The 71,355-nt window shown below is 44.3% G+C and overlaps 1 protein-coding gene across 4 annotated transcripts; it reads right to left on the bottom strand.

Annotated features, from left to right (window-relative positions):
* Positions 1-11,113: 11,113 nt before the first annotated feature.
* Positions 11,114-45,920, bottom strand: TMEM106A (transmembrane protein 106A). 4 transcript variants are annotated; one of them, XM_069751865.1, is made up of 9 exons: positions 45,609-45,840; positions 42,826-42,909; positions 40,047-40,266; positions 39,852-39,915; positions 34,211-34,370; positions 30,268-30,408; positions 26,948-26,991; positions 26,781-26,834; positions 11,114-12,431 (listed from the first exon to the last, which is right to left on the bottom strand). In XM_069751865.1, exons 3-9 carry the CDS (start codon positions 40,240-40,242, stop codon positions 12,332-12,334), a joined length of 759 nt encoding a protein of 252 aa, XP_069607966.1. In that variant the 5' UTR covers positions 40,243-40,266; positions 42,826-42,909; positions 45,609-45,840; the 3' UTR covers positions 11,114-12,331. The 4 variants fall into 4 exon arrangements, with proteins under 4 accessions (XP_069607966.1, XP_069607965.1, XP_069607967.1 ...); XM_069751864.1 differs by lacking the exon at positions 42,826-42,909 and having other exon boundaries at positions 45,810-45,920; XM_069751866.1 differs by lacking the exon at positions 42,826-42,909 and having other exon boundaries at positions 45,796-45,892.
* Between the last annotated feature and the right edge of the window lie 25,435 nt (positions 45,921-71,355).

Genomic DNA, 71,355 nt, shown 5'->3' with positions numbered 1-71,355 from the left:
TGACTAGGAACACTATTTCTCTGTGTTCTTAGCCCTCCAAACATTTCGTCTTGTATCGTGTGAAGCACCTGAGACTGTGTAGCACCCGAGCCTACTCGGCATTCATGGTAGCCCATATAGCTCTTAAAAGATTATCTCTATTTTCGGATGAGAAAAAATTCTTCCTTTCCTGTGAGGGCATCAGTGGAATACCTTCTTTCTCTCCCTTAACATCATGTGAATAATAAGAGTATGGGTATGCCTCCTCCGAAGACTCTTCCATATGCCATCTGGCTCTCTTGTGACAGGAAGTACTCTGAGCTGGCTGTGATGGTACAAGACTAACGACAGTATTTTGGACCTCTTCCTTAATCCTGACCCGCATGTCCGTTAACAGGGACACTTGTTCATTCTTAATGAATTTTGCAATACAATCTGCAAATAACTGTTTTTTGTAAGACTCTTGACAGTTTTGCGTTGCATGTCGGGCACCTTCTAGGTTTTTTCTGAGAAGAGGATCCTGAGCTATAAGGTTCACGCTGATGTAATGACCAAGATTGCTATGTGGGTTACTTACACTGCCCAGGGACTGTTTGGCTGGTGCTTCTGAGCAAGGATTAGTATCCATGGTTCAGGCTGTGCACACCACACCTTCTGACAGAACCCTTTCATAGGGTCTTTCCTTGTCGAGCAGGTGGCCTTCATACTTCCTCATAACATTTCCTTCTGCGCCATAACGAAACACATGCTCCATCCCGATAGGTGGTATTCCTCTAAACTGACACGTGTCATCAGAAGGCGTCTCAAGCTGGAAATGCGCTCCTGTGCACAACTCGGACGTTCGTCAGGCAGCTGCAGAGCTACGTCCCGCTCTACTGATTGACTTAGGGACCCCTGCCCAGTAAGGTATCAGCCTTGAGCTACTTGACAGCGGGAAGGAAAGAGATCAAGTCCCCTCCGATCCCAGGTAAATCTTTGCGCTCCTCTCTATGTGTGCTCTGTCCTAGAGGATGAGTAGGACTACCTCCTGTTGTGCTGTTATGAGGGACATCCTGGGAACTTAACATTACAAAAGGGCTTATTGTAACATGTATTCTTACTTATAGCAGCTAGTTAACACCATATAATTTACTTTTTTTTATTAAGGTACCTATCATATGCTCTTGTAATTCCGCTCTTGCATCTTGATCAATATACAGTATGATCCCCTACACCGCCTCTCAAACAGTATTAAGTCCCCTCAAATACTGATGTCCCAAAATACCCCCCCCAAAACCCTCTAAAAAAAATTGTATAATGTTCTGATAAAGCACACCATACAGGATGATGTTTTCACACATTCTCTCACACTGTAGGATGTCCTCACAAAGCCCCATACACTGTAGGATGTCCCTACAGAGCAGGTCACCACAAAGCCCCCTTATGCAGCATTATTTCCCCAGTTAATATAATGGCCTCACATAGCGCCCCTGCCCAGAATGATGTCCCCACACAGCCTCCTTAGGTGACAGTATGATGTCCCTACAATGTACTGTCAATAAAAAAAATAAAGCTACTAACCTAACCCTGTTCGCTGACTGCTCATGTCTGAGGTGTACTGAGGCAAGCTGGCGTGATGCCTTGACGTCATTGCACCTGCTACACTCTCAGATGCATAGGCTTAGTGATTGAAGAGGAAGTTGATGGCTCCATTGTTTTCACCACTATCTGCATGCTCAAAATAAGTGAGACACCAGGGTTATGGGGAGGGGGGGGGGGGAGGTTGTCGTAATTTGGTGCAGTACCCTACTATATCCAACCCTTCGGCTGTCCCAGTCCACGTGCTGCACAGGAATAGCCAAGGAACCGTGCTTGGGCCCACACTTTACCCAGGTCTGTAATAGACCATCTTCGGTGGGATTTGATGGTGGTGGTTACAGCATGCAAACCCAGAAAAGTGAACTACAGGCCATTGAACATGAGGAGCGTGCTAGGATTCCTTGGGGAATGCTGTCAGAAGCTGGTGTCTGCAGGGTCAGACTGGCCCACTGGGACACCAGTGAAATGCTTGGTGGGTCCCAGAGAGGAGGAAGGAAAAAAAAATTATATGGACGCGGACCCTTAAAAAGTGCCAGAGGCAGAGGCATGTGCGTGCACGCAGTCCCGACCCACCTCCACAACCAGGGCCGGTGGCACCACACGGTGAACCTAGGTAAGTGCTGGAGCTCTGAGCGAATGGGGGGGGGGGGACACATACATGCTATGGGGTCCGTGAGTCAGGGGAGCCAGGTGCTAGCAGTGCCACCCTCCCCCCCATCCTCAAATACTTACCTCTCCTCTCATTCTCAGAGCGAGGAGAGACGCTGAGTATACCGGACATGCGGTGGGAATGGGAGAGATGAGTATTTGATTTTTTTTTCTTTTTATGTATGCAGCATTATATTGGTCCCATGATCCACTCTATGGAGGAGCATTACATGGCGCCCATGAGCTACTGTATGAAGGAGCATTCCACGGGGCCCATGAGCTACTGTATGGAGGGGCGTTCCACAGGGCCCATGATCTACTGTATGGAAAGCATTAAAAGGGGCCCATGATCTACTGTATGAAGGAGCATTATATGGGGCCCATGATACGTTGTATGAAGGAGCATTATATGCGGCCCATGATATACTGTGTGGAGGAGCATTATATGGGGCCCTTGATATGCTGTATGAAAGAGCATTATATGGAGCACATGATATACTGTATGGCGGACTATGTGCTTGCCCATAATACTGTCTCTTAAAATGTGGGATCCACAATCTTTGAAAAGTTTACAGAAACACTGGCTGCCCATAATACTGTGCGGGGGACCATGTCGTTGCCCATAATACTCTATGGTGGACTATGAGGTGCCAATAATACTGTATGGAGGACTATCTGGTTACCCATAATACTGTATGGAAGATTAAAAGGTGCCAATAATACTGTATAGAGGACTATGTGGTGCCCATATATTGTACTATACCTGTATTTCTTATCTGTGCATCAGGAATCGTGGTAGGTGTTAAAGGGGCCCTCTGAGACTCTTTCGCACAAGGCCCATGAAAACCTGGAGCCGGCCTTGGTGACGAAGCACATCAAGATGAACGCTGGCTGCAGCTGTGACAGATCATGCGTCAACATCACATAGCAGTTATGTTAAATGGCTACCAGCCTATCAGAGGCTGCACGATGACTCCTGTAGCCTTTGATAGGCCGGCGGCCTATCAATGTTACTGCTATGTGGCCAAGTATGGGGACATTATTACTGGAAGGGACTCAGGATGAAGACCTTAATAAAGTGGATATTGGGGTCTAGGGTGGGGATATTAAATAAAGGGGCCCAGGATCAGGCACCTTATTAAATAAAGGGGTGACATAATTACTGTACGGAGGTTAGGCTGAGGAACATACATTATTGGTTTATTGTAGAAAGTGGGGACATAATTACTGTAAGGACTAATCCAGGGAAAATATTACAGCTGTAACTTAATTTACGTATACTGTCTTCCACGGGGAGAACAAAAGGGGGTACGGTTACAGCGCAGGGCAGCAATCTGTCTTTTTTCTTCACCTGATGTAGTATAGAAGTCAGGGAAAAAGTAGGGAATGTGCTCTGGAAGCCATCTATTTGTATTTTCTGTGGTGGATATTTTCTAGTGTTTTAATACTGACCGCATAGTACTCTGTCCTATTCTTTCTTTTTAGCTAGAAAGGCCTCCTTTGCTAAATCCTGATTTCAGTCTGGGTATGTCATTTCCCTCTCCTCTCACAGTCAATATTTGTGGGGGGCTGTCTATCCTTGGGGGATTTTCTCTGAGGCAAGATAGTTTTCCCGTTTCTATCTTCAGGGAAATTACTCCTTAGGCTGTGTCGAGGTGTCTAAGGAGTGTTAGGTACATCCCACGGCTACTTCTAGTTGCGGTGCTAAGTTCAGGGTCTGCGGTCAGTACAGGTACCACCTTCTCCAGAGTACGTCACATGCTGCTCCTAGGTCACCAGATCATAAGACACGACTCCTGGATGGAAGAAGTGATTGCAGACTACATTGGGTAAAGATGAAAGACTTCAACTAGACGTCACTTATGAGTCAGTGTGTTACTTGTATACTTACATTATATACTGTGTACAGAGCTCCTCTGTATGTCACTGGTGATCACTGCATTACCTGTACACTGACATTATATACTCTAATATTAGTGTTATTAGTATTGTGGTTTTAATTAACCCCTTTCTGACCTCGGATGGGATAGTACGTCCGAGGTCAGATCGTCTGCTTTGATGGCTCCGGCGGTGATCCCGCATTAAAATCGGGACATGTAAGCTGTTCAAAACAGCTGACATGTGCCCGCAATAGCGGCGGGTGTAATCGCGATTCAGCCGCCGCTATTAACTAGTTAAATGCCGCTGTCAAACGCTGACAGCGGCATTTAACTACCGCTTCCGGCTATCAGGCTGGAAATGAGCGCATCGCTGACCCCGTCACATGATCGGGGGTCAGCAATGTGTCAGCATAACAACGAGAGGTCTCCTTGAGACCTCTATGGTTATTGATGCTGCATTGCTATGAGCGCCACCCTGTGGTCGGCACTCATCGCAATGCAGGAATTCAGCTACATTGGAGCTATTTGAGCTTCGCTCCTATGTAGCTGAGCCGATCGAGTTGTGCCAGCTTCTAGTCTAACATGGCGGCTATTGAAGCATGGCAAAAGTAAAAAAAAAAAAATGTTATAAAACAATAATAAAAAAATCAAATACACACATATTTGGTATTCCGCATTCAGAATCGCCCGATCAATAAAAAAAAAAAACGGATTAATCTGATCGCTAAATGGCGTAGCGAGAAAAAAAGTGAAACAGCAGAATTACTTTTTTTGGTTGCCGTGACATTGCATTAAAATGCAATAACAGGCAATCAAAAGAACGTATCTGCACCAAAATGGTATCATTAAAAATGTCAGGTTGGCGCGCCAAAAGTAAGCCCTCACCTGACCCCAGATCACGAAAAGTGGAGACGCTACGGGTATCGGAAAATGGCACAAATTTTTTTTATTTTTTAGCAAAGTTTGGAATTTTTTTTCACCACGTAGATAAACAAACAACCTAGGCATGTTTGGTGTCTATGAACTCATAAGGACCTGGAGAATCAAAATATGGCAGGTCAGTTTAAGCTTTTAGTGAACCTAACAAAAAAGCCAAACAAAAAACAAGAGTGGGATTGCACTTTTTTTGCAATTTCACGGCACTTGGAATTTTTTTTCCCGTTTTCTAGTACATGACATGCTAAAACCAATGATGTCGTCCAAAAATACAGCTCGTACAGCAAAAAAATAAGCCCTCAAATGGCCATATTGATGAAAAAATAAGAAAAGTTATGGCTCTGGGAAGGAGGGGAGCGGAAAACGAAATTACTCTGGGTCATGAAGGGGTTAATAATCAGTATTGTAGTGCCCGGTCACTACATGGTGGTAATATGTGATCTAGTCATGATTGGTGGTATCTCTCTCTTGTATGTGGTATTATTTGGTCACTGTGGTCTGTCGTGATGTGGCTGTATTAACCCCTGTATGCAGTATTATTGTCACTATGTGGTCTGGTATTAAAAAGAATCTGTTACCCCAAAAATCGTATATGAGCTAATGCTACCGGTATCAGAGGCTCATCTACAGCATTCGGTAATGCTGTAGATAGGCCCCCGATGTAACCTGAAAGGTAAGAAAAACAGGTTATATTATACTCACCTAGGGGCAGTCCCACTGCGGTCCGGTCCGATGGGCGTCGCGGTCCGGCGCCTCCTAGCTTCATACGATGACGTCCACTTCTTTTCTTCCTGCCGTGGCTCTGGCACAAGCATATTTTGTCTGCCCTGCTAAGGGCAGAGTACTGCAAGTACTGTAGTGCGCAGGCGTCGGGCCTCTCTGACCTTTCCCGGCACCTGCGCACTGCAGTACTTTGCTCTGCCCTCAATAGGGCAGACAAAAGACGCCTGGGCTGGAGCCGCGGCAGCAAGACAAGAAGAGGATGTGGTAATTGAAACTGGTTGGGTGTGTGATTTTATGGGGCCTTTCCTGGTGGCAGATTTTCCTAAAAGAGGACCTATTGCAGACCTGTTTAAGTTGAGGCAAAATTGTGATGCCCTAATTTGGTTACATTAGTAGGTAGCATTCCATATGCTAAATAGTAGGATAGTTTCTGTAGTAATATACAGATGGGAAACTCGAACGATACGCTACCCTCTCCTAGCGTATCATCACCCATCCCCCGCAGACTGTGAGCCCTCACGGGTAGGGTCCTCCCTCCTTATGTATCCGTGTGCCTTGTTTTTGCTCATGTTTAATGTATTTGTCTATATTTGCCCCGTATTCACATGTAATTCACTACTGTGCCCCTGATGAAGTCACTAACGATACGCGTTGGGTGGGTGATCTGGGAGCTGATTTCTGATCCTTCATTTTATTTTTCTTCAGCCAAATGCACGATGTGAGCATGACCATTAGGTGTATATTGTATAACCTCTATCCTTTTGAAAAATATCTGGCTCATTTACCATTTGGAAATTGCTATTGCTAAGATGTTTTCTATTTTTTGAGCATTAATTATTCCATGTGTATTTAGGGCATTTATTTTTGTCTTCATAGGCTGCTATAGAGACTGCATTTTGCACTTTCTATATTTATATTAGGTACCAATATGTTATAATAGGATTGCTATTTTTTTCTTGTACAGTATAAACTGAATTTAACTGACAATATACTGCGTGCAATATTGCCTGTGATGTAACTTGATGATGGACTGGACCCATGCTCCCTACTCCTAGTTTCCCCGACCCCTTTTTTGGGTACATTCTGTGATTTCTGGTTTTAAATGTTTTTAAAATTTTGTGTGCGGTATGTGGTTTAAATGACTTTGGAATTAATAAAATTTGTTAATCTTTCTTGGTGATCCCTGCATATGTGCATGTCTTCTTTGCTTTTTTGTACTGTCTCAATATTTGACATGCTGCAGGTTGAGCACAAAGTCTTATTGTTGATGATGCCCTCTATCTTCAGTGTTTTGGTATTCATTGGTAAAAATGTATAATAATAATAATAATATAGCCTGTGATCTAGCAGAGTGGACCCGAACCCCATTCACTTGAAAGGGGGGGTCTAACAATACAGTTTTTGACATGCTGTCATATGCAAGATAGCACGGCAAACACCACTTCTGATCAGAGGTGAAACCATTCCCGCTGGTCTGAGAGCCGTGGTTCCAACGCTGTCAAAAGACAGCGTGAGCGCTCTCAGCTGTGATCGGAGGTATGAAGTTTACCTCCGGTCACTGGTGTCAGCTGATAGGACTGCCCGTGTCAGCTGATGAGACTGCCGCTCCCATCATCCGACACCTGCTGCCGCTAATAACAGTGAGAGCAGGAGTGGCAGATGGGAGTATTCATCAGCCGCTCCAGCACTGTAAATAATTAAAAAAAATAATAAAAAACCTGCGTGGGTTCTCCTCTATTTTTGATAACCAGCCAGGCAAAACTCACAGCAGGGGGCTGCAACCCTCAGCTGTCAGCATCAGCAAAGCTGGTTATCAAGAATAGAGGGTTCACCACGCTGTCCTATTTAAATAAATGTAAAAAAACGGCATGGGGTCCCCTCATTTTTGACAATCAGAATTGCCAAAGCAGAAAGCTGGGGGCTGGTATTCTCAGGCTGGTAAGGGGCAGGAATATTGCCATCCCAGCCTAAAAATAGCAGCCCACAGCCACCCCGAAAAGGCACATCTACTAGATGCATCAATTCTGATGCTTTGCCCGGCTCTTCCCACTTGCCCTGTAGCGGTGGCAAGTGGGGTTCATATTTGTGGAGTTGATGTCACCTTTGTATTGTCAGGTGACATTAAGCCCACAGCTTAGAAATGGAGAGGCATCTATAAGACACCTATCCATTACTAATCCTATAGTTGTATTGTAAATAATGGCACAGCCAGAATAAAGACTTATTAGAAATAAAGCAAAACTCTTTCCATTTTCATTTTTATTTAAAAATAAACAGTTATACTCACGTAACACCTATTCCACTGAAGCCCTCGTTCTCCTGTAATAAAACAAAAATAAAAAAAACAATATCCCTCACCTATCCGATGTTCTGTCCCACAGGGTAATCCATATCTGGGGGATAATTGGCTTTCAACCTGGACAGTGTCAAGATGCGACTATCCAGGCTGTGAACCACTGGTGACTGAACTGCAGTGAGTGCAGCCTCAGTGACTGGCGGTGACTTCATCGAGGTTACTTCCGGTCACTGAGACTCAGTTACCAGTCAGGCTGAACTGAGGACCTCGGTGAGATCCCCGCTAGGACCATGAGAAAGTCGCATGGTGCAGAGGCAAATTGAGTGAAATTCTCCTGATTAACTCGCCTCTACACCATACGACTTTCTCACGGTGCTAGCAGGGATCTCACTAAGGTCATTGCAGTTCAGCCCTGGTGGGCATGCAGCCTCAGTGACCAGCAGTAACCTTGATGCTGTCACCGCTAGTCACTGACGCTGCGCTCGCAGCAGCTTATTCACCAGTGGTTCTCAGCCTGGATGGTCGAATCTTGGCACCGTCCAGATTGAAAACTGTTTGAACCCCAGATATGGATTACGGAGTGGGACATAACGACGGCTAAGTAAGAGATTTTTTTTATTTTTGGTTTATTACAGGAGAACGAGGGCTTCGGTGTAATTAGGCGAGGTCGTAAGTATGGTATAATTAAGATTAAAGGAGTGTCATTCTTTTAATTAAAGGACTTTATGCTTGGTGTGTATTTTTATACCATGTGACTATAGGGTTAGTATTGGGGGCATCTTATTGATGCCTCTCCATTACTAACCTCGGGGCTTAAGGGGACCCCATGTCATTTTTTTTTTTTAGGGTCCCCCTTTTCAATAGCCAGTAAAGGCTAAGTATACAGCTGTGAGCGGATATTAATAGCTGGGAAGCTCCATGGGTATTATCCCCTTCCTAGGCTATAAACATCGGCTTTCCCAATGCTGGTTAAAAAAAATTACGTGGGAGCCCACGCCATTTTTTTCAGGAAAATAATCTTTTATTAATGTACAGTAAGCTGCGCACACACTACACTAATTGTATACATCACAGACATCTGTATATCTACCTATTCTATGTGTATTTACTGTGTGTAAGCCATCTCTTCTATCCTGTCGGCTCCTGCTGTAACTTTACAATACACGGCAGGGTGTCCTGTCAGGGATAAAAGTTCTGCATTATTCTGATCAGTGTGGTTTCTAATGGTTAGATTCCACCGATCAATAAGTTATTGCTTACCTAACATGTGGATCGGTAATAACTTGCCTTCATCAAAAAACCCTTTAAGGCAAACTACTGTAATTGTACATCCCAGTTATGGTGTGCACACAGTAGATGTGCAGGAGCCTGTGTTTTACAATCGATGCTCCATTATAATGGGGATAACGGCTAAGTTATTTGCATATAGCTGTAGGGTGGGCCCCAGACACCCCAGTGCGACCCTGGATGTCTGTGTATTATGTTTGCAGCAGCTCATAACAGCTAGAGATGTGCTCTACTAAGTGCAGGAGATGATTGCCATGGAGTAGCTGAATAATTCTGCAGTAGTCATTAAACATGGCATTTTGTGGTAAATTTGTAGAAACCAATTGTTATAGTTGGTAGTTCTATTAGTTGTGTTGAAGTGTGTATATTGTTCTGCTTTCATTGGTTTACTGCAATCAAAAGTTTGTACATTTTTCTAACAAACCTAAATTGCAGTAAGGGTTAAATCATTTTTATTGCAACCATGGCTCTAGAGACCATGACAGTAGTAACTGCAACTGCTCTGTTTACTACTTCTAAGAGATGACGCTTTGCATGAATGTGACCCTCTCCATCCTAAATTATAAGAGATATGAAAAGCTTGGCTGTATGTAATTTTCTGAATCTACAATTTGGAAAGCTGCACTTATGTATGATCATCTTAATCCTTTTTCTCTCAAGTGTTAAATAAGAGACGCAGGGACCCTCATTATCCAAATAAGAGCAGCAAAATAAAACACTGCAAAATAAAACACTGCTTTAGGAGTTATTGCAGCATTTGGCATTGCTACATTGAACAAAGTGACCTAGGATGAAAATGGTTGTGAATCTGATCGAAAGTACTGTGCTGCCCTCTAGTGGTTAACATCAGTACAATACATGTTTTATAAGGCATTACCCCTCTGAAAATATGTGCAGACGATCCGGACGTGGCAGCGCTGTGAATGCAGTGCATGTTTGCTGTGTCCAAACCGCTGCCATTCATTGAGCGCAGATAAATCCACACGTGTTCACTGAACTGTGCGTACTCACCACATCCAATACATTGTATTGGTGAAATTTCTCTTGCAGAGAAATTGACGCGCTGCGGTCTGGAGAGACGCCTCGCATGTTAGTCTCTGCAGGTGAGCCGCTGGCATCTGTGGATGCATAGTGGACATTGGATTTCCTGACAACTCATCCACTATGCTGTAACATCTGGGCGCTGCATTGTCCAACCCGCAGCGTTTACTGATCATCTGCACATATCCTAACAGTTGACATATTACTAGGATATGACACCACTTAATCATGTGGGTCTGACTCTCATGGAACCTGTAGATACATTTATTTTTTCCTGGAATATCAGCTCTCCAGGCCTGTGCTGTACACTGAAGCTGCCCTATTCACCCATGCTGCTTACCATTTTATCTGAGGATTGGATCCTAAAAGTCAGACCCTAACCAATCATAGTGAGATATCAAAGTGATGTGCTACTGTTTTACATGAGAGATAAAAGTTCTTTGAAAGTTAATCTGAAGTAACTTACGGTAAATGACTAAATATGGAAAATAAAGATAAGTAAAAATATTGAAAACCAAGTAAGTTTTTGATCATGTACAGACCCTCCTAAATGTTGGCCTTTACACCCACTTCAGTTATCTGGAACCAGTTGTGGTTTCTATCTTTGCCACCTCTATAAGTACCACCCAGGGAACATTTGCATTATGGAGGGGTTGGCTCTGGGAAAAATTCATGGCTAGCCAACAAAGCAAAAATGAAGAACTTTAATTATATTGTACAAATCTTTCACATGAACAAGAATCACTTTAGGTAGAAATAAAATGCAACTTTATTGGAATCAAATTAAATAAAATTACATTTCAGTAGTAATAACCATTTTCTTAGAGATGTAACAATTATTTATTGAAAAGGAAGAAAATGTCACCAAAATAGATGGCCTGAGTGATCTAATGGGACCCATCCACCAACCATTAGCACTACGATTAACCAATACTATATCCCAAGTAAATACTGTTGGCACAAACTGTATAGGTGGCAGGGCCCGAATGATGAATTTGGAGAGCGCCGGCTCCAATACTGTAAGGGAATACACAGACTACAGTCCTTGGTATGAAAATAAGAATTCCTTCATAAACTTGAAAAACCACAAATCATGAAAATGCTGAAATTCAATAAAAACATGTCGATCTGCAGCTACAGTAGAACTCGCAATTCATAAATGATAAAAGGTATTAGAGGATCATCCGTGATTTCTTTACCTTTAAAATGGAAGGTATCCCTATAGGAAACAATACATATCAGTGGCATATTTTGTGCATGCTTTACTCCTTGACAAGAATAGCAAAAATAGTTGTGACCCTGTAACTCAGAGGTCAATAAGTTCCTCCGACTGTGGAATACACCTTCCCTTCAGTAGCTGCCAGTGGATTGTTCTTTTGGCTTATACGAGTAGATATTCCTCCTCCCCTAAATGGACATGACAGGTCATAATGGGGATAGAGGGGAGATAGCTGCTGCTAGATGCCTCAGGCAAAGGCTCCTCACCTGAGGGCTTGGATATTTCAATTCAAGCTCTCAAATCCTTCTCTCTCAAACATATGTCAGAAGAGAATTCAGAGGCCCCCCATATCCATTAAGTAGTTGACCCAATTTGGTCAGCTATTCACAAATATGTGTTTTGGCCATTATTTTGAAGGAAAGTGGTTTTTATTTTTAAAATACCCCACCCCATGTGCAGGGCTTGAAATGCATGGCAGCTATTCATAGGCCCCCCCGTCCCCTGTACAGAACGGAGGGTTCCTTTGATACATATTAGATAAAAGTCAGTAGATCAATCAGATGTGTAGGATGCCTCCCATACTTTGGTGCCATTGTGGATGCTCTGCACAGCACATCAACTATACATCAATCAGCAGCAGTATTAAGTCAGTGGAAAATAGAATAAACTTGTGGTTGAAAAGCTTCAACAGTGTGTGTCAATACACGAGTTTACCACTGATCTTATACCATTCTATAGAAGAATTTAGTGAGGGACTGAAGAGTTGCTGTGACAATCCAGGTACTCATAACCATCGAATGGTATCTGCTCCAGATGTCCAAGGTAGGAACAATTCAAGGAACCCCTGAGAAGGAGAACAGCAATTAGATTTGGTATTGAACATTTCAACGTATTCCTTACTCATAATTGCTCCTAGCTGCTGTGTGAATGTACAAGGGTCAATTTGTCCACAACAGGATATAATGTCACGTAATGAAATCACAGCCCATAACTGACAAGGCGAAGGGTAAAAGCTGATGCAGCTAAATTCCTTCCTTCCTGACACACTCCAGCCACATGAGGTCTGGCACTGTCCTGCATTAGGAGGAACCCAGGGCCAACCGCACCAGCATATGGTCTCACAAGTGGTCTGAGGATCTCTCCTCGGTACCTAATGGCAGTCAGGCTACCTCTGGCCTCCAGCCTCTGGACACTATGCTGACAGACACAGCAGACCACCTTGCCACAGCTTGCATTGATGTGCCATCCTGGATGAGCTGCACTACCTGAGCCACTTGTGTGGGTTGTAGAGTCCGTCTCATGCTACCACGAGTATGAAAGCACAACCAACATTCAAAAGTGACCAAAACATCAGCCAGAAAGCATTGGTACTGAGATGCGGTCTGTGGTCCCCACATGCAGAACCACTCCTTTATTGAGCGTACCTTGATAATTGCCAATAATTTCCATCTGTTGTCTATTCTATTTGCACAACACCATGTGAAATTGATTGTCAAACAGTGTTGCTTCCTAAGTGGACAGTTTCATTTCATAGGAGTTTGATTTACTTGGAGTTATATTCTGTTGTTTAAGTGTTCCCTTTATTTTTTTTTTTTTAGCAGTGTACACCTTTTTATTCCAGAAACTGAATCTGTCTGAAGGTTTTTGCTATATAATCGAAGCAGCACAATATAGGGCAAAAAAGCAAGATTCCAGGGATGTGTCACTTATTAGGATGCTTGGTCTAGTTCTTAGAATACCTGTATTGTCTAATGTACAGTGGGTACGAAAAGTATTCAGACCCCTTTAAAGTTTTCACTCTTTGTTTCATTGCAGCCATTTGGTAAATTCAAAAAAGTTAATTTTTTTTCTCTTTAATGTATACTCTGCACCCCATCTTGACAAAGAAAACAAATGTAAAAATTTGTGCAAATTTATTAAAAAAAGAAAAACTGAAATATCAGATGGTCATACGTATTCAGAGCCTTTGCTCAGTATTGAGTAGAAGAACACTTTTGAGCTAGTACAGCCATGAGTCTTCTTGGGAATGATGCAACAAGTTTTTCACACCTGGATTTCGGGATCCTCTGCCATTCTTCCTTGCAGATCCTCTCCAGTTCCATCAGGTTGGATGGTGAACGTTGGTGGACAGCCATTTTCAGGTCTCTCCAGAGTTGCTCAGTTGGGTTTAGGTCAGGGCTCTGGCTAGGCCAGTCAAGAATGGTCACGGATTTGTTCCGAAGCCACTCTATTTTAGCTGTGTGCTTAGGGCCATTGTCTTGTTGGAAGGTGAACCCTCAGCCAAGTCTGAGGCCCAGAGCACTCTGGAAGAGGTTTTCATCCAGGATCTCTCTGTACTTGGCCGCACTCATGTTTCCTTCAATGGCAACCAGTCGTCCTGTCCTTGCAGCTGAAAAACACCCCGATAGCATGATGCTGCCATCACCATGTTTCACTGCTGGGATTGTGGCATTCATATGTCTTGCACTAAGGAGAGGCTTCCGTCAGGCCACTCTGCCATAAAGCCCCGACTGGTGGAGGGCTGCAGTGATAGTTGATTTTGTGGAACTTTCTCCCATCTCCCTACTGCATCTCTGGAGCTCTGGGGTTCTTCTTTACCGCTCTCACCAATGCTCTTCTACCGTGATCGCTCAGTTTGGTGGAGGTCACTGTGCTCATAGGAACCTTGAGTACTGCAGAAATTCTGTTGTAACCTTGACCAGATCTGTGCCTTGCCATAACTCTGCCTCTGAGCTCCTTGGCCAGTTCCTTTGACCTCATGATTCTCATTTGGTCTGACATGCACTGTGAGCTGTGAGGTCTTACAATCATGGCCAAAAGTATTAACACCCCTGCAGTTCTGTCAGATAATACTCAGTTTCTTCCTGAAAATGATTGCAATCACAAATTCTTTGGTATTATTATCTTCATTTAATTTGTCTTAAATGAAAAAAAACACAAAAAGAATTGTCCTAAAGCCAAATTGGATATAATTCCACACCAAACATAAAAAAGGGGGTGGACAAAAGTATTGGCACCATTCGAAAAATCATGTGATGCTTCTCTAATTTGTGTAATTAACAGCACCTATAACTTACCTGTGGCTCCTAACAGGTGTTGGCAATAACTAAATCACACTTGCAGCCAGTTGACATGGATTAAAGTTGACTCAACCTCTGTCCTGTGTCCTTGTGTGTACCACATTGAGCATGGAGAAAAGAAAGAAGACCAAAGAACTGTCTGAGGACTTGAGAAACCAAATTGTGAGGAAGCATGAGCAATCTCAAGGCTACAAGTCCATCTCCAAAGACCTGAATGTTCCTGTGTCTACCGTGCGCAGTGTCATCAAGAAGTTTAAAGCCCATTGCACTGTGGCTAACCTCCCTAGATGTGGACGGAAAAGAAAAATTGACAAGATATTTCAACGCAAGATTGTGCGGATGTTGGATAAAGAACCTCGACTAACATCCAAACAAGTTCAAGCTGCCCTGCAGTCCGAGGGTACAACAGTGTCAACCCTGTTATGGACCTGGTGGTTAGGAGCACCCGGAACGACCTGATGGTTAAACACAGGACAAGCTCTGGGAAGTGGGAGCTCTGCTGACCGCAACCCCTAATCCTATCACACAACTAGAAATAGCCGTGGAGCGTACCTAACTCTACCTAGACGCCTCTTCACAGCCTAAGAGCTAACTAGCCCTAGAAATAGAAAATAAAGCCTACCTTGCCTCAGAGAAATTCCCCAGAGAAAAAGGCAGTCCCCCACATATATTGACTGTGAGTTAAGATGAAAGTCACAAACACAGAAATGAAACAGGTTTCAGCAAAGGGAGGCCAGACTTACTAAACAGACAGGATAGGAAAGGTATCTTTGCGGTCAGCACAAAAAACTACAAAAAGACCACGCAGAGTGTGCAAAAAGACCTCCGCACCGACTCACGGTGCGGAGGTGCCACTCTGCATCCCAGAGCTTCCAGCTAGCAAGGCAAAATCAAGATAGCAAGCTGGACAAGAAAACAATGAACAAATAATTAACTATCAGGGACTTAGCTTCTGCTGGAGTAGACAGGTCACCAGAAAGATCCAAGAGCGAACTGAACCAGTACAAGAACATTGACAGCTGGCATGGAGAAACGATCTGAGTGGAGTTAAATAGAGCAGCCAGCCAAAGAACAAACTAAGTCACCTGTGGAAGGAACCTCAGAAGCAGCAGCTCCACTCACAGCCACCAGAGGGAGTCCATGGACCGAACTCGCCGAAGTACCATTCATGACCACAGGAGGGAGTTCGATAACAGAATTCACAACACAACCCATACTATCCGTCGGCGTCTGAATGAAAAGGGACTGTATGGTAGGAGACCCAGGAAGACCCCACTTCTTACCCCAAGACATAAAAAAGCCAGGCTGGAGTTTGCCAAAACTTACCTGAAAAAGCCTAAAACGTTTTGGAAGAATGTTCTCTGTTCAGATGAGACAAAAGTAGAGCTTTTTGGGCAAAGGCATCAACATAGAGTTTACAGGAGAAAAAAAGAGGCATTCAAAGAAAAGAACACGGTCCCTACAGTCAAACATGGCAGAGGTTCCCTGATGTTTTGGGGTTGCTTTGCTGCCTCTGGCACTGGACTGCTTGACCGTGTGCATGGCATTATGAAGTCTGAAGACTACCAACAAATTTTGCAGCATAATGTAGGGCCCAGTGTGAGAAAGCTGGGTCTCCGTCAGAGGTCATGGGTCTTCCAGCAGGACAATGACCCAAAACATACTTCAAAAAGCACTAGAAAATGGTTTGAGAGAAAGCACTGGAGACTTCTAAGGTGGCCAGCAATGAGTTCAGACCTGAATCCCATAGAACACCTGTGGAGAGATCTAAAAATGGCAGTTTGGAGAAGGCACCCTTCAAATATCAGGGACCTGGAGCAGTTTGCCAAACAAGAATGGTCTAAAATTCCAGCAGAGCATTGTAAGAAACTCATTGATGGTGACCGAAAGCGGTTGGTCGCAGTTATTTTGGCTAAAGGTTGTGCAACCAAGTATTAGGCTGAGGGTGCCAATACTTTTGTCTGGCCCATTTTTGGAGTTTTGTGTGAAATGATCAATGTTTTGCTTTTTGCTTCATTCTCTTTTGTGTTTTTTCATTTAAGACAAATTAAATGAAGATAATAATACCAAAGAATTTGTGATTGCAATCATTTTCAGGAAGAAACTGAGTATTATCTGACAGAATTGAAGTGGTGTCAATACTTTTGGCCATGACTGTATATAGACAGGTGTGTGCCTTTCCAAATCAAGTCTATCAGTTTAATTAAACACAGCTGGACTCCACTGAAGGAGTAGAACCATCTCAAGGAGAATCACAAGGAAATCTACAGCATGAGACTTAAAATATGAATATCTTAGCAAAGGGTCTGAATACTTACGACGATGTGATATTTCAGTTTCATTTTTATTAAATTTGCAAAAATGTCTACATTTCTGTTTTTTTTCAGTCAAGATGGGGTACAGAGTGTACATTAATGAGAAAAAAAAACTTTTTTTCAATTTATCAAATGGCTGCAATGAAAAAGAGTGAAAAGTTTAAAGGGGTCTGAATACTTTCTGTTCCCACTGTAGATGTGGCAGAGCCAAGTCATCTGCTCTATATATAACCCCGCTCACACCAGATTGACAGCTTGCACACAATAGAAAGTGTATAGTGTGTACAGAGGAAGTTGCCCATCAGGGGTGTGAGCGGTGTTACATATGTTAGCCTGACTGCTCTGCACTTGAGAAGTAGTTCTGGCAGTGGTAATCTCCTGCTGATAAAATGCCGATTGCATTAAAACTACAACACACAGTCTAATAAGTGACATATTGCTGGAATCAAGGTCTTTTGCCCTATAATATAGGGGTCCCCAACCCGTAGCTCGCGAGCCACATGTGGCTCGCCTGCTCCAGACATGTGGCTCGCCGACAGTCACTGATAAGAAGTCCCCATGGAGCCGCCCTGCCCGCTGTAATACCCGCCCCACGTGTGTAATACCCGCCCCGCCACCTGCTCCTATTTGGCTTGCCGGAAAGGAACCGCCCCGCCGCTTGTAATACCTGCCCCACCGCCTGTAATTTTCCGCTCCTCCTGCGTCAGTGACAGCATTCACTCCTGTGCAGTGGCACTGGTCACTGTGATCTATTGAAGTCGCACAAATCTCGCAAGACTTTGGTTACTGCGGCTTCTATAGAGCACAGTGAATGCAGTCACTGATTGCCGAATCCGGAAAGAAGGGCAGGCTTGTTGAAGTAAATCACTTAACATAAGTATATGTAAGTGTCCGCACAAGCATTTTAAAGATAACCTGTCACCCCCCATTGCCTATTAAGGTAAAAGAGCCACCTTCAGCAGCACTAAGGCTGCATTCTCTGAAGGTGGTTCTTATGCTTTTTATCACGAGTAATGCAGAAATACAAGTATAATTGCACGCCATACCTGTATTGAGCTAGGGAGGTATGTTTTCTCCCCCTGACTCAAGCGCCTCGCTGCCATCCATCATCCCCCTCAGTCCCCCGGGCGCCGCGTCCTCTGTCTCCTCACGTCACTGGCGCCTGCACAGTGCAATCATTTTTTGGGCATGCACCGTGCGCTCTGCCCTGGAACTTACATCCACTGATGCATGAAGATCAGGCCTGCATGTAGCGGAGGCCCCAGATCCCACCCCGCTGTGGGTTATGATTTATTCACACTGCGGGGCTGGGAATCTGGCGCTTGCGCAGTAAGTCTCTCTGCTGCTGTCCCCATCTCCCTCCTGCGGGGCTGAATCTGTTGCATGTCTAGTGCGGATCTCTGTGCCTGTAATATGTCGGAAAGAGGCGGAGGGAGATGGGGATAGGCGCAGAGAGACTCGCTGTGTAGGCACCAGATTTCCAGCCCCGCAGTGTGAATAAATCATAACACTGCAGGGCGGGATCTGGGGCCTCTGCTACACGCAGGCGCGATATCAGTACATCAGTGGATGTAAGTTCCAGGGCAGCGCAGATGGCGCATGCCTGAATAATGATTGTACAGCGCAGGCGCCGCTGACGTGAGGAGACACAGAGGCTCCCGGTGGCCAGAGGGGCATGATGGATGGATGCAAGGCGCTTGAGTCAGAGAGAAAACATACCTCCCTGACTCAATACAGGTATGGCGCGAAATTTATAAAAGTCAGTATTTCTGGGGTAATAGGGATAAAAAAACATAACCGCCACCTTCATGTTAGTTTCCATTTGTTTCTTGTTTTCTACTAGTAAGTTGGTTTGACTATGTCTTTATCTGCATTGTGGCTCTCGACCAACTTTCATAGCGGAATGTGGCTCTCAAGGTAAGAAAGGTTGGGGACCCCTGCCCTATATTATGCTACTCTCAGGTCAAATAGCAAAAATCTGCAAACATATTACCTTTAAGGTCCCCATACACATTTTATGTCCATCGGAAAAAATACTTTGTCCGATCATTCAGTTGACAGCCATCTTGGCCAGCTCTTCAATACATAAGATAACTCTCTCCATTTTTTCTTACCTAGATTATCAGGGAGAAATCAGATTACTTACCAGTAATTGTATTTTATGTAGTCCATGACAGCACCCATTGAGAGGGGATCCTCCCCTAGGGACAGGAAACCTACAGATAAAAGGGGAGGTCCCCTCGTCTCCTCAGTTGGATTACAGAGTACAATTGGAACCACCAAGAAAACAGAACATCTTCATAAAAACTACTCAATATGTATAAAAATATACCTAAATATATACTACCACCACCCAGAGTGAATTACATACACATCTCTATTGTGTGCAACTAAGGGAGGGAAGTGAGTGGGTGCTGTCTTGGACTCCATAAAATACAATTACCAGTAAGTAATCCGGTTTTTTATTCTCACCACGACAGCACTCACTGAGACTTTCAGAGAACCATCACCTGGGAGGTACCACCGTATTGAGGACAGATCTCCCGAAAACCAAGTCAGAGGACGATGACAAAACAAGCCTATAGTGGTTGTAAAAGGTAGATGGTGAAGACCATGTTGCAGCCTTACATATCAGATCAGTTGAGGCATCCGTCTTCTCAGCCTAAGAGGATGCCCGTACCGAATGTGCCCTTATTACATCCAGAGGAATTTCATCTTTTGCTGAGTAGGCCAGCCAGATTGTATTTCTGATCCATCGTGATAAAGTGCTCTTTGTGACTCCAAACCCTTTCCTGTGGCTCTGAAAGGACACAAACAGAGCACTACTCTGACTCCAGGGATGAGTTCTGTCTATGTAACTCAGGACAGCTCTCCTCATATCTAAGCTGTGGAATCTCTATTCCTCGGGAGTAGAAGGGTTATCAAAGAAGTAAAATCTCCTGACTTCTATGAAATCTGGTTGCTATCTTAGGAAGGAAGGAAGGGTCAAGCTTTAGCACTATCCTATCAGGAAATACTAACATGAAAAGAGGGTCAATAGATAGAGCCTGTATATCACTGACTCTTCTAGCCAATGTCAAGGCAACTAACAGAGCAGCTTTTAATCATATGTACTTTAAAGAGACAGACTCTAAATGTTCAAATGTAGGACTCGTCAGGACATCGAGGACCAGGTTCAAGTCCCAAGAGGGCAAACGAGCAATGTGTACAGAGTTGCTCGCTACGCTCACATTCTGTAATAAACCATGAAACCCACCTATTCTCCGCGATATTATGACTATATAGGGCTCCCAAAGCTGAAATCTGAACCTTTAATGTGTTAACTGAAAGACCCAGCTCCCTATCTCAATGCAGAAACTGTTGTGAATTCTGTTGTCGGGCTCCCTCCTGTGGTCATGAATGGTACTTCGGCTGGTTCTGTCCATGGACTTCCTCTGGTGGGTGTTTCTGAGTTTCCTTCCACAGGTGACGAGGTTGATTAGTTGGCTGGCTGCTCTATTTAACTCCACTTAGATCTTTGCTCCATGCCACCTGTCAATGTTCCAGTATTGGTCTAGTTCACTCCTGGATCGTTCTTGTGACCTGTCTTCCCAGCAGAAGATAAGTTCCTGCTTGTTTTGCTTTGGTTTGCTATTTTTCTGTCCAGCTTGCTATTTTTATTGTTGTCTTGCTTGCTGGAAGCTCTGGGACGCAGAGGGAGCGCCTCCGCACCGTGAGTCGGTGCGGAGGGTCTTTTTGCAGGTTTTTGTGCTGACCGCAAAGCAACCTTTCCTATCCTCAGTCTGTTCAGTAAGTCGGGCCTCACTTTGCTAAATCTATTTCATCTCTGTGTTTGTATTTTAATCTTTACTCACAGTCATTATATGTGGGGGGCTGCCTTTTCCTTTGGGGAATTTCTCTGAGGCAAGGTAGGCTTTATTTTTCTATCTTCAGGGCTAGCTAGTTCCTTAGGCTGTGCCGAGTTGCATAGGGAGCGTTAGGAGCAATCCACGGCTATTTCTAGTGTGCGTGATAGGATTAGGGATTGCGGTCAGGAGAGTTCCCACGTCCCAGAGCTCGTCCTTATTATCAGTAACTATCAGGTCATTCCGTGTGCTCTTAACCACCAGGTCCATTATTGTCCTGACCACCAGGTCATAACAAGAAACTCAACAATTGCAGCAATTTGAACCTCATTAGAGAAGGGCCCAGTATGAAAATCAAAGAATTTTCTCCACACACTACTGTATGTCTTCGTCGTGGATTCCTTCCTACTCTGCAGAAGGGTGCTAATTAGGTTGTCAGAAAAAAACACCATAAGAGGAGAAACCTCCACTATTCTAAACAAAAAAAACACCAGTATACAGGCAAAGATGCTTACCTGTTCAAGGCCTCCAAACCCTATTAATTTTAACAACTGCCTCAAGTTCCACACCGTCAAATGGAAACCCCTCACTTGGGGATGATGGAATGGACCCTGAGAGAGCAGGCCCGGATCTGATGGGATGATCCAGGGGTCGGATATGGACATGGCTCTGATCCATGAAAACCACTGATCTTGCTGTACATGTGCTAGAAATAGGCGGTCTAAAAGCCCCAGTACAGGATTCCCATGACTGCTTTGCAGTCTAGGAGGTCAGATAAAAAGCCGGAGTCCTCTACAGGCAGGGTGGAACGTTTTGAAGTTGAAGCCACCGCAGCATCCACCTTAGTAACTTTGGACCAAGTTGTCAAATCCTCATCATCAAAAGGATACCTCCTCTTAGAAGCTGAAGGAAGGAATCCTCGCTGCCCCTGCTTCTCCCACTCCTTCTTGATCAAGTCTTTCACCACAGTGATCACCAGAAATGTCTGCCTCTTTGTTTGCGAGAGGCCCGCAAACATGATCTCCTGCGTGGATCTAGCCTCTTTTGCCTCTGAAATTCCCATGTTACCTCTAACCGATTTTACAAGGTTATCAATACTCTCTATGGGGAAACAGGAACGTTCTTCCTCATCAGATGATGTTGAATGAGAGGAACCAGTGGACCTAACCCAGTCACCAACAGAAGAGGGGCTAGCGACGGGGGTAGAACTCCTTGTACTGGTGTTATGTTTCTTAGCTTTGCCCGAGTCTTTAAGGGATTGGAGCTCCTCCCAAGTCATTGCCCGTTTAGCCGCGTACCTGACAGATGATTCCTCCTCTAGAGTCTAGCTGATACAATTTTGACACAGTCTCTTAACATAGGAGTCTGGAAGGGGCTGCAAGCACAAGGCACATTCTCTGTGTTTAGTCTTTCTAGTTTTTGTAGCCTAAAAGGGGACATACAGAAAGAAGGGGTAATCAGCTTAATAGGCAGAGTCATATAACACTCACCCAGTGAAGCTTGTGAATATGGTACCGGTTCTGGAGGCGGAGGCACGGCATGTTGCAGACTGCATGGACCCCTTGCACTCTTCTCAGTGTAGTCGCCCACTGCAGCTCTTGGACTTGCCGTGAACCTGCACTTCCACCACCTGTGGGTGCACCTCGGAGTCTCCTGGAGAGGACATCTTTGGGGCACACCAGCAGCAGGACGCCACCGGATTTATACATACCGCCATTGATCCACCTGAGACACACCTCCCCGGTCCCCCGGAAGTAATCCCTGGCCATTTCTGGGAAAGGAGGACTTACTGGCCATTGCGCACACACTGGTCCGAAACTCGGAAGCAAGGCCCAGCGAAGGAGCAGGGCAGCTGATGCCCGCACCCTGCTCCCTCCAGGATGAGTGCCAGCCACTCCGACTGCACCGCGCTCCCACATGAGCCAGGGCGGCCCCTCCCGGACCCTGGCCTCATGCCATCCACTGCCAGATGAGGGGGAATACTGAGCGGCAGGGCTCCCCCAACGCTGCTTCTGGCGCCGCAGCCCCTGCTGTTCTCACAGACACCACAGAGGTGGCATGCCGGCCCAGGTATCTTTTCCTCTGAAGGTTCCCATAGGAACAGGAAACCAACTAAGGAGGCGAGGGGGACCGTCCCTTTTATCTGTAGGTGGATCCCCTCTCTCAGTGGGTGCTCTTGTGGCGAGAATAAAATAATAATCAATGTCTTCATTGACTTAAGGTACCTTCACACTGAGCAACTTTACAACGAGAACGACAACGATCCGTGACGTTGCAGCGTCCTGGATAGCGATCTCGTTGTGTTTGACACGCAGCAGCGATCAGGATCCTGCTGTGACATCGCTGGTCGTAGCTGAAAGTCCAGAACTTTATTTGGTCGTCAGGTCGGCGTGATTCGTCATGTTTGACAGCAAAAGCAACGATGCCTGCAATGTTTTTTCACAGAGCTAACAACCAGCGAGAACGATAAGTACGTCACTGGATCGCTCCTGCATCGTTCTGGAGTTGCTGTGTTTGACATCTCTACAGCGACGCAACAGCGACGCTCCAGCGATCTAGTTTAGGTCGGATCGTTGTCTATATCGCTGGAGCGTCGCTAAATGTGACGGTAACTTTAGACTACTACACAACATTAGATAACTTGGAATGTAAGTAAGTCTTACCACTTACACCACCAGGAGCATAAAAACTAGCATTGGTCTCTGACCTAGAACATCATGGCTGTAGAAGCTAACACTTTCATTGACTTAGATTATCTGGAATGTAGGCATTAACCCATAGACCTCTTTGGATGCTTGCATAAACCTTATAGAACTATTGTCTGGATGATTTATGAAGCTGTTCATGCCATGTGACGCTGTATATGCATGCATTTAATTAAAAAAAAAAATAAAAAAAAAAAACCTCTCCATTTTCCAACTTTCCAGACCTCATCTGAATGGGGAGGTGACTGAAAACCAGGTGTAGCTCACAATTAAAACTTTGTCTGAGAAGGATGTGTAGATGAGGCATGGTTTGGCACATGGAGAGGTAGAATTGATAGGTGATGGGCAAACCAGAGTTCGGGGGCAGTACTGAACACTGACTTCTCCCGGAAGCCCGTGTTACTGTTCGGGTTTAGCAGCCCAAATAATGCTTGTTGAAATGCTGCAGCACAGCCAATCAACAAGCATTTCCAGAGTGGGCACTTCCAATCCAATGCAGTATGTTAAAAAAAAAAATAAAGTAAAAATGTGGGGTCCCCTCTAGCTTTGATAACAAGCACATGTAAAGCAGACAGCGGCATGCTGCAGCCCCTCAGCTGTCTGTCTTCGCTTTCGTGGTTATGAAAAATAGAGGGGCCCTCACAGTTTTTTTTTTCTTTTAAAATTACTGAAATAAATAATTTAAAAAAAAACAAAACACAACAACAGCAGCATAGTGTCCCGTTCAAGGTAAAGCAGATCACTGGGGCTGGTATTCTTAGTCTAGGAAAGTCCATTGACACACAGCCTTCCCCAACCTAAAAATAGACCGCAGCCACCCCAGAAGTGGCACATTCATTAGATGCACCCATTCTGGCGCTTTGCCTGGCTCTTCCAGCTTTCCCTCATGCGTTGGCAATCGGTGTAATATTTTGGGGTTGATGTCAGCTGTGTAATGTCTGCTGACAACAAGCCCAGGGGTTAGTAATGGAGAGGAGTCTATAAGACATTCCCATTTCTAACCCCGTATCTAAAAGCAACACACACACTTGTAAAAAGCATAATTGTAAAAAGTGTTGCCGACCCTCTTTTATCTATTATCTTTAAAAAATAAAATAATGCAAAGGGGTCCGCCATAAGTTCATTCCACGTAGATCTCAGACTCTGTTATATCCAGGTGCAGTGCTGAGCGGTCATATCAGTAACGTGACCCTTCAGCACAGCCGCTGGAACATACTGACAGTGGCGTGTGAATCTGGAAGAGCGCCGACAGCCGTAAGATTACTGCAGTTCACAGCCGATGAACTGAGATAATTACTAATGTCACTGCTCGCAGTGTGAGAAATTTATACTAATTTTCTACTCATTGCCATCAGCAAGAGCAGGTGACGCCGATGCCTGACCGACAGTAACCTTTTCACTGCCGGTCACAGCCACTGGCTCACATGCTGCCCTCTGTGTGACAGCGTTGGAACCCTCAGCGGCTTTGAATTTAGAAAGGTTATCACCGGTCAAAGCCAGTGTTTTCCATGCTGTCACGCAGAGGACAGCATGGGAACCGCCAGCTGTTTGGACCTCCCATTCACTTGAATGGGGTTCGGGTGTCCATTTTTTTTTTTTTTTTTTATTAAGTTCGGCCGAACCCGACTGACTAGAACATCCATGGGTCTGCCCATCCTCAATAGGGACAATCCATATTCAACTACACCTTGATGTAGTTGGATGGCTTTTTGATAAAAAAAACACCAAGTTCCTTACATTTCTAACGTGTGCAACAATAGTGGAGTTCATGTAGTTATTAATTCGCAGTGTGCTGACGCATAGTGTAAGTATATGAAGGTTTCTACTTTAAAGCCAATTATTTAGGTTATTTGCAGAAATTTTTGTTTGGTGCTGTTCAGGTCCTAAACATTTCTTGCTTAATATACATTTGGGGAAAAGTTAGCCCCCAGACACATTAATACTGTTTTTATTTATTAATTATGTAGTTATTCTACAGGCAAGGTCATTAATGGATAGAAAATTTCTCAACTTGAGATCTACACCTGTTTATTGGAAAAAACAATGTTGTGGTTCAAACAAAGCAGAAATGAAAATGCTTAACAAGGTAAAGGAAGTGCTAAGAAACTTTGCAGCCATCTGGTCAATTCGAAACATGCATGCTCACACATGGCAACCTAAAATTACTTTGAAACCAGCTTCTGAAATGTTGATGGGAATTCCTAACAAGAATTAAAGGGATTTTCCCCTTTTGCAAGTCTACAGGTTTAAGAAATTTTAAATGCCAAGTGCTCACCCCTCTAGTGAAGCCTCTGCAAAACTGCTCCTGCCAACAATATGCTGCTGTGGGGGGTAGTCATGACTAGTCAACATGCGCTCTACAACCACTAAACGATCCTGGAAAAGGGATTTCTCTGTCTTGCTTTTGTCCCTTTGTTCCAAAGTTGTCAATAAAGAAACAATTTGGGCATATTCCACAAAAAATGCTCACAGACTAGTTCTGTGATAAATATTCAGCTGCTTGAAGGGAAAAATGTGAAATATAATTACCCATAACTTTAGAATGGAAGGGCACAGAAAAAGAAAAAAAAAAGAAAGAAAAAACACTGTTCCAGAATCAGTGGAACAGTGACCATTGGAGGTGACAGCTAAAAAAAACTAAGGATCCTCCTCTAAGCATCGCAGGATCAAACACTTAAAACATCTGACATAAAACAAATAGCGAGAGGAGCACTTTAAACATTTCTACCCATGTTTATTCAAATTGTTGCCTGTATCAAAACTCTACTCTAAAAAAGGATCCTATTAAGGAATTTAAGCGACAAACGGGGCTGATGAAGGAGGACACCTCCCAATTGGTAAATACAAGAATAATTAGCACTACATAGGCTCATTACAGAAATTATATGGCGTTTATTTGGTATAAAAAAGTAACATATTGGAGCAGCAGGAATAAAATAAGCGCAAAACTGCCTACTTCTGACCTAGTGACAGAAGCAATCAACAGATAAAAAAAAACAAAAAACGAGGAATCAAATAGAAAATACCCTGATCCCCTTTTCACTCAATTTTTTTGTGGATTTCAGCAATTCTGCCATTTCCTCCCCCCCCCCCATGTTGTTCACCATGCAGTATAAATAATGCATTTTTTATTGCATCAGTAGTTATGGACATTGATACAAATTATGTATAGTTTAATTTTTCTCAGATCAAACCATTTCAGTGGGAGGAGTGTTTTATTTAGTTTATGATTAGCACTGTGTACTTACTGCACATGTAGCAGAATGTTGTGAACGTGTATTTGTTTCCAAGTGCAAACATCACTGAAATTAAAGGGAATGATGTTTAGTACAAAGACAGGGAAAAAAATAACAAAAGTAAACAAAGTTCAAGTGATCAATGAATGTATGTGGAAATGTGTCATCCTTCGACTTACTATGTGCTGACATCATGGACTTGACTCTCTACAGTATAAAAGATCTGTTAAAAAAAATAACTGGAATTAGCCATAGAAAGCTACAGTTCACTTAGGCTACGTTCACATTAGCGTTATGCTAGTTTGCGCCGGGCGATGCAGCGGCGACGCATGCGTCATGCGCCCCTATATTTAACATGGGGGACGCATGCGTTTTTGTTTGTTGCGTTGTGCGACGCATGCGTCTTTTTTGCCGCAAGCGTCGGACCAAGAAAACGCAACAAGTTGCATTTTTCTTGCGTCCAAATTTCGGCAAAAAACGACGCATGCGTCGCAAAACGCAGCGTTTTTGTGTGCGTTTTTGTGTGCGTTTTGGTGCGTTTTTATTTGCGATGTGCGTTGCGTCGCCGACGCAGCGGCGCACAACGCAAATGTGAACGTAGCCTTAACAGTCCTCAACTTGTTTCAGGAACCTGTGGGTGTCAAATTATCTACTGAAAGACCAGAGAAAGCTGAGAATATATTGCACGCTCTTCACTTGTGCATGGATCTCTTTTCACGTTATAGTTTTAACCTCTGCTTATTCCAAAAGCCATACCTTTTTATGTCAACAAAGTATTATGAGAGATTTTTTTATTATCTTATTTTTTATTAATCAATATTACCATTTTGGGGTAGATACAACAATTTGATCCACGTCACTGTACTGCTTGAGCTTCTGCAGCAGCCAAAAAAAACAAACAAAAACAGAATTCTTGAATCCAACTTTTTAATAATAATAAGCGCTGCGGAATATGTTGGTGCTATATAAAGATGATTATTATTAGAAAATTTCACATATTTTTCCTTCCACTTTTCACTATATTTGTAGGTTCCCCTGAAACCTGCAATCATCTGATCACTTGTGCTGTTAAACAGCAATATCACAGTATACAGTGAAAATCATGGTCTCCTATGAACGCCAGACATGCTGGCTTTCATAGCAGTAACAGCATAACAGGCATAGTATTCTTCAGCAGACTCCAAGCTGCCATGCGGGAGAGATGGGTGCTGACATGGGGGTAAGAATAGCCCACCTCCCAGGAAGCACCCTGTAAATGCCATTGTCACAGATTGACAGCAGCATTTAACAACTGCAGGCGAAGCTCCATAACACGCACGGCTGTTAGATACAGATGATGATTGAATAATAGCCATCATCTGCTGGCAAAGAAGAGGAGCACGCATTAAGATAGGGAGACAGCATTGGACGTACTAGTACATTCAATGTCGGTAAAGGGTTATAGGGATTGTCTTGTTTTAGCATTTTACTTGGCGTGGTGTCCCAAGTGACTGGTCAGTAAAATTTGCATTAATGCGTTTTGGCCTCCCAGTCCTGAGCTGTGGCTATTGGTTGCATAACTGCCAGTGCATGGGGTGAAGTGCTCTGCTGAAGTACCTGAAGTCACATGTTGCCGTGCCTCCAAAGCACTGCCCTGGCACAGGGACATCAGCACAGACATCCCTACATTTTTACTTTGTTGGCATGTCTTTTGGAGAAGTCTACAGTCTGAACGAGAATCCCTGGAATGAGCTTCAAAGTGCAAAGCAGAGAACCGGCGCTGTTTCCTACATGAAGCTGAAACTACAAACCCAACACCATTGTGCTCCAAGGCAAACGACCAGGAGGAGTCACCTGGCCTAACCCCAACAATTGATCAGAGCAACTTCAACTCTACTGAACTGCCACTTTCAACACTTTAGAAAGTAAAACAAGGAAATAGGACAACCCCTTTCTGGTCTTCGAAAACTGATTGCAATCAACCGCGGACCAGGTTCTTTGCTTTCCTGAATATGATATCCAAGATTTCAATTAGAGGGTTAAATGAACTCACGCCGAATGAATAGACCTGTCATGTTTGGGATGCACTTGGCAGATGAGGTTCAATGTGGAGAAATGTAAACTTATGCACACGCCATTAATAATATGCAGGCATCATAAGTTCTAGAAGAGAAAAACTAGGCAAGTCCCTTTTACAGAAGGATCTGTGTGCACTTGTAGATCAAACTAAATCACATCCATAATTTGTTATTAAATACCATGTTACTCCGTGATTAAAAACAAGACCACTCCATTATGGAGTTATAGAGTTAAGGTACATGGTGTTTAATAAAAATGATGTGTATCTCTTAGTGTGCACCTTTTCTGTACCGATTTCTCCTTCCTTCTGATCATTATTAGTTCTTTGCAGTGGTAGCACCCTAGTTGCCATTATAATTGGTTGTGCATCCATTTCTTTCATCGTCTCAAACTAAACAACAGCATGCAATGTCAATCAGCTGCTCCTAAAGCCAGCATGAAATGGTCATGTATTGCAAAAGGTATAAACTCACAGAACAGGGACCCAATACTACCAATTTACAATGTATTAGTTCTGCCATATCTGGAATAAACAGTTCAGTTCAGGACACAAGTTCATAGAAAAGATTCTCTGGAGCTAGAAGTAGTACAAAGAAAAGCCACAAAACTGATAAGGGTCATGGAGGATTTTAGTTATGAGGAAAGACAAATAATTACGCTTATTTAGTCTTGAGATGAAACGTCTAAGAGGTATATGATTAACTTGTACAAGTACATTTATTACTTAAAGGGAACCTTTCACCCCCAAAATCGAAGGCGAGCTAAGCCCACCGGCATCAAGGGCTTATCTACAGCATTCTGCAATGCTGTAAATAGACCCCCGATGTATCCTGAAAGATGAGAAATAGAGGTTAGATTATAGTCACCCAGGGGCGGTCCGATTCGATGGGTTTCCTGGCCCGGGACTCCCAGCTTCTTACGATGACGTCCTCTTCTTGTCTTCACGCTGCGGCTCCGGCGCAGGCGTACTTTGTCTGCCCTGTCGAGGGCAGAGCAAAGTATTGCAGTGCGCAGGTGCCGGGCCTCTCTGACCTTTCCCAGCGCCTGCACACTGCAGTACTTTGCTCTCAACAGGGCAGACTAAGTACGCCTGTGCCGGATCCGCAGCGTGAAGACAAGAAGAGGACGTCATCGTAATAAGATGGGAGGCCCCAGACCGCGAAGCCCATGACAGCCCAGAATGCTGTAGATAAGCCCCTGATGCCGGTGGGCTTAGCTCACCTTCGATTTTGGGGGTGACAAGATCCCTTTAAAAAAAAAAAAGAATGGCCAAAGCTGGTTTAAAGTTACCTTCCCTCCACGTGGATAAAGAAAAATACAGTCTACAAGGCTCCTTAACATAAGAACTAGTAATCTATGGAATAGACACAGACCAAACGCATTTCTGGTCTCACGACTACAGAAGCAATGCAGTCCTTGTCTTATGAGAATATGCAATTACCTGTTCAGTGGTTAACGGACCAATCTTTTTAACTTCCTTCAAGGTAAGCGTTCCAACTACAACAGCCACGTGAAGGACCTCCACGTTGAGGCTCAAAATTTCAATCCCGAACAGGTTGTTATTACTTATATTCAATTTATTCTGCAAAATAAAAACAATGAATTACAAAATTACAAAACATGGCAATGTTGCACAGGTCCGATAAAGCCAGAGAACCTGGTTTTCTCTACCACAAGAGCTTTAGTTTATTGTCCTAGCTGTGAGAAGAGCCACCACAATGCTCTGACTGGTCCACATAGGAACAATTAAATATCCCAGTGGACTCTGCAATCCATACATAAGCAGTAGACCTAATGCAAAATGTACACATACGAGTGGCTGCTCACCATTCATGTAAAAGCTACCTACTCCATTAATATATAAAAGTATGGACAGATTTGTGAACAATGAGCAGGTGGCTGAACAATGGGCCCACAAAATCAATGTCAATATTGAGATAATCTGCATATTTCCCAAAAGAGCATTGCGGCTTAAAAGTCTCCTGACCTTGGCATGTCAGGATTCACATGTCACTTTCTGCACGCCTGCTCATCACTATTCCTAACCTAACAAATCCAAGACAAAGGCAGGTCTGAAACTCTGATATGTGTGCTAGAGGACTACATACATTCTGTTGAGGAGGAGCCAACTGCTTTTTGTCAAAGTGTATTAGTGACAATCAAAGGGGGCAGCAGACTTATCCCATGTTATTGTGTCATTCGATGAAGCACCAGAGAAATGAAATGACAGCAACTTTTTTTTTTAAGTGACAGCCGTGGTGGGCTCCTGTTTGGACGCTTCATCCCTCACTAAAGAGCATAAGGGAGTGGTTGCTTCCCAGGTTTCGGATAAAGGGGTAGTTAGTGAACAAAGTAAATAGAAGCAACTATTGTCCGTCAGTCAAGTTAGGGTATATTGGATGTAATGCACTATGAAAATAGTTTGGCCTGGTGTGTTATTGTCTTGAGGAGGTGTTTTTGTTCTCATTTATAAATATAATCAATAAGACAGAGTTTGAGATGAATATATGGAAATTTGTTGATAAAATTAATTGCATAATAACAATGTAAAAGCTTAATCTGTAATTATTAACAAGTTATTTGATCGTATATTAGTAACAATGCTATGTATGCTTTCTTGTCAATAAAAATGATCTGATAAAAAAATAAATAAGGGAGTGGTTGCAAAGCATTTACTGTACGGAACAGAGCACTTCAGCCTGCAGGTATTAACTTGCTGAGGATGTATCTACCTGAATCAAGCTTTAATCATCTGGCTGCTAGGAACTGCACCGATCAGAAGGCTGAGGAACTATTATTCCAGACAGAAATTTTTATCCCCTTTAAAAATGGAGCGACAGGTTGGAAAACTGTTAGCGGCTACCTTTTAATTTCTATATGGCTGCCAGAAAAAGTTGAACGCAGAGTTCGACTGCCTCATAGGGAATGAACGGATTGCAGGTTGTACATGTGCAGTGCCAGGCATACCAGTGTCTTGTTCTGCCAATCAGTCCTGGATAAGAGAGCTCCTACACCTTGGACAGGCGATCACTTTCACCAGACAACCCCTTTAGTAATGCCACTAAACCAATTTAAAAATGTATGCTTGCATATTTCTACAACTCTCCTATCTAGCACTGGCAGCAATTATGCAGGCTCAAAACTCAAATACTGGAGCCCCATGAGTGGAAATTAAAAACTTTTATTCACCTACCGCAGTGGCAACGTAATAGTGATATTGTCCACTTTAAGATGGTATAATACATACAAACATTTCGGCCTTTATGACCTTCCTCAGTGTACTACAATGAAAACAAAATAGAAAAAGAAAAATGAAGTATATACATACAGAAATATATCAGTCAATATTCAATATTTCATATTCACTACTTACAGTAGAATAGAATTTTGGGTTGCTCATATAACGGGGAAATTGGTAAAAAGGTGGGGGGGAGGGGAGGAGGAACCTATTGCTGTGTAGATATGGTAAAAACAAGTTTTTCATCGACCATTGGTAGGTCTATTGACTGGAGGTATACCTTATCAATGTGTCGATATGTATATAAATGGGAAATCAACTGTTTAATATTAGAAAAGATGCATGCCTACCAGTGGGATGAGAGAAGGAGTCTCGGGCCCTTTTTGTGCAATTTGTGGTCAGGTTCAGGTAGAACATACCTATTGAGCATTGTCTAGAATGTTATATAACATATTATATTTCCCCGTTATATAAACAACCCAAAATGTTGAAGTATCCCTGCTTTAGCTACATTAGGTAATGAAAATGAAATATTGACTGATATATTTCTGGATGTATATACTTGATTTTTCTTATTATTCTTTTTTGTTTACTTTGTAGTACACAGGAGAAGGTCATAAAGACCAAAACGTTTAAATTATCACATCATAATCCATTGTGTGCCAAGTGTATACCGTATTTTCGGACTATAAGACGCACCGGACCATAAGACGCACCCCAAATTTGGGGCAAAAATTGCAGAAAAAAATATTTTTTTATAAGACAGGGGTCCTTCTTATTGTCAGAATTTACAGTATCTTACCTGAGGGCTGGCGGTGGCAGAGCAGGGTCACAGGAGGCACGGTGTCAGCAGAGGTGGGGTGATGCGGTACGGCGTGCATCTGAGCATGATCCCTTCCTGCTTAGGTGGGCGACGCCACGGCCTGGTGTCCATGGGGGGGTTGCAGCAGTGGTGTGGCGACGGCAGAGGTGTGGGGATAATGAGCGGTGTGGCATGAGCAGGTTCCCTTCCACAGGTGAGGTGACGCAGCGGCCCAGTATCCATTCCAATGTGAGCAGCAGAGCCGGGTTAATTACCGGTTTATCGGTGGCGGCGGCCATCTTCCTGAGGCCGTGCGTGCGCAGATGGAGTGCTCTGCTTCCCGGGGCTTCAGGAAAATGGCCGCGAGTGCGCAGATGGAGACAGCAGCAGCCATTTTCCTGAAGCAGAGATCTAAATCTGCGAACTCTGCTTCAGGAAAATGGCCGCCGCGATCTCCATCTGCGCACGCGCAGCCTCCTGCGGCCATTTTCCTGGAGCCCTGGGAAGCAGAGCACTCCATCTGCGCACGTGCGGCCTCAAGAAGATGGCCGCCACCACCGATAATGCCATGATTCACCCAGCTCTGCTGCTTACCGGGCTGCTGCGTCACCTCACCTGTGGAAGGGACCCCGCTCACGCCATACCGCCTCCTCATCCCCGCACCTCTGCCACCACCGCACCTCTGCCACCGCCACATCACTGCCGGTAAGCCTGTATTCCAACTATAAGACGCACCCCCCATTTTCCCCCTTTTTTTGGGGGGGGGGGAAAAGGGCGTCTTATAGTCGGGAAAATACGGTATATATTTGATAACTGTTTGGGAACCTCCTTGAGCACCTATTCCAGTAGTGCTAAAGGTATTTATTTCATAGTACTAATGATGTTGGGCTTGAGTGACACTGTTCTGTTATGTAAGTCTTGCAGCCAATCAGTGGCTATTGATGGACTGCAGCGCTTCCACCTCTCCCGGACATCAGATTTTCGTCTGAGGGAGGCATGAGCGAAGCAGTCCATTTGCGGTACCTGAATGGTTGCAGTACTCATGTGATATACAGTTACACTAGCGGAAGGGAGCCCCGTACCATCATCGCTAAATGGTGCGGGAGTAGAGTATACCTTATTATTTTAGTTAAGGTATTACAGCTTTTAAAAGGGGTAATCAGGGATACTCAGGATCTCATATTTAGGTTATACATAATGATTTTTATATGTAATTGTTCAAAATTCTGCATGCAAGATTGCACTATTTCTTCTCATGGCAATGCTTCACATCTTCAAAAACCATTCACATTGTTAATCGATGCAATTAAAGATTAGCAAAATACATCTGCCCATAACACTTACTGTTGTTTGTAGAGTCACAGTTAAACTGGCGGTGTCAATGATAACCACAGAAGAATTCACGCCAGCATGGTACAACGTTACAGAGCGGGGATACAGAAAGAATACGACAAGAAAGAAGACAAGAATGCAACAGGAAACGGCAAGAGCCACATATAACTTCCTGGAAATAAAGTTAAAAGCAAGAAAAGGGACCATTAGTTATCATTGACTTTCGCTGTAAAATTACACAGTATGCAAAACTAGTGGTGGCAGCAAGTAGACAAAAGAGTAACTTTAATCCAAAATTATACTAGTTATTTTGAGAGCTAAATCAGAAAAAAAAATAAATAAAAAATAAAAAAATTATATATATATATATATATATATATATATATATATATATATATATATATATAATACATATATATAATACATATATATAATACATATATATAATACATATACATATATGTGTATATATATATATATATATGTATATATATGTATATATATTACTTTAACCGCTCTCTGCCATCCAACGTACTCTTCCGTCCATGTGACCTGGAACTTACTTCCCATAGATGGAATAGTACGTCATCGCGATCGGCCGCGCACACGATCGCAGCATTTTGGAAGCCAACGCAGGGGCTGATAGCCCCTCTGCCCTTGCATTGGAGACCCCGCGGTGTGACACGGTGCCCCAATCGCTGTCATGGTAACCCAATGTAGTCATGACGACATCCGGGTTACCAGAGCTAAGAAACTTCCTGGTCATGCGCAGTGCATGATCAGGAAGTCTCAGTGTCAGTGCAGCGCTGACAGCTTCTATAGCATCTCAGAATCATCAGGATCCGTTGAAGCGTTCCAGAGTTATAACCTCATAAAGGGACAGTGGTTAGAATTGTAAAAATTGGCCCAGTCATTAATGTGCTAACCACCCTCGGGGGTAAAAGGGGTTAAATGGTTTGTCACAAACACATTAACTATCCTTGGTATGTAATAAGTGACTGATCCACAAGAGCAGGGTCCTGCATGCCCTGTTTAACCACTTCACCACCAAGTACGGTATGTTTTCATGATGAGTTTTGCAATTCCGACCAGGGTCACTTTATGTGGTTATAACTCTGGATTGCTTCAATGGAAGACTGATGGTGAGAATGTTTTTACGTGACATATTGTACTTTGTGATAGTGGTCAAATTTATTTGATTTGACTTGCGTTTGTGGGGGGGGGAAAAAAAGGATCTAAATTATTTTAATTTAAAATGTATCTAATTTATCTAAATATGTGGTGAGCACCTTGAACCCACAGATGTTTCACAGAATTCTTCAACTTTGATCAGTGAAAATGAGGAAAAAAAATTTCCCACAAAAATGTTGTGCAATTTTTCCTGATTACACAGATACCCTATATGTGGTCGAAAACGACTTTTGAAGTATAGCGCAAAGCTCAGAAGGGAAGAAGCACCATATTGTCACACAGGGAAATGGGTAAAAATGGCACCAAAATGTGTCCGACAATTTCTACTGAATCTAGATATACCTCATATGAGGCTGTACAGTACTGCTTAACCAAATGGCGAGACTCTGGAGGGACGGAACGCTATTTGCCTCCTGGAGCGCCAAGTGCTAGAAATGCAGAATCCCCCCCTCAAATGACTCCATTTTGGAAATGATACCCTTGGGAATTCATCTACAAGTGTAGAGATTGTTTTGATTTCATGGGTGTTTTCCAGAAATAAGCAGCAGATGTTGAGTAGTGAAAATTGCAAACTGCCATTGTAGTGCCCAGCACGTTGCAATGCCCAGTATGAGTATGTTGTAGTCACCAGTACGTTGCAGTGCCCAGCCATGCTTCTGGAGGCACGCACCCATAAATTAGGCAGGCTCTCATCGCTACAGAAATGTAAGACAAGTGGACGCGACATGTGGCTTAGGCACATTTAGGCTCAGAAGGGAGGCGGGATTTGGATTTGGGGGAGCAGAATTTGCTAGAGTTCTTTTGGATGGTGTGAGGACCCCTAGCGCTTTTCCAGAGCCTTTGTGCTACCAGTAACGTATTTCTGTTAACAGATGACAGATCTGAGTGGGGACTTGTTTTTTTTTTTTGTGGATTGAGTTGAAGCTTTTATTCGAAACGTTTTACATAACATTTGGGATCACATTTATTCTGCGCTGTACGCTGAGCACGTTGAGGTTTCCATCTAAAATCTCCAAGTGACATGATTTCTGGAAGGCAGAATGAACAACAAACAGCAATTCAGGATGTTTTTTTTTATTATATGCCATCTTGCGTGTGGTAAAATTGATAGGGCAGCTTTATTCTTTGGGAGATACCACGTTTTTGTGTTTTGGCCATTTTACACAAACTATTTTATAGAAAAAAATATATTTTTGTATTGTTTTATTCTGAGAGCTATAACTTATTTTTCCACTGATTGAGTTTTATGGTGGCTTGTATTTTGCGGGACAAGATGATGTTTTCAGCTATATCATTTTTATTTACATTTGTCTTTTTGATTGCATTTTATTCCACTTTTTGTTTGGTGGTATAAGGAAATAATAGTTTGTTGCCTCGTTTTTTTATATGGGTTTTTTTGTTTATTTTTTTCATAAAAACATTCATTTATATATACATTTATTATTTTGTGGGTTTTTTTTAAACATTTTACAATTTTTTTTCACTTTTTTTTTTTTTTTACTTAGTCCCTCTATAGGACTTGCACTTTTTTAACTCTGCTTCTGATCGTTTATAAAGCATAGCAATGCCCGAGCTTTGCTTTATAAGTTGTCAGTGCTGCACTCACCAACAAGCTTGATACACCAAGCTCTGAGCATAGTGTAACAGGTTTGCCATCTCTGATGACCCACATATCGTCATGACGACATGAGGTCACCATGGCAATGACAAGCCATGCGCAGGCCAAGGCGCTGATTTGAGGGCACAGGGGGCTCCCTCCCTTAGCCTTCCAAATGCTATGATCAATATTGATCGCAGCATTAAGCGGGTTAAACTGCAGGGAGTGGTGTCGACACTGCTCCTGGCAGTGAGTGCTGGGTGTCTGCTGTCAGAATCAGCTAACAACCGGAGGCAGTCACCCGTGCACAGCCTTCTGTGCACCAGTGATCGCCAGGATGTACATGTACTGCATTTGTCGGGAAGTACTTCCTGGCCATGAATTATATGTATATATAATGCAACTGTCGTGAAGGGGTTAAAGGGCATCTGTCAGTAGGATCAACCCTCCTAAGCCATCTATATTGACACGTATGTCATAGAAAGTTGAATAAAATGATACCTTGATATCTGAAATACAAATGTTTTAAGCCAGTTATTCTACTTTCACACTAGCGTCGTTCGACGCACGTCACAATGCGTCGTTTTGAAGAAAAAACGCATCCTGCAAAGTTGCCTGCAGAATGCGTTTTTTCTCCATAGACTTTCATTAGTGACGCATTGCGACGGATTGCCACATGTTGCATCTGTCGTGCGACGGATGCAACGTGTTTTTGCAGTCCGTCGGGACAAAAAAACGTTGCTTGCAACGTTTTTTTGTCCGTCGGGTCTGCTTTTTCCGACCGCGAATGCGCGGCCGGAACTCCGCCCCCTCCTCCCTGGACCTTACAATGGGGCAGCGGATGCGTTGTAAAACTGCATCCGCTGCCCCCATTGTGCTTTTACTTCACAGCATGCGTCGGTACGTCGGCCCGACGCACTGCGACGGGCCCGTACCGAAGCTAGTGTGAAAGTAGCCTTATCCACTTTTTTTTTTTTTAAAGTAAATTAGCTGTTAAAGGGAACCTGTCACCCCCAAAATGGAAGTTCAGGTAAGGCTACCGCCATCTGGGGCTTATCTACAGCATTCTGGAATGCTGTAGATAAGCCCCCGATGTAACCTGAAAGATGAGAAAAAAAGGTTAGATTATACTCACCTGGGCGGGCGGTCCGATCCGATGGGTGTCACGGTCCGGGGCCTCCCATCTTCTTTCCATGACGCCCTCTTCTTGTCTTCACGCTGCGGCTCCGGTGCAGGCGTACTTTGTCTGTCCTGTTGAGGGCAGCGCAAAGTACTGCAGTGCGCAGGCGCCGGGAAAGGTCAGAGAGGCCCAGCACCTGCGCACTGCAGTACTTTGCTCTGCACTCAACAGGACAGACAAAGTACGCCTGCACCAGAGCAGCAGTGTGAAGACAAGAAAAGGACGTCATCTGATGAAGATAGGAGGCGCAGGATCGCGACACCCATCGGACCAGAACGGGACCACCCCTGGGTGAGTATAATCTAACCTTTTTTTCTCATCTTTCAGGTTACATCCGGAGCTTATCTACAGCATTCCAGAATGCTGTAGATAAGCCTCTGATGCTGGAGGGCTTAGCTCACCTTCGATTTTGGGGGTGACAGGTTCCCTTTAAGATCTATGGGCCGGACACAGATCTCCCTGGGAATTAGCTTCCACAGCTTATCTTAAATGTAGGAGGGAGTTATCAGTATGAGACATTTAGATTAGGAGAGCACACTGTCAGTCATTACATGGCTCATACTAGTAACACCCTCTTTCATTTAAAATAAGCTCTGGAGGCAGATTGTCAGTGAGATCTCTGTTCGACCAATGGTTCTTAAAGTAGTTGTCTAGGCTTGGGCTTAAAACTTGTGAATCTTCACAGTGTGCGCTGTCAGAATTCTCCAGGGCTGATGGTCATGTGACCGCTGCAATGCGATTTGCATATATCTGAGAGCATTCAGACTAGACGTATCAGGTCTCATTCAATTCACTTGCATTGAAGGACGCCATGTAAATCTAGTCTGCGTGTGACCACATGCATGCAAATTGCCCACCCGCTGAGAGGATTCACAAGTCTGCAGTTACATAAAGTGACTGCAGACAAACCCCAAGCCTGTTCAACCCCTTTAACAGCTTATTTACATATTAAGAAAAACGTGTTGTGCATGTGCCCTGCTGCTTCATGCACGTTGTACGTAGACAGCTGAGGACTGTGCATGGCTAGCTTTTCCAATCCTTTACACTTTGGGCAGGATTCATCAAAGCTTCCATAACAGAAGTCTGGAGTAAAAGCTTTGAAAAGTTGCAAAATTTTAGCGCAACTGAGAGCTGCGCCTAAATTTTGCAATTTCTGGCATCTTCACGATACTTTCTCCCAGGTCTGCTGAAATGGATGGAGCTGGAGTAGGAAAAAGTTAACGCGGCTGCCACTCATCAAATGCATGACGAGCAGTGGTGTTCACTATGCCACAAATCTTACTCCAGCAGGGTCTGAAGTAAGATTTGTGGCAAAGCGCACACCACTCACCTGGCACACCGCTTCATGAAGAGGCATGCACCACTTCATACAGTAAATCAGGAGTATCCAACTCCAGCACTCCCCCTCATCAAGATTGGCATGAACAAAGCTGGTCTTGATGAAACGGGCCCTTTGAACGTAAAAGGAGTGCTCATTTGTAACCATCTCTTCATTCAAAAATGGTACAAGGAAGCACAATTCTTGTGATCGCAGCAGTCTTTGTAGTGGGATACCCAACGACGAGACAATTATTACCCATGTTCAATATTCGAAAACTCTGTTAGGTGAAATATTTCAAGAGGAGAAGAAAGAAGCAATGGCTGAACAACCCATATAAGAAATAAAAAAATATATATATATTTACGTTCTTCTTGGCTTTAAGCGCTGGTCACTGTATGGGATTAGAGCCACTAACTCCTTTTCCTGGCCTAAAGAGTAGAAGTCAGAGGAGTGTAAAAAATGAAACAAAATAACATATTACACTATTAAACAGTAGATCTCATTTATATTGGGTGTCTCCATATTCCATGACATATCTGAATTGTATCACTCGATGTACCTCTGGGTATCCTGCCTGTTCCTCTGCAGGTGGGGCAGGTGACTGTAGCCGACTCTTCTATGGAATTACAGGACGTGGAGGCATCATTGCTGTTAATACTGATGTAAGGTGGAGGACTCCCATATTCTTGGCCGTCCAACATAGGTTCTGTCTCTCTATTTTGTGAAGGCCTCAAAAGAGTCAGCACCTTTCGCATGATGTCATTGAAATTTTACCCCACCTACAGCCACAGAATGGACAGAAAATATACATTACTCTATTAGGCAAGTAGCTAGAAATACATGATTAAAGCAAGCAGGTCTGCACTATACTAAGTAGTTCTTATCCTAGACCTTCCTTGTGGATAACGTCTTATGAGAATGTCATAGTTGGCTAAGAAAACTAGATTCCTACAGGGCAAGAGCAAAGGTTATATCTCAGGAACAGAACACAGGAACAAACAAAAAAAGTAAAAAAAAAAGTCAGGTTCAGGAGAACAGAAATATAAACCAGGTGGAAAAAATATTTATTGCAAGTGATAAAGTGTTTTAAGTGTACATTCATCTTGGGGAAGGATTGGGGTCATATTTAATACAGAAAATGAGCCATCAAGGGATGATTTTGTACTAAAGAGTTAAGTTAACTGTTTGGCATATTAGGTAACTTTGAATACAAATAATTGTTTTGGGGCGAAATATGTAAGCTGCTTAACCAGTCATACAAGATCTATAGCCAAATATTAGGCATGTGACACTTACCAAGACTACGGTATATGTAGCTGAACAATAGGGAATATTAGGCTTGCAGTGAAAATCTGTGCAGGAGCGACAGTAAACTGATCTACATGGAAGAGTGTAAGTGGTCACAGCCTGCAACATGGGAAGCCAGGGAGAAAGAAGGGGTGAGCTGTAACCAGCATCATGGTTTATATACCTACAGCTTAGTAATAGTAGCCACAGCGGGCCATGTGTCCACCTACAGATCAAAGGAGCAAAGGTTTCAAATCACCGTATGAAGCAACCATAGCCATAATATAGTCTTTTGTCATTGATCATATCATTTATGGGGATCTAAAAATGACGGTCACCATTTTATCTCCTCACATAAACAGACATTTGTAAGTCATCCATACTGATAATAAAGAGAACACAGCTGAAAAATACACAACATTAACAAAGGAGTATAGGGAAGGAAGGAATCTGGTTTCTGCAGTGTCAGCTCTTCGCAGAAGTGCACCAAATTCAGCACACAACAGGAAGATACTGACACTTAGTCAGCAAGTTACCATACTCCTTTATTCAGGGGACACGAGATTAGAGAGGAGCTGTAATTTTCTCAAAAAACCGGGTTAAATACAATGTAAAAATCTCTCAGCTCCCCCACCCCCCGATTCTGGAGCGCTTTTCCATTTTGCGCTGCTACACTGTAGATATTCATATTTGTTTTTTTCTGGAGCGCAGTAAGTGAAATCTCTGCTTACAGACAACAGGGCGCTTTTTCTGTCTTTTCTAGGTGCATGCGCCTTCACCCCTCCTTCCCAGATGTTGCCAATCTCCGCTCGGCAGTGGATCTAGCAGTCTAAGAGCTCGTTCCCATTTGCGATGTAATCGAATGAGTGCAATCTACTATATAATTGTCGAAGGGTATGTTTCCACGTTCAGGAAACGCTGCGTGTTTGACACTGCATTGAGTCGCAGTGTCAAACACGCAGCGTCCAGATGTTACAGCATAGTGGAAGGGATTTTATGAAATCCCGTCTCCACTATGCGTGGTACCATGCATTGGGCGGCCCTGCGACTCCGGACATGCGGCGCATCTTTTTAGATCGCAGCATGTCCGTATACCTTGCGGTGACGCTGCGCTGCCGCAAGGTAAAACACATGGCCCTATATGTGGGGTGCGAAGATTCCGGATGTGTGCAATGAACACATCCGGCATCATCGCGTCTCCCGAAGGGGGCGGAGTGAGTTTTCCGCTCCGTCCAAAGCGCCGGCCATCCTGACCGTGGACACGTACCCTAAGGGTCACTTCCGTCTGTCTGTCTTTCATGGATATACATTGGTCGCGGCCTCTGTCTGTCATGGAAATCCAAGTCGCTGATTGGCAGTGGCAAAACGCCCACGAACAATCAGCGACGGGCACAGTCCAGCAGCAAAATGGCTGCGTTATATACTACATGGCTGCTATGTACTACGCGGGCAGTGTTATATACTATGTGGGCAATGTTATATACTATGTGGGCTGTGTTATATACTACGTGGGCAGTGTTATATACTATGTGGGCAATGCTATATACTACGTGGGCTGTGTTATATACTACGTGGGCAGTGTTATATACTATGTGGGCAATGCTATATACTGCGTGGGCTGCGTTATATACTACGTGGGCAGTGTTACATACTATGTGGGCAATGTTATATACTACGTGGGCTGTGTTATATACTACATGTCTGCTATATACTATGTGGGCAGTGTTATATACTATGTGGGCAATGTTATATACTGCGTGGACTGCGTTATATACTACATGGCTGCTATATACTACGTGGCCAGTGTTATATACTATGTGGGCAATGTTATATACTGCGTGGGCTGTGTTATATACTGTTTGGCCACTGTTATATACTGCGTGGCCTGTATTAATGCATCGGGTATTCAAGAATATGTCGTGGCCTGTGCTATATACTATGTGGCTGCTATATACATACATATTCTAGAATACCCGATGCGTTAGAATCGGGCCACCATCTAGTCTAATAATAATAATTAAAAAAATATACGGTATATAAAACATATGTACCTAGAGAAGAATGAAGAAATACACAGTTGGGCTGCAAAGCAGAGATTTTAGATATTCAGTTTTGTTTCTTCTGGAATGCACCATCTGCAGATATCAGCACATAAAGGAACAGAGAAGCAGAATCAAGGGAGATCAGGGATTTCTTTTTTTTCTTTTAAAGCATTTAACGCAACTTTTTTGCGCAAGTGACAAGTCCTGTTTCACTCCTTATCTGCTTAATGTCCAGGTGCAGGCCATGACCACTACACTAGCTCTATGTAGAGCCATAGCATACGGCAGGAAGTATATACAGGGACATGCAAACGTTCGGGTGTCACAGGACTGCACATGACAGCTCAGAGTCCTAGAAGAGAAGCCACAAAATAGACTGATAAGAAATCTTGTGCAAAAGCAGCATTTTTTAATTGTTGTTTGGTGGCACACAAAGGCTAGAGCTCCATAGGGAAACACGTGCGGCACAGTAAAATCACAGCCCTACATTGTCTCACACCTACAATCTAGCTTGGAATTTTTTTTGCTTATGGAATCATTGCGTTTGTAGTACAAGGTCTAGTAATACTGTGATTTCACTGTAATCCAGGTTGCAGTGCTGCTGTGGAGCTCTATCACAATGTCTCGTCTAGTCAAGTACCGCCTTATTAGGTTTCTGGATTTCCTTAGCATTACGCCACAGTCATACATCTGTGATTAAGCAATGTGCCATCAGTGTACGGTCCTCGTGTCCAATAGGTGTATTCACACATCCTCTAAAATTACAGATTCGAAAGCAAGATCCAGGTTGGATGGCTTTAGCACTTTTTGAAAGATTAAAAAGTTAAAGGGGTTGTCCGGTCTTAAATATCAGTCGGCAATCACCGTGACCTGGGAGTCATGCCCGCCGTGAGGCTACGTTCCTACGATGAGCTCTTCATGATGCAGAATTTCTGCATTTATTAATTTGGGTTACTTTCAATTTTGTGGGCGTTTCTTTAACATGGGTTTTTAGTCTATTCTTGGTGTTATGTCATGCTTTAAATAAAGCTGCTGTGCCTCATACTTCCTGGTATTTGGCTTTGACAAGCGATTTTCTAATGGGTTTCCACTGAGGGAACACACTAAAAACACATGTGTTTTTAACCTGCTGATTTTCCGCATCTAATGAAAGTCTATGGGGAGAATCTACACAAGACTCAGCGTACCCGCAAAGAGAAATTGACATGTTGTGGATTTGAAACTCGCACCCGCAGGTCAGTTTATGCTGAGTGTATTAAAAACAAACAAAAAAAAACAAAACAAGCAGTGGGCACAGATTTCTATAAATCTCATACACTTTGTGCCTTTTGTGCTTACAATTCCAGCAGTCTCAAAAGTGCACTAAAAGCTCATCATGAGAATGTAGCTCGAGGGTTCTCTGGTGGTGGGAGCAGGCGGTCATGCCATATACATACTACTGGCCACATTCCAACTAGACGTGCCTCACTGAATGCACGTGTACTGAGTGGGGCCAGAAACAGTCCAATCTGAATGTGGCCGGATAGTACGCAGTGGCCTGTGGTAGTATGACCGGCCGCTTCTGGCGCTGAAGAACCCGCAGTGCCTCATGTTTTTTTATGTGTAGCAATATGGTAGTTAATATAGCGATAATGAATAGCATGTCAGTGTGCGGACATAGTGTATGTATAGGGTTTTCATAATACTGCCCTAGTATAATAGTGATATCATCTGAAGCCTTCAAGCCCCAGTATAAAGCCGCTCACATTCTCACCCCCAACATGTGGCATTAATACTACAGGGGATCACTAATATGGCAGCGATCACGTTGTGAAGGCGGCGGACGGCAGCGATCGCGTTGTGAAGGCGGCGGACGGCAGCGATCGCGTTGTGAAGGCGGCGGACGGCAGCGATCGCGTTGTGAAGGCGGCAGATGGCAGCGATCGCGTTGTGAAGGCGGCAAACGGCAGCGATCGTGTTGTAAATGCGGCAGATGGCAGCGATCGCGTTGTGAAGGCGGCAAACGGCAGCGATCGCGTTGTAAATGCGGCAGATGGCAGCGATCGCGTTGTGAAGGCGGCGGACGGCAGCGATCACGTTGTAAATGTGGCAGACGGCAGCAATCGCGTTGTGAAGGCGGCGGACGGCAGCGATCACGTTGTAAATGCGGCAGACATCGCGTCGTGAAGGCGGCGGAGGGCAGCGATCACGTCGTGAAGGCGGCGGACGGCAGCGATCACGTTGTGAAGGCGGCGGATGGCAGCGATCATGTTGTGAAGGCGGCGGAGGGCAGCGATCACGTTGTGAAGGCAGCAGACGGCAGCGATCGCGTCGTGAAGGCGGCGGATGGCAGCGATCACGTCGTGAAGGCGGCGGACGGCAGCGATCACGTCGTGAAGGCGGCGGACGGCAGCGATCATGTTGTGAAGGCGGCGGAGGGCAGCGATCATGTTGTGAAGGTGGCGGAGGGCAGCGATCACGTTGTGAAGGCAGCAGACGGCAGCGATCGCGTTGTGAAGGCGGCGGACGGCAGCGATCACGTTGTGAAGGCGGCGGATGGCAGTGTCCCTTCCTCTACACACTCATACAATCCATAACTGCTATAGCGGCACTGTGTTGTGGTAATGGAGTCCTGTACAACAAATTATGGAGCAGACCCCAAGTCCGCAGATATATCACACTCAATGGAGCAGACTGCACACAAGGGTGTGAAGTTACAGAAGTTTCTGTGACTAAAGCCTTGCAGTGTCAGTGAGGACAGCCATCTTCTCCCCACTTTCCTGGCCTCTGTACAGCACACAGCTGACCCTTACCCCAGACCCCACAAAGACGTGTCCGCCTGAAGTGCTGCTGTTTCTGCTCCGCTGCACTACAGTCGCCTCCACCTGCAGCGCCTGATATCCTGGTGTGGGGCGTGCAGGCGGTAATGGCCTCCCTCCTCTTTAGCACCGACAGGACGCGGGAAGGTAAGGGGCCAGTCAGCCATTAGTACATACACACCGTGCGCACTGTACCTGCAGTGTCCGGACAGCGGCCGCCGCACTCACAGAGCTGACACTTCCGTGCTGACACGCCCCCTGGAGGCGGGGCCGAGTATGGGCTGTGTGACGGAGCGCGGCTCTGAGGGGGAAGCGCGGACTGAATTCTGCCATATGTATGACTACTGCTCTGGATTCTCTGCAGAAAATAAACATTAGAATTAGTCATAATACTATTAATAGTTTATTGTCCTATCCTTTTATGCTCTATTTGTGGCACAAGCCTCTGTGAGCTACACTTAGCAGTAGGGTTGAGCGAAACGGGTCGAACATTTTCAAAAGTCGCCGACTTTTGGCTAAGTCGGGGTTTCATGAAACCCGATCCGACCCCTGTGCGGGGTCGGCCATGCGGTACGCGACTTTCGCGCCAAAGTCGCGTTTCAATGACGCGAAAAGCGCCATTTCTCAGCCAATGAAGGTAAACGCAGAGTGTGGGCAGCGTGATGACATAGGTCCTGGTCCCCACCATCTTAGAGAAGGGCATTGCAGTGATTGGCTTGCTGTCTGTGACGTCACAGGGGCTATAAAGAGGCGTTCCCGCCGACCGCCATCTTACTGCTGCTGATCTGAGCTTAGGGAGAGGTTGCTGCCGCTTTGTCAGAAGCAGGGATAGCGTTAGGCAGGGTCCATTAACCACAAAACCGCTTGTGCTGCAGCGATTTGCACTGTCCAACACCACCCTCGGTGTGCAGGGACAGTGGAATTTTTTTTTTTTTTTTTTTTCCCCTCAGCGCTGTAGCTCATTGGGCTGCCCTAGAAGGCTCCCTGATAGCTGCATTGCTGTGTGTACGCCGCTGTGCAAACCAACTGCTTTTTTCAAAGCACAAATCCTCTTGTTCCTTCCTTTCTGCACAGCTATCTTTTTTGTTTGTCCACACTTTTTATTTCATTTGTGCATCAGTCCACTCCTTATTGCTGCCTGCCATACCTGGCTGAGATTACTGCAGGCAGGGAGATAGTAGCTGCCTGCCATACCTGGCTGAGATTACTGCAGGCAGGGAGATAGTAATTGTAGGACATTCCCTGTTTTTTTTTTTTTTTTTTTTTTGGTGGGAGATTAAGATTGGCAATTTGGCATTTCTGCTAGAGTGCCATCCCTGTGTGTGCCATCTCTCTCACATAGTGGGCCATAGAAAGCCTTTTCATTTTTCTGTATTTTTTTTTGTGGGGTGTATAAATTCTCCCTGATAAAAATACAGTGGGAGATTAATATTGGCCTTTGGGCTTGTGTGCCAGTCCTGAGTGTGCCATCTCTCTCACAAATAGTGGGCCATAGAAAGCCTATTTTATTTTTTTTTGGGTTTTATAAATTCTCCCTGAAAAAAAGGGAGATTAATATTGGCCTCTGGGCTTCTGTGCCAGTCCTGAGCGTGCCATCTGTGCCAGTCCTGAGCGTCCCATCTCTCTCACAAATAGTGGGCCATAGAAAGCCTATTTAATTTTTTTTTTGGTTTTATAAATTTTCCCTGAAAAAAGGGAGATTAATATTGGCCTCTGGGCTTGTGTGCCAGTTGTGAGCGTGCCATCTGTGCCAGTCCTGAGCGTGCCATCTCTCTCACAAATAGTGGGCCATAGAAAGCCTATTTAATTTTTTTTTTGGTTTTATAAATTTTCCCTGAAAAAAGGGAGATTAATATTGGCCTCTGGGCTTGTGTGCCAGTTGTGAGCGTGCCATCTGTGCCAGTCCTGAGCGTGCCATCTCTCTCACAAATAGTGGGCCATAGAAAGCCTATTTAAATATTTTTTTGGTTTTATAAATTCTCCCAGAAAAAAAGGGAGATTAATATTGGCCTCTGGGCTTCTGTGCCAGTTGTGAGCGTGCCATCTGTGCCAGTCCTGAGCGTGCCATCTCTCTCACAAATAGTGGGCCATAGAAAGCCTATTTAAATATTTTTTTGGTTTTATAAATTCTCCCAGAAAAAAAGGGAGATTAATATTGGCCTCTGGGCTTCTGTGCCAGTCCTGAGCGTGCCATCTGTGCCAGTCCTGAGCGTCCCATCTCTCTCACAAATAGTGGGCCATAGAAAGCCTATTTTATTTTTTTTTTGGGTTTCAGAAATTCTCCCTGGAAAAAAAAAGGGAGATTAATATTGCCCTTTGGGCTTGTGTGCCAGTACTAAGCGTTCCATCTCTCTCTCTCTCTCAGTCAGTGGGCCATAGAACGCATATTTTTGGTTTTATTTGTTTTCTAAATTCTCCCTGAAAAAATCATTTTATTTTATTTGGTTTCTAAATTCTTCCTGATAAAATCATATTTTTTTTATTATTTTTATTTCTAAAGTCTCCCTGAAAAAAAAAAAAAAAAAAAACAACCAAAAAAACAGTGGGAGATTAATATTGGCCTTTCTGCTTGTGTGCCAGTCTTGACTCCTGGGTGTGCCATCTCTCTCTCTCTCTCTCTCTCTCTCTCTCTCTCTCTCTCTCTCTCCAATTGTGGTCCATAGAAAGCCTATATTTTTTTTCCTTGATTTGGGTTCTAAAATCTACCAGAGAAAATAACTACATCAATCATTGGTAGAAAAATATTGGCCTCTGGGTTTGTGTGCCACTCCTGACTCCTGTGTGCGTCATCTCTCAGTCAGTGGGCCATAGAACGCCTATTTTTGGTTTTATTTGTTTTCTAAATTCTCCCTGAAAAAATTATTTTATTTTATTTGGTTTCTAAATTCTTCCTGATAAAATCATATTTTTTTTATTATTTTTTTTTCTAAAGTCTCCCTGAAAAAAAAAAAAAAAAACAGTGGGAGATTAATATTGGCCTTTCTGCTTGTGTGCCAGTCTTGACTCCTGGGTGCGTCATCTCTCAGTCAGTGGGCCATAGAACGCCTATTTTTGGTTTTATTTGTTTTCTAAATTCTCCCTGAAAAAATCATTTTATTTTATTTGGTTTCTAAATTCTTCCTGATAAAATCATATTTTTTTTATTATTTTTTTTTCTAAAGTCTCCCTGAAAAAAAAAAAAAAAAAAACAACCAAAAAAAACAGTGGGAGATTAATATTGGCCTTTCTGCTTGTGTGCCAGTCTTGACTCCTGGGTGCGTCATCTCTCAGTCAGTGGGCCATAGAACGCCTATTTTTGGTTTTATTTGTTTTCTAAATTCTCCCTGAAAAAATCATTTTATTTTATTTGGTTTCTAAATTCTTCCTGATAAAATCATATTTTTTTTATTATTTTTTTTTCTAAAGTCTCCCTGAAAAAAAAAAAAAAAAAAACAACCAAAAAAAACAGTGGGAGATTAATATTGGCCTTTCTGCTTGTGTGCCAGTCTTGACTCCTGGGTGCGTCATCTCTCAGTCAGTGGGCCATAGAACGCCTATTTTTGGTTTTATTTGTTTTATAAATTCTCCCTGAAAAAATCATTTTATTTTATTTGGTTTCTAAATTCTTCCTGATAAAATCATATTTTTTTTATTATTTTTTTTTCTAAAGTCTCCCTGAAAAAAAAAAAAAAAAAACAACCAAAAAAAACAGTGGGAGATTAATATTGGCCTTTCTGCTTGTGTGCCAGTCTTGACTCCTGGGTGCGTCATCTCTCAGTCAGTGGGCCATAGAACGCCTATTTTTGGTTTTATTTGTTTTCTAAATTCTCCCTGAAAAAATCATTTTATTTTATTTGGTTTCTAAATTCTTCCTGATAAAATCATATTTTTTTTATTATTTTTTTTTCTAAAGTCTCCCTGAAAAAAAAAAAAAAAAAAACAACCAAAAAAAACAGTGGGAGATTAATATTGGCCTTTCTGCTTGTGTGCCAGTCTTGACTCCTGGGTGCGTCATCTCTCAGTCAGTGGGCCATAGAACGCCTATTTTTGGTTTTATTTGTTTTCTAAATTCTCCCTGAAAAAATCATTTTATTTTATTTGGTTTCTAAATTCTTCCTGATAAAATCATATTTTTTTTATTATTTTTTTTTCTAAAGTCTCCCTGAAAAAAAAAAAAAAAAAAACAACCAAAAAAAACAGTGGGAGATTAATATTGGCCTTTCTGCTTGTGTGCCAGTCTTGACTCCTGGGTGTGCCATCTCTCTCTCTCTCTCTCTCCAATTGTGGTCCATAGAAAGCCTACATTTTTTTTCCTTGATTTGGGTTCCAAAATCTACCAGAGAAAATAACTCCATCAATCATTGGTAGAAAAATATTGGCCTCTGGGCTTGTGTGCCACTCCTGATTCCTGTGTGCGTCATCTCTCACTCAGTGGCCCATAGAAAGCATATAGTTTGTTACATTTGTTTTCTAAATTCTCCCTGCAAAAATCTATTTTTTTTTTTTTGGGGGGTTTCTAAAGTGTTCCTGAAAAAAATAAAAATAAAAAAAAAATAATAGTGTGACATTAATATTAACATTTGTGCTTCAGTGACAGTCCTGCGTGTGGGGCATCTCTCTAATTTGCAGCCACCAAAAAAAGAGTGTGTAACATTGGGCCTGATTTTCGCTGTGGTCTCACCAACCTGTAAAGGGGTAGCTAAATCATACAGAAGTTATAGCTCACCGTGTAAGTTGTGTGACTGCAACAAATAACGTTAGTTTGGTTACGTTTTTAAAACAATGAGGAAGTCTAGTGGAAGAGGTCGTGGCCGGGGGCGTTCATTGTCAGCTGGTAATGAGGGTAGTGGTAGTGGTGGAGCATCAGGTGGTCGTGGGGGAAAAAATATTGCACCTAAGTCTGGAGCTGTGGAGCCAGGTTCGTCGTCCGGCTACACAAGGCCTCGAACGCTCCCTTTTCTGGGATTAGGAAAACCGCTTTTAAAGCCGGAGCAGCAAGAGCAAGTTTTGGCTTATCTTGCTGACTCAGCCTCTAGCTCTTTTGCCTCATCTCGTGAAACTGGTAAAAGTAAAAGCAGCGCGTCGTTAGTGGATGTTCACGGTCAGGGACAAGTCACTTCCTTGTCCTCTTCAGCAAAAACAACAACAGAGAAGAATGCAGCAGGCGACACAACGGGTTACTCCATGGAGCTCTTTACACATACCGTCCCTGGCTTAGAAAGTGAAGCAGTTAACAGTCCATGCCCATTACAAATTGAATCTGACATGGAGTGCACTGACGCACAGCCACAGCCAGACTACTATGCTGGTCCTTTGACTCAGACCACAACATTGCCCTCGCAGGGTGCTGATCAAGAATCAGACCCTGATGAGACTATGTTGCCCCATCACGAACGCTATACCACCGAACGACACGGTGACACAGACGAAGTTGCGCAGGAGGTACAAGAAGAGTTATTAGATGACCCAGTTCTTGACCCCGATTGGCAGCCATTGGGGGAACAGGGTGCAGGCGGCAGCAGTTCTGAAGCAGAGGAGGAGGAGGGGCCGCAGCAGGCATCAACATCGCCACAGGTTCCATCTGCCGGGCCCGTATCTTGCCCAAAACGCGTGGCAAAGCCAAAACCTGGTGGAGGACAGCGTGGCCATCCGGTTAAAGCTCAGTCTGCAATGCCTGAAAAGGTATCCGATGCTAGAAAGAGTGCAGTCTGGCATTTTTTTAAACAACATCCAATTGATCAGCGCAAAGTCATCTGTCAAAAATGTTCTACTTCCTTAAGCAGAGGTCAGAATCTGAAAAGTCTCAATACTAGTTGCATGCATAGACATTTAACCACCATGCATTTGAAAGCTTGGACTAACTACCAAACGTCCCTTAAGGTTGTTGCACCCTCGGCCAATGAAGCTAGTCATCAACGCAACATCCCTTCCGGCAGTGTAGGACCACCATTTAGCGCACCACCTGCTGTATCTGTGCAGGTATCTTTGCCAGGCCAAAGCAGTCAGGGTCAGGGAATCACCAGTTTCGTAGTAGGAAACACTGCATCTAGGGCACCGGCGGCAACAATACCATCTCCCACCGTCTCTCAGTCTGCCATGTCCACCGGCACCCCCGCTAGTTCCACGATCTCCAGCTCTCCAGTCCAGCTCACCCTACATGAGACTATGGTTAGAAAAAGGAAATACTTAGCCTCGCATCCGCGTACACAGGGTTTGAACGCCCACATAGCTAGACTAATCTCGTTAGAGATGATGCCCTACCGGTTAGTTGAAAGCGAAGCTTTCAAAGACCTGATGGACTACGCTGTACCACGCTACGAGCTACCCAGTCGACACTTTTTTTCCAGAAAAGCCATCCCAGCCCTCCACCAGCATGTTAAAGAGCGCATCGTCCATGCACTCAGGCAATCTGTGAGCACAAAGGTGCACCTGACAACAGATGCATGGACCAGTAGGCATGGCCAGGGACGTTACGTGTCCATCACGGCACACTGGGTAAATGTGGTGGATTCAGGGTCCACAGGGGACAGCAAGTTTGGGACAGTTCTGCCTAGCCCACGGTCTAGTAAACAGTTGTCTGTAGCCGTTCGCACCCCCTCCTCCTCCTCCTCCTCGTCCTCCTGCAGAAGCAAGAGCTCGTCCACAGACCGCAGTCGCACAAACACTCCATCCGCACCTGCCACTGTTGCACACCAGGTCTCCCATTATGGGGCAGCTACTGGCATACGTCAGCAGGCTGTATTGGCTATGAAGTGTTTGGGCGACAATAGACACACCGCGGAAGTTCTGTCCGAGTTCTTGCAGCAAGAAACGCAGTCGTGGCTGGGCACTGTAGATCTTGAGGCAGGCAAGGTAGTGAGTGATAACGGAAGGAATTTCATGGCTGCCATCTCCCTTTCCCAACTGAAACACATTCCTTGCCTGGCTCACACCTTAAACCTGGTGGTGCAGTGCTTCCTGAAAAGTTATCCGGGGTTATCCGACCTGCTCCTCAAAGTGCGTGGACTTTGCGCACATATCCGCCGTTCGCCTGTACACTCCAGCCGTATGCAGACCTATCAGCGTTCTTTGAACCTTCCCCAGCATCGCCTAATCATAGACGTTGCAACAAGGTGGAACTCAACACTGCACATGCTTCAGAGACTGTGCGAACAGAGGCGGGCTGTTATGTTTTTGTGGGAGGATACACATACACGGGCAGGCAGTAGGATGGCAGACATGGAGTTGTCAGGTGTGCAGTGGTCGAAGATTCAAGACATGTGTCAAGTCCTTCAGTGTTTTGAGGAATGCACACGGCTGGTTAGTGCAGACAACGCCATAATAAGCATGAGCATCCCCCTAATGCGTCTGCTGATGCAAAGTTTGACGCACATAAAGGATCAGGCGTCTGCACCAGAGGAAGAGGAAAGCCTTGATGACAGTCAGCGATTGTCTGGTCAGGGCAGTGTACATGACGAGGTACCGGGCGAAGAGGAGGTGGAGGATGAGGAGGATGATGGGGATGAGTATATTTTTAATGAGGAAGCTTTCCCGGGGGCACGGGAAATTGGTGGCGTGGCAAGGCCGGGTTCTGGTTTTTTGAGGGACACAAGTGACGTAGATTTGCCTGCAACTGCCCCTCAACCAAGCACAACCGCAGATTTGACAACGGGAACTTTGGCCCACATGGCGGATTATGCCTTGCGTATCCTCAAAAGGGACACACGCATTACAAAAATGATGAACGATGACGATTACTGGTTGGCCTGCCTCCTTGATCCTCGCTATAAAGGCAAATTGCAAAATATTATGCCACATGAGAACTTGGAACTAATATTAGCAACAAAACAATCAACTCTTGTTGACCGTTTGCTTCTGGCATTCCCTGCACACAGCGCCCGTGATCGTTCTCACACGAGCTCCAGGGGCCAGCAGACCAGAGGTGTTAGAGGGGCAGAAATCAGAAGTGGCGTTGGACAGAGGGGTTTTCTGACCAGGTTGTGGAGTGATTTTTCTATGACCGCAGACAGGACAGGTACTGCAGCATCAATTCAAAGTGACAGGAGACAACATTTGTCCAGTATGGTTACAAACTATTTTTCATCCCTTATCGACGTTCTCCCTCAACCGTCATTCCCATTTGATTACTGGGCATCCAAATTAGACACCTGGCCAGAATTGGCAGAATATGCATTGCAGGAGCTTGCTTGCCCGGCAGCTAGTGTCCTATCAGAAAGAGTATTCAGTGCTGCAGGTTCAATACTAACAGAAAAAAGGACTCGTCTGGCTACCCAAAATGTAGATGATCTAACCTTCATTAAAATGAACCACAACTGGATTTCAAAATCTTTTGCCCCACCCTGCCCGGCTGACACCTAGCTTTCCTATGAAAAGGTCTTGCCTGTGGACTATTCTGAATGACTTTTCCAATCTCGTAATTTTCTTCACCTGATTGTCCAGCATACGACATGTTTCCACCTCACGAAATGGCCAAACTCCCCACACGGGGCCGTGCTATCGCCACTTTGCGCTTGGACCCTTGAGAGTGCTGTTTGTCTGAAGAGGTGGGTGTGGCCGCTTTTGGTCGACGGCACTGCCACTGGGTCCCTCATAGTACAATAAAGTGTCTCTGGCGGTGGTGGTGCGCACCCAACGTCAGACACACCGTTGTAATATGAGGGGCCCTGTGCCTGTACCGCCGGCCACAAGACAGTTCCCCCCCCCAGCTCAAACAGTGCTCTACCACTAGCAAAATTATCTCTCACAGCTTCACCAATGTGTAGTCTAGCCGCTGACATCCTTCAATGCCTGGCACTGACAATACCATTGTTTTGACATTTTTGTTATGTTAGGCCTTCGAAGCCTGTCTGCGGTCCCTTCTTTCTACAACTACTACACTGACCAGGCCACTGCTGGCCGTGTTACCCTGGAACCAATTTAAAAGTGCCTACAGTCAGCCCAATTTTGTTATGTTAGGCCTTCGAAGACTGTCTGCCGTCACTCCTTCCACTAGACTTCCACTGACCATACACTGCTGCCCATGTACCCCTGGAACCAATTTAAAGTGCCTACAGCCAGCCCAATTTTGTTATGTTAGGCCTTCGAAGCCTGTCTGCGGTCACTCCTTCCACTAGACTTCCACTGACCAGACCACTGCTGCCCGTGTACCCCTGGAACCAATTTAAAAGTGCCTACAGCCATGTGTTATTATTTTAGGCCTTCGATGCCTGTCTGCGGTCACTCCTTCCACTAGGCCTCCACTGACCACACCACTGCTGCCCGTGTACCCCTGGAACCAATTTAAAATTGCCTACAGCCAGCCCAATTTTTTTATTTTAGGCCTTCGATGCCTGTCTGCGGTCCATTCTTTCAACTACTACTACACTGACCAGGTCACTGCTGCCCGTGTACCCCTGGAACCAATTTAAAATTGCCTACAGCCAGCCCAATTTTTTTATTTTAGGCCTTCGATGCCTGTCTGCGGTCCATTCTTTCAACTACTACTACACTGACCAGGTCACTGCTGCCCGTGTACCCCTGGAACCAATTTAAAATTGCCTACAGCCAGCCCAATTTTTTTATTTTAGGCCTTCGATGCCTGTCTGCGGTCCATTCTTTCAACTACTACTACACTGACCAGGTCACTGCTGCCCGTGTACCCCTGGAACCAATTTAAAATTGCCTACAGCCAGCCCAATTTTTTTATTTTAGGCCTTCGATGCCTGTCTGCGGTCCATTCTTTCAACTACTACTACACTGACCAGGTCACTGCTGCCCGTGTACCCCTGGAACCAATTTAAAATTGCCTACAGCCATGTGTTATTATTTTAGGCCTTCGATGCCTGTCTGCGGTCACTCCTTCCACTAGGCCTCCACTGACCACACCACTGCTGTCCGTGTACCCCTGGAACCAATTTAAAATTGCCTACAGCCATGTGTTATTATTTTAGGCCTTCGATGCCTGTCTGCGGTCACTCCTTCCACTAGACTTCCACTGACCAGACCACTGCTGCCCGTGTACCCCTGGAACCAATTTAAAAGTGCCTACAGCCAGCCCAAGTTTGTTATGTTAGGCCTTCGATGCCTGTCTGCGGTCCATTCTTTCAACTACTACTACACTGACCAGGTCACTGCTGCCCGTGTACCCCTGGAACCAATTTAAAATTGCCTACAGCCAGCCCAATTTTTTTATTTTAGGCCTTCGATGCCTGTCTGCGGTCCATTCTTTCAACTACTACTACACTGACCAGGTCACTGCTGCCCGTGTACCCCTGGAACCAATTTAAAATTGCCTACAGCCATGTGTTATTATTTTAGGCCTTCGATGCCTGTCTGCGGTCACTCCTTCCACTAGGCCTCCACTGACCACACCACTGCTGCCCGTGTACCCCTGGAACCAATTTAAAATTGCCTACAGCCAGCCCAATTTTTTTATTTTAGGCCTTCGATGCCTGTCTGCGGTCCATTCTTTCAACTACTACTACACTGACCAGGTCACTGCTGCCCGTGTACCCCTGGAACCAATTTAAAATTGCCTACAGCCATGTGTTATTATTTTAGGCCTTCGATGCCTGTCTGCGGTCACTCCTTCCACTAGGCCTCCACTGACCACACCACTGCTGCCCGTGTACCCCTGGAACCAATTTAAAATTGCCTACAGCCAGCCCAATTTTTTTATTTTAGGCCTTCGATGCCTGTCTGCGGTCCATTCTTTCAACTACTACTACACTGACCAGGTCACTGCTGCCCGTGTACCCCTGGAACCAATTTAAAATTGCCTACAGCCAGCCCAATTTTTTTATTTTAGGCCTTCGATGCCTGTCTGCGGTCCATTCTTTCAACTACTACTACACTGACCAGGTCACTGCTGCCCGTGTACCCCTGGAACCAATTTAAAATTGCCTACAGCCATGTGTTATTATTTTAGGCCTTCGATGCCTGTCTGCGGTCACTCCTTCCACTAGGCCTCCACTGACCACACCACTGCTGTCCGTGTACCCCTGGAACCAATTTAAAATTGCCTACAGCCATGTGTTATTATTTTAGGCCTTCGATGCCTGTCTGCGGTCACTCCTTCCACTAGGCCTCCACTGACCACACCACTGCTGTCCGTGTACCCCTGGAACCAATTTAAAATTGCCTACAGCCATGTGTTATTATTTTAGGCCTTCGATGCCTGTCTGCGGTCACTCCTTCCACTAGACTTCCACTGACCAGACCACTGCTGCCCGTGTACCCCTGGAACCAATTTAAAAGTGCCTACAGCCAGCCCAAGTTTGTTATGTTAGGCCTTCGATGCCTGTCTGCGGTCACTCCTTCCACTAGGCCTCCACTGACCACACCACTGCTGCCCGTGTACCCCTGGAACCAATTTAAAATTGCCTACAGCCAGCCCAATTTTTTTATTTTAGGCCTTCGATGCCTGTCTGCGGTCCATTCTTTCAACTACTACTACACTGACCAGGTCACTGCTGCCCGTGTACCCCTGGAACCAATTTAAAATTGCCTACAGCCAGCCCAATTTTTTTATTTTAGGCCTTCGATGCCTGTCTGCGGTCCATTCTTTCAACTACTACTACACTGACCAGGTCACTGCTGCCCGTGTACCCCTGGAACCAATTTAAAATTGCCTACAGCCATGTGTTATTATTTTAGGCCTTCGATGCCTGTCTGCGGTCACTCCTTCCACTAGGCCTCCACTGACCACACCACTGCTGTCCGTGTACCCCTGGAACCAATTTAAAATTGCCTACAGCCATGTGTTATTATTTTAGGCCTTCGATGCCTGTCTGCGGTCACTCCTTCCACTAGGCCTCCACTGACCACACCACTGCTGTCCGTGTACCCCTGGAACCAATTTAAAATTGCCTACAGCCATGTGTTATTATTTTAGGCCTTCGATGCCTGTCTGCGGTCCATTCTTTCAACTACTACTACACTGACCAGGGCACTGCTGGCCGTGTACCCCTGGAACCAACATCAGAAAATATAAAAATAAGTATTTTGCTTATAAAAAAGAAAATACTGGTGAGATATCAAATGCAGACATTTTAACATTAAAAACAAACACACAACTCTAATCTGGTACAGTACTAAAAATGGCCACCAGCTACAATTACTTTCTCCTGCAAGTAGTTAACTGAAAGTTTTTTTAAATTGAAAACACACATATGGCATCCACCGAGTGTTGTCCTGTCGCGTCTTCTTTATATTATTGCCGAGAAGATGCAAAATAATGAAAATAATAAAATCATTAATTACCAAAATAATAGAGAAAGTCAACACCACATTGCAAATAAACATTCATTCCAAATAAAGAAGCAGGGCGCGTCCGAGGGTGAGTATATACCTAATAAGAATATAATCACCCTCGGACGCGCAATGCTTATTTCCAACAGCCTTCCTTCCTAAGAATCAGCCCTTCCGTCGTGTAGAGAGACGTTGTGTTACACTCCAAGGTGTTCCCCAGGTTGCCTTTCCTGAGCTTCGATCTTCCGGCTCTCGTTTAGTAGTTCTTGGAAACTACTCTGCATTAGGCCTTCAAATTGGGTATGGGGTGTAGAGAGATGGTGTGTTCCACTCCAAGGTGTTCCCCAGGTTGCCTTTCCTGAGCTTCGATCTTCCGGCTCTCGTTTAGTAGTTGTTGGAAACTACGCTGCATTAGGCCTTCAAATTGGGTATGGGGTGTAGCGAGAGGGTGTGTTACACTCCAAGGTGTTCCCCAGGTTGCCTTTCCTGAGCTTCGATCTTCCGGCTCTCGTTTAGTAGTTCTTGGAAACTACACTGCATTAGGCCTTCAAATTGGGTATGGGGTGTAGAGAGAGGGTGTGTTACACTCCAAGGTGTTCCCCAGGTTGCCTTTCCTGAGCTTCGATCTTCCGGCTCTCGTTTAGTAGTTGTTGGAAACTACGCTGCATTAGGCCTTCAAATTGGGTATGGGGTGTAGCGAGAGGGTGTGTTACACTCCAAGGTGTTCCCCAGGTTGCCTTTCCTGAGCTTCGATCTTCCGGCTCTCGTTTAGTAGTTCTTGGAAACTACACTGCATTAGGCCTTCAAATTGGGTATGGGGTGTAGAGAGAGGGTGTGTTACACTCTAAGGTGTTCCCCAGGTTTCCTTGCCATTGCTTCGGTCTTCCGACTCTCGTTTAGTAGTTGTAGAAAAGTACACTGCATTAGGCCATACAAAATGGGTATGGGGTGGAGAGAGATGGTGTGTTACACTCCAAGGTGTTCCCCAGGTTGCCTTTCCTGAGCTTCTATCTTCAGGCTCTCATTAAATTGTGGTTAAATGGAACAACTGCATTTGGCGTACTAGTTGGTTTGGGGCCTACTATCGGTGTCTGCCACTCCTTGCTGTTCTCCTCCACTGAACAAAGCTGTGCCGCCTGTTTACTACGGTTGCCAATTTTGAACTGCATTTCGACTACTTACTGATTTGGCCCTACTCTCTGTGTCAGCCTCTCATTCCAGTTGTCCTCCACTGCAATGCCCCCTGGTTATTCCTGTGTTACCAATTTTGAACTGCATTTAGCCCACTTTCTTCTTTGGGCCTATATCTGTGTTTCCACTTCATCGTGCCCATTGCCCAGCCAGTGATAGATGAGTCTGCTGGTACATTGACCCATAACGCAACATTCCCCGTGCACGCTACACAACAACATTGTGACCCTGCTGAAAGTCAGGTTGCTCTTCCCGCATACCATACCACCTTACACGGGGACAAAGAGGAAGGTGCAGATGAAAGTGCAGGTTCCTTCATCAGGTGGGGGGAGGAATACTAGTTGGCGACGTCACTGGCACAGGGCCTCTCATAGTACGCAAAAGTGTTGCTGCCGGTGGGAGGCGCCCCCGCCGTGCAAACACACCGCTGTACTTTGAGGGGCCCTGTGCCAGTGCCAATGCCAACGAGTGGGCCCCCCCTGCTTGCTCAGGTTCACAGCACTTGCAAAGTTGAAATACTTACCTCTCCCTGCTCCACTGCCGTGACGTGGTCCAGATTTCCTGGGCCCACTAATTACTTGAACCAGCCCTACCCCCCACAACTTTAGCCAAATGACCCCCAATTTCAAATGCCTTCCAATTATTATAAGGTAAATTACGCTTGACAAGCTTCATTAAGAAGAATGGATGGTTTTGACATTAAAATGGCCACTCTAGGTGTTTTCCTGGCCCCCACTCACTGCCGACTATGCTGCCCCATTGACTTGCATTGGGTTTCGTGTTTCGGTCGATCCCGACTTTACGTCATAATCGGCCGATTTCACTCGACCCGACTTTGGACATAGTCGGGTTTCGCAAAACCCGGCTCGACTCTAAAAAGGTCAAGGTCGCTCAACTCTACTTAGCAGCCTTCTGTAGGCTGAAACACATAAAAAACGGATGTAATCCACACCAAAGTAAAGATTTGTCGAAGCCAAATAAATGGAAGTCTCAAAAACAACCAGCTTTATTTAAACCGTGACACACAAACAAGACAAAACGCGTAAAAATGCAATAAAACTGCATGTTAAAAAAACGCACATAAAAGCACAAAAAACGAAAGTAGGCCGATTTACACATTAGGCGCAGAAATGGTACAGAAAATGTGCAACGTCAAAAACCCACCAAAACCTCATTGTTTTTGCAATGTTTCAGTTATTTCAGTATTTTTTCACCCAATTCAAAAGCAAAAAAGCATCAAAAATACACGGAAAAAGGATTTAACCCCTTAGTGACAGAGCCAATTTGGTACTTAATGACCGGGCCAATTTTTGCAATTCTGACCACTGTCACTTTATGAGGTTATAACTCTGGAACGCTTCAACGGATCCCGCTGATTCTGAGATTGTTTTTTCGTGACATATTGTACTTCATGTTAGTGGTAACATTTCTTCGATATTACTTGCGATTATTTATGAAAAAAACGGAAATATGGCGAAAATTTTAAACATTTTGCAATTTTCAAACTTTGTATTTTTATGCCCTTAAATCAGAGAGATATGTCATGAAAAATAGTTAATAAATAACATTTCTCACATGTCTACTTTACATCAGCACAATTTTGTAAACAAAATTTTTTTTTGTTAGGGAGTTATAAGGGTTAAAAGTTGACCAGCAATTTCTCATTTTTACAACACCATTTTTTTTTAGGGACCACATCACATTTGAAGTCATTTTGAGGGGTCTATATGATAGAAAATAATGAAGTGTGACACCACTCTAAAAACTACACCCCTCAAGGTTCTCAAAACCACATTCAAGAAGTTTATTAACCCTTTACGTGCTTCACAGGAACTGAAACAATGTGGAAGGAAAAAATGAACATTTAACTTTTTTTTGCAAACATCTTAATTCAGAACCATTTTTTTATTTTCACAAGTGTAAAAAGAGAAATGTAACCATAAATTTTGTTATGCAATTTCTCCTGAATACGCCAATACCCCATATGTGAGGGTAAACCACTTTTTGGGCGCACCGCAGAACTTAGAAGTGAAGGAGCGGCGTTTGACTTTTTCAATGCAGAATTGGCTGGAATTGAGATCGGACGTCATGTCGTGTTTGGAGAGCCCCTGATGTGCCTAAACAGTGGAAACCCCCCACAAGTGACACCATTTTGGAAACTAGACCCCTTAAGGAACTTATCTAGATGTGTGGTGAGCACTTTGAACCCCCATGTTCTTCACAAAAGTTTATAACGTAGAGCCGTGAAAAAAAATATCGCATTTTTTCTACAAAAATGATCTTTTTGCCCACAAATTTTTATTTTCACAAGGGTAACAGGAGAAATTAGACCACTAAAGTTGTTGTGCAATTTCTCCTGAGTACGTCGATACCCAACATGTGGGGGTAAACCACTGTTAGGGCGCACCGCAGAGCTTGGAAGAGAAAGAGTGCCATTTTACTTTTTCAATGTAGAATTGGCTGGAATTGAGATCGGACACCATGTTGCGTTTGAAGAACCCCTGATGTGCCTAAACAGTAGAAATCCCCCACAAGTGACCCCATTTTGGAAACTAGACCCCCCATGGAACTTATCTAGATGTGTGGTGAGAACTTTGAATGCCCAAGTGCTTCACAGAAGTTTATAATGCAGAGTCGTGAAAATAAAAAATATTTTTTTTTTCCACAAAAAAGATTTTTTAGCCCCCAAGTTTTTATTTTCACAAGGGAAACAAGAGAAATTGGACCCCAAAAGTTTGTGTCCAATTTGTCCTGAGTATGCTGGTACCCCATATGTGGGGGTAAACCACTGTTTGGGCGCACGGCAGAGCTCGGAAGGAAGGAGCGCCGTTTTGGAATGCAGACTTTGATAGAATGGTCTGCGGGCATTATGTTGCATTTGCAGAGCCCCTGATGTACCTAACCAGTAGAAACCCTCCACAAGTGACCCCATTTTGGAAACTAGACCCCCCAAGGAACTTATCTAGATGTGTGGTGAGAACTTTGAATGCCCAAGTGCTTCACAGAAGTTTAGAATGCAGAGTCGTGAAAATAAAAAATATTTTTTTTTCCACAAAAAAGATATTGTAGCCCCTAAGTTTTTATTTTCACAAGGGTAACAGGAGAAATTGGACTGCAATAGTTGTTGTCCAATTTATCCCGAGTACGCTGATGTGCCACATGTGGGGGTAAACCACTGTTTGGGCGCACGGCAGAGCTCGGAAGGGAAGGAGCGCCTTTTTGGAATGCAGACTTTGATAGAATGGTCTGTGGGCTTTATGTTGCGATTGCAGAGCCCCTGATGTACCTAAACTGTAGTAACCCCCCACAAGTGACCCCATTTTAGAAACTAGACCCCCCAAGGAACTTATCTAGATGTGTGGTGAGAACTTTGAATGCCCAAGTGCTTCACAGAAGTTTATAATGCAGAGTCATAAAAAAAAAATATATATATATTTTTCCACAAAAAAGATTTTGTAGCCCCCAAGTTTTTATTTTCACAAGGGTAACAAGAGAAATTGGACCCCAGAAGTTGTTGTCCAATTTATCCCGAGTACGCTGATGCCCCATATGTGGGGGTAACCCACTGTTTGGGCGCACGACAGAGCTCAGAAGGGAGGGAGCACCATTTGACTTTTTGAGCGCAAAATTGGCTGTCGTGTTTGGAGACCCCCTGATGTACCTAAACAGTGGAAACCCCCCAATTCTAGCTCCAACCCTAACCCCAACACACCCCTAACCCTAATCCCAACCTGATCCATAATCCTAATCACTAACGCTAACCATAATCACAACCCTTACCTCAAAACAACCCTAATGTCAACCCTAACCATAACCCTAATCAAAACCCTAAATCCAACACACCCCTAATCCTAATCTCAACCCTAACCTCAAACCTAACCCTAATCCCAATACACCCCTAATCACAACCCTAACCTTAACCCTAATCCCAAACCTAACCCTAATCCCAAGCGTAACCCTAATGCCAACCCTAACCTTAATACCAACCCTAATCCAAACCCTAACCCTAATCCCAACTCTAACCCTAACTTTAGCCCCAACCCTAGCCCTAACTTTAGCCCCAACCCTAACCCTAGCCCTAAGGCTACTTTCACACTTGCGTCGTTTGGCATCCGTCGCAATCCGTCGTTTTGGACAAGAAACGGATCCTGCAAATGTGCGCGCAGGATGCGCTTTTTGCCCATAGACTTGTATTGCCGACGGATCGTGACGGATGGCCACACCTCGCGTCCGTCGTGCACTGGATCAGTTGTGTTTTGGCGGACCGTCGGCACAAAAAAACGTTCAATGAAACGTTTTTTTGTACGTCGCATCCGCCATTTCTGACCGCGCATGTGTGGCCGTAACTCCGCCCCCTCCTCCCCAGGACATAGATTGGGCAGCGGATGCGTTGAAAAACTACAGCCGCTGCCCACGTTGTGCACAATTTTCACAACGTGCGTCGGTATGTCGGGCCGACGCATTGCGATGGCCCCGTACCGACGTAAGTGTGAAAGAAGCCTAACCCTAAATTTAGCCCCAACCCTAAATTTAGCCCCAACCCTAACCCTAAATTTAGCCCCAACCCTAGCCCTAACCCTAGCCCAAACCCTAGCCCTAACCCTTACCCTAGCCCTAGCCCTAACCCTAGCCCTAACCCTAGCCCTAACCCTAGCCCTAACCCTAATTTTAGCCCCAACTGCTGTTCTCCTGCTGGCCAGCAGATGGAGACAGATGGCGGGCGCACTGCGCATGCGCCCGCCATTTTCTTTTGCCGGCGGCCAGGAGGAGCAGCAGGAGGATCCAGGGACACAGGTGAGTATGATAGGGTCCCCGAATCCCCCTATTTCTCTGTCCTCTGATGTGCGATCACATCAGAGGACAGAATTACACTTTACTTTTTTTTTTTTTTTGCGGTCGCCGGTAAACAGTTAATTACCGGCGATCGCAAAACAGGGGTCGGTAAAACCGACCCCGATCATGCTCTTTGGGGTCTTGGCTACCCCCGGCAGCCGAGACCCCAAAGATTCTCGCGGGGCCGGCCGACGGGCGCATGCGCCCGCCATTTTGAAGATGGCGGCACCCACCGGGAGCCACGAGGAGCACCGGGGGAGATAGGTGAGTATTGGGGGGCTACCTGGGACCCCTTTTCTCTGTTCTCCGATGCGCGATCACATCGGAGGACAGAGAAATTAAAAAGAGATCGCGTTTTGGGGTTTTTTGGGATCGCCGGTAAATGGTTAATTACCGGCGATCGCAAATGCGGGGTGGGTAAAAAACCCCCCGAATCATGTTCTCTGGGGTCTCGGCTACCCCCGGCAGCCGAGACCCCAGAGAAAATCCGACTCTGGGGGCGCTATTTACTTTTTCCACCGCGCCGTTAATTAACGGCGCTGTGGTTTAAGTACCCTTAGCGGCCGCCGTTAAAAGGCGTATCGGCGGTCGCTAAGGGGTTAAAGATGTGCAGAGTTTTACCTGCCAACCTGCTGCAAATACACAACGCGCGTGTGCATGAGACCTACGGGCATGTTCACACATTGCAGTCTTGGAACGTATTTTCTGCAGCCAGATCCTTCTCTCTTGGCAGTAAAAACTGCATAGAAAACGTATCGATTTGCTGCGGATTTTGTGTGAGTTGTGTACAGGACATATTAATAAAGTTAGTTTTATTCACAAAAACACTGCTGAAATGCAGCACAGAGTTTATGCAGCATTTTGTCAGCGTTTTTGCAGTTACTCATTACTTTCAGTGGGTAAAAATGCTGCAAAATCGTTGAAAGTATTTATATGCAGAAAATATAAAAAAATGCTGCAGCGCTGAAATAAAGTCAGGAAAAAAATGCATGTGCATGAGATTTCTGGAATCTTGTAGCTTTTGCTTGCACTGTAAAGTGTAATCATCAGTAGTGTAGTTACCAGGGGGGGCAGAGGGGGCGGTTGCCCCGGTCCCACCCTCTGAGGGGGCCCACCTGGAGCTACTCTACTGTAACTGTATGGTATTGCACAGCGCACCCATACTGTTACATTCTGCGGCAGAGCAGAGAAAATCGATCTCCCTGCATTGCCGCCCAGCCACTATGGGGCCATTGAGCGGAGGGGGTAGGCTCAATGCCAGCATTGGGCCCAGGGCTGCCACTAGGAATTTCAGGGCCCCGTACTGGCGAAATTTTCGGGGCCATCCTGAGACTCTGCCCAGGCTCCACCCCTTGAACTGTCCACAGCCCCACCGCTCTCTCTTGGATAATCTCCACTTCTCACCTATCACACATTAACAGTTCCCATCACCAGATCACATACATAGCCAGCAGCGTTTGCTTTGGCCGAAAGATTTTTTAAGCCGCCACCATGACAAGTTAGACTCTTTTGGCCGGGCCCTACTCTACATTTGTTAAAATATCCAATACACTTTAGGTATATTTTTATTTATTTGTCAATTTTTAAAATGACCAATAATATCACATACAAGGGACAAATACTGAACACCACTGCACACCATGAATACACAACATATTACATAGTAACATAGTAACATAGTTAGTAAGGCCGAAAAAAGACATTTGTCCATCCAGTTCAGCCTATATTCCATCATAATAAATCCCCAGATCTACGTCCTTCTACAGAACCTAATAATTATGGAAACAGGAACACATGGGCTACTTGCACAGTGAACAAGTCTGTATGATCATGTTCACACACCACCAAGAAACCTGAAGACACAAAAGAGAATAGTAAAACCAAAAACACTCAGTTTGAAAAAATGTTGCAGTAATCCGCAAGTGCTAGTAAAAGATGTAAAAAACAGGGTATTTGGTTGATACGTTTTTTGCAAAAAATGTATACTAAGCTGCTCTACCAATCTTCACGGTATACCCTTATCAGAGCAGTCCTAACTAATGTATGCAATCCCTATCTGATGTATTTATCTGTTTTTTACATCTTTTACTAGCACTTGCGGATTACTGCAACATTTTTTCAAACTGAGTGTTTTTGGTTTTACTATTCTCTTTTGTGTCTTCAGGTTTTCTTGGTGGTGTGTGAACATGATCATACAGACTTGTTCACTGTGCAAGTAGCCCATGTGTTCCTGTTTCCATAATTGTTCTCTTGTGTCTACAAGACTGGGGAGTTCCACCACTCATCTTGGGCTATCTGCACAAAAGCTGTTCTACCCTGTATGCACACATGGATTTTTCCTCTCTGAACCCTGTTCACACAGGTTATATACAGATGATCAGGTTTTTAAATACATCAGATAGGGATTGCATACATTAGTTAGGACTGCTCTGATAAGGGTATACCGTGAAGATTGGTAGAGCAGCTTAGTATACATTTTTTGCAAAAAACGTATCAACCAAATACCCTGTTTTTTACATCTTTTACTAGCACTTGCGGATTACTGCAACATTTTTTCAAACTGAGTGTTTTTGGTTTTACTATTCTCTTTTGTGTCTTCAGGTTTCTTGGTGGTGTGTGAACATGATCATACAGACTTGTTCACTGTGCAAGTAGCCCATGTGTTCCTGTTTCCATAATTGTTCTCTTGTGTCTACAAGACTGGGGAGTTCCACCACTCATCTTGGGCTATCTGCACAAAAGCTGTTCTACCCTGTATGCACACATGGATTTTTCCTCTCTGAACCCTGTTCACACAGGTTATATACAGATGATCAGGTTTTTAAATACATCAGATAGGGATTGCATACATTAGTTAGGACTGCTCTGATAAGGGTATACCGTGAAGATTGGTAGAGCAGCTTAGTATACATTTTTTGCAAAAAAACGTATCAACCAAATACCCTGTTTTTTACATCTTTTACTAGCACTTGCGGATTACTGCAGCATTTTTTCAAACTGAGTGTTTTTGGTTTTACTATTCTCTTTTGTGTCTTCAGAACCTAATAATTGTATGATACAATATTGTTCAGCTCCACGAAGACATCCAGGCCTCTCTTGAACCCCTCGACTGAGTTCGCCATCACCACCTCCTCAGGCAAGCAATTCCAGATTCTCACTGCCCTAACAGTAAAGAATCCTCTTCTATGTTGGTGGAAAAACCTTCTCTCTTGCAGACGCAAAGAATGCCCCCTTGTGCCCATCACCTTCCTTGGTATAAACAGATCCTCAGCGAGATATTTGTATTGTCCCCTTATATACTTATACATGGTTATTAGATCGCCCCTCAGTTGTCTTTTTTCTAGACTAAATAATCCTAATTTAGCTAATCTATCTGGGTATTGTAGTTCTCCCATCCCCTTTATTAATTTTGTTGCCCTCCTTTGTACTCTCTCTAGTTCTATTATATCCTTTCTGAGCACCGGTGCCCAAAACTGGACACAGTACTCCATGTGTGGTCTAACTAGGGATTTGTACAGAGGCAGTATAATGCTCTCATCATGTGTATCCAGACCTCTTTTAATGCACCCCATGATCCTGTTTGCCTTGGCAGCTGCTGCCTGGCACTGGCTGCTCCAGGTAAGTTTATCATTAACTAGGATCCCCAAGTCCTTCTCCCTGTCAGATTTACCCAGTGGATTCCCATTCAGTGTGTAATGGTGATATTGATTCCTTCTTCCCATGTGTATAACCTTACATTTATCATTGTTAAACCTCATCTGCCACCTTTCAGCCCAAGTTTCCAACTTATCCAGATCCATCTGTAGCAGAATACTATCTTCTCTTGTATTAACTGCTTTACATAGTTTTGTATCATCTACAAATATCGATATTTTACTGTGTAAACCTTCTACCAGATCATTAATGAATATGTTGAAGAGAACCGTTCCCAATACTGACCCCTGCGGTACCCCACTGGTCACAGTGACCCAGTTAGAGACTATACCATTTATAACCACACTCTGCTTTCTATCACTAAGCCAGTTACTAACCCATTTACACACATTTTCCCCCAGACCAAGCATTCTCATTTTGTGTACCAACCTCTTGTGCGGCACAGTATCAAATGCTTTGGAAAAATCGAGATATACCACGTCCAATGACTCACCGTGGTCCAGCCTATAGCTTCATAAAAACTGATTAGATTGGTTTGACAGGAGCGATTTCTCATAAACCCATGCTGATATGGAGTTAAACAGTTATTCTCATTGAGATAATCCAGAATAACATCCCTCAGAAACCCTTCATATATTTTACCAACAATAGAGGTTAGACTTACTGGCCTATAATTTCCAGGTTCACTTTTAGAGCCCTTTTTGAATATTGGCACTACGTTTGCTATGCGCCAGTCCTGCAGAACAGACCCCGTCGCTATAGAGTCCCTAAAAATAAGAAATAATGGTTTATCTATTACATTACTTAGTTCTCTTAGTACTCGTGGGTGTATGCCATCCGGACCCGGAGATTTATCTATTTTAATCTTATTTAGCCGGTTTCGCACCTCTTCTTGGGTTAGATTGGTGACCCTTAATATAGGGTATTCATTGTTTCTTGGGATTTCACCTAGCATTTCATTTTCCACCGTGAATACCGTGGAGAAGAAGGTGTTTAATATGTTAGCTTTTTCCTCGTCATCTACAACCATTCTTTCCTCACTATTTTTTAAGGGGCCTACATTTTCAGTTTTTATTCTTTTACTATTGATATAGTTGACCTATAATACCACATACAATAAATGAATACCACCACACCATGTCTAGACCACATACAGTGGGGCAAAAAAGTATTTAGTCAGTCAGCAATAGTGCAAGTTCCACCACTTAAAAAGATGAGAGGCGTCTGTAATTTACATCATAGGTAGACCTCAACTATGGGAGACAAACTGAGAAAAAAAAATCCAGAAAATCACATTGTCTGTTTTTTTAACAATTTATTTGCATATTATGGTGGAAAATAAGTATTTGGTCAGAAACAAACAATCAAGATTTCTGGTTCTCACAGACCTGTAACTTCTTCTTTTAGAGTCTCCTCTTTCCTCCACTCATTACCTGTAGTAATGGCACCTGTTTAAACTTGTTATCAGTATAAAAATACACCTCTGCACACCCTCAAACAGTCTGACTCCAAACTCCACTATGGTGAAGACCAAAGAGCTGTCAAAGGACACCAGAAACAAAATTGTAGCCCTGCACCAGGCTGGGAAGACTGAATCTGCAATATCCAACCAGCTTGGAGTGAAGAAATCAACAGTAAGAGCAATAATTAGAAAATGGAAGACATACAAGACCACTGATAATCTCCCTCGATCTGGGGCTCCACGCAAAATCCCACCCCGTGGGGTCAGAATAATCACAAGAACGGTGAGCAAAAATCCCAGAACCACGCGGGGGGACCTAGTGAATGAACTGCAGAGAGCTGGGACCAATTTAACAAGGCCTACCATAAGTAACACACTATGCCACCATGGACTCAGATCCTGCAGTGCCAGACGTGTCCCACTGCTTAAGCCAGTACATGTCCGGGCCCGTCTGAAGTTTGCTAGAGAACATTTGGATGATCCAGGGGAGTTTTGGGAGAATGTCCTATGGTCTGATGAAACCAAACTGGAACTGTTTGGTAGAAACACAACTTGTCGTGTTTGGAGGAAAAAGAATACTGAGTTGCATCCATCAAACACCATACCTATTGTAAAGCATGGTGGTGGAAACATCATGCTTTGGGGCTGTTTCTCTGCAAAGGGGCCAGGACGACTGATCCGGGTACATGAAAGAATGAATGGGGCCATGTATCGTGAGATTTTGAGTGCAAACCTCCTTCTATCAGCAAGGGCATTGAAGATGAAACGTGGCTGGGTCTTTCAACATGACAATGATCCAAAGCACACCGCCAGGGCAACGAAGGAGTGGCTTCGTGAGAAGCATTTCAAGGTCCTGGAGTGGCCTAGCCAGTCTCCAGATCTCAACGCTATAGAAAACCTTTGGAGGGAGTTGAAAGTCCGTGTTGCCAAGCGAAAAGCCAAAAACATCACTGCTCTAGAGGAGATCTGCATGGAGGAATGGGCTAACATACCAACAACAGTGTGTGGCAACCTTGTGAAGACTTACAGAAAACGTTTGACCTCTGTCATTGCCAACAAAGGATATATTACAAAGTATTGAGATGATATTTTGTTTCTGACCAAATACTTATTTTCCACCATAATATGCAAATAAATTGTTAAAAAAACAGACAATGTGATTTTCTGGATTTTTTTTTCTCAGTTTGTCTCCCATAGTTGAGGTCTACCTATGATGTAAATTACAGACGCCTCTCATCTTTTTAAGTGGTGGGACTTGCACTATTGCTGACTGACTAAATACTTTTTTGCCCCACTGTATTACCACCACAGTGACCAAATAATATCAAATACAATGATCTCTTAACCGCCAAGAGCAAGCGACACTACTCTGTCCTCCTCCTCGACCTGTCGGCTGCCTTTGACACAGTGGACCATTCCCTATTATTACAGACCCTCTCATCCCTTGACATCACAGACTTGGCCCTATCCTGGATCTCATCATACCCAACAGACCGGACATTCAGCGTCTCCCACTCACACACCACCTCCTCACCTCGCCCCCTATCTGTTGGAGTCCCACAAGGTTCAGTCCTTGGGCCCCTGCTCTTCTCCATTTACACCTTTGGCCTGGGACAGCTCATAGAATCTCATGGCTTTCAGTATCACCTCTATGCTGATGACACACAGATCTACATCTCTGGACCAGATATCACCTCCCTACTAACCAGAATCCCTCAATGTCTGTCCACTATTTCATCCTTCTTCTCCGCTAGATTTCTGAAACTTAACATGGACAAAACAGAATTCATCATCTTTCCCCCATCTCATGCGACCCCCTCAACGAACCTATCCATTACAGTAAATGGCTGCCCATTCTCCCCAGTCCCACAAGCTCGCTGCCTCGGGGTAATCCTTGACGCTGATCTCTCCTTCAAACCACATATCCAAGCCCTTTCCGCTTCCTGCCGACTTCAACTCAAAAATATTTCACGAATCCGTTCATTCCTCAACCTTGAATCTGCAAAATCCCTAGTCCATGCCCTCATCATCTCTCGCCTTGACTACTGCAACCTCCTGCTCTGTGGCCTCCCCTCTAACACTCTCGCACCCCTCCAATCTATTCTAAACTCTGCTGCCCGACTAATCCACCTGTCCCCCCGCTATTCCCCGGCCTCTCCCCTCTGTCAATCCCTTCACTGGCTCCCCATTGCCCAGATACGCCAGTACAAAACCCTAACCATGACGTACAAAGCTATCCACAACCTGTCTCCTCCATACATCTGTGACCTCGTCTCCCGGTACTTACCTACACGCAACCTCCGATCCTCACAAGATCTCCTTCTCTACTCCCCTCTTATCTCCTCTTCCCACAATCGAATACAAGATTTCTCTCGTGTATCACCCCTACTCTGG

The sequence above is a fragment of the Ranitomeya imitator genome, chromosome 2 (genome assembly GCF_032444005.1).
Source record: "Ranitomeya imitator isolate aRanImi1 chromosome 2, aRanImi1.pri, whole genome shotgun sequence".
Taxonomy (NCBI): domain Eukaryota; kingdom Metazoa; phylum Chordata; class Amphibia; order Anura; family Dendrobatidae; genus Ranitomeya; species Ranitomeya imitator.
This window is presented reverse-complemented; position numbering and strand designations above follow the sequence as displayed.

Excerpts from the sequence above, each read along its gene's own strand:
- TMEM106A (XM_069751864.1), bottom strand. The coding sequence starts at position 40,242 with ATGCGAAAGGTGCTGACTCTTTTGAGGCCTTCACAAAATAGAGAGACA. Across the intron at positions 26,992-30,267 it reads GTCCGTTAACCACTGAACAG|ATCTTTTATACTGTAGAGAG; the intron begins GTAATTGCATAT and ends TTTTTTTAACAG. Across the intron at positions 12,432-26,780 it reads AACATTCTGCTACATGTGCA|GGGTTCCTTGAATTGTTCCT; the intron begins GTAAGTACACAG and ends TCTCCTTCTCAG.